This window comes from Megachile rotundata, chromosome 2 (assembly GCF_050947335.1).
Source record: "Megachile rotundata isolate GNS110a chromosome 2, iyMegRotu1, whole genome shotgun sequence".
In the NCBI taxonomy this organism is placed as follows: Eukaryota; Metazoa; Arthropoda; class Insecta; order Hymenoptera; family Megachilidae; genus Megachile; species Megachile rotundata.
In genome coordinates this window covers 4,588,143-4,660,231 of record NC_134984.1, presented here as the reverse complement: position 1 = coordinate 4,660,231, position 72,089 = coordinate 4,588,143, and the positions used below count along the sequence as shown (strand labels likewise).

At 39.2% G+C, this 72,089-nt stretch overlaps 2 protein-coding genes, 1 long non-coding RNA gene and 1 pseudogene across 4 annotated transcripts; 2 read left to right on the top strand and 2 right to left on the bottom strand.

Moving 5' to 3' along the window:
* Window positions 1-27,629: 27,629 nt before the first annotated feature.
* On the bottom strand, window positions 27,630-28,490 carry LOC143265903 (uncharacterized). Its single transcript, XR_013040697.1, has 2 exons — window positions 28,260-28,490; window positions 27,630-28,047 (listed from the first exon to the last, which is right to left on the bottom strand). It is a non-coding gene; the product is annotated as an uncharacterized LOC143265903 (long non-coding RNA).
* A 15,653-nt stretch (window positions 28,491-44,143) lies between these two features.
* LOC105663717 (uncharacterized) lies at window positions 44,144-45,873 on the top strand (annotated as a pseudogene).
* A 6,803-nt stretch (window positions 45,874-52,676) lies between these two features.
* LOC143264000 (uncharacterized) lies at window positions 52,677-53,854 on the bottom strand. The gene is made up of 3 exons (XM_076529082.1): window positions 53,360-53,854; window positions 53,109-53,273; window positions 52,677-52,811 (listed from the first exon to the last, which is right to left on the bottom strand). The coding sequence occupies exons 1-3, from the start codon at window positions 53,396-53,398 to the stop codon at window positions 52,689-52,691; spliced, it is 327 nt and encodes a 108-aa protein (XP_076385197.1). The 5' UTR covers window positions 53,399-53,854; the 3' UTR covers window positions 52,677-52,688.
* Window positions 53,855-62,518: 8,664 nt separating this feature from the next.
* On the top strand, window positions 62,519-67,160 carry LOC143265993 (uncharacterized). 2 transcript variants are annotated; one of them, XM_076541042.1, is made up of 3 exons: window positions 62,519-62,605; window positions 62,678-63,031; window positions 67,091-67,160. In XM_076541042.1, the coding sequence occupies exons 2-3, from the start codon at window positions 62,761-62,763 to the stop codon at window positions 67,135-67,137; spliced, it is 318 nt and encodes a 105-aa protein (XP_076397157.1). In that variant the 5' UTR covers window positions 62,519-62,605; window positions 62,678-62,760; the 3' UTR covers window positions 67,138-67,160. The 2 variants fall into 2 exon arrangements, with proteins under 2 accessions (XP_076397157.1, XP_076397156.1); XM_076541041.1 differs by lacking the exon at window positions 67,091-67,160 and having other exon boundaries at window positions 62,678-64,999.
* The last annotated feature ends 4,929 nt before the right edge of the window (window positions 67,161-72,089 follow it).

The window sequence follows — 72,089 nt, the reverse complement described above, 5'->3', positions numbered from 1 at the left end:
ACGCACGTAAATACTTAACAAAACGCGACGCAATTATTTTAACGGAACGCAACGCGACGAAACGCGACGAAACGCGATTATACTAAATATATAATTTTTCTATTGACCAGACTATGGCTAAACACTCCAGTTCGGTGGTGGAATATTTTCTTTCGGTAAGCGACAATGAGCGGCTCGCATATGCTATTACGCGCTCTTCCTCGTCTATTTGTTGAGTAAGAATCGCGCCGACCCCTACAGTGCTTGCATCCGTTGCTAGCACGAATGGTTTTGTGAAATCGGGACAAGACAGTATCGGAGCGGTAATTAAATATGTACGGACGGAATCAAATGCTTTCTGCTGTGGCTCCCCCCACTTCCACGTTGCATCCTTACGTAATAGTCGCGTTAAGGGCTCCGTTACTGTTGCGAGATGCGGAATAAATCTACGATACCATGAGCACATTCCCAGAAATCTTCTTAATTGTATTCCTTCGAATACATAACGTTACTCTATTCCGTACACGACATTGTCGCCTTTCATACATTATTTCCACGATGACTACACCCACAAGTGCGTCACCTCCAGATGACACCCATAGTATCATCCGGCAGCCACGGTATTCACAAACAGGCAAATACCGCGCAAACAAACGATACCATCCACAAGATGCGTATCCCACAGTCAACTTTTGCTAGCAGACACAACGTGTCCCCATAGCCCCATTCTTCGCTAATGGTCCCAACTCGTCCCAATAGCCATTCATACAATGTTCATCCCATCCATGATGCTCCATACAAGTGTAACAAAAACATAAATCAACATCAACCGAGATTGTAGAAAAATAAAAGTAGTAAAACAAGAATAGGCTAACTATCCAAAAAAAAAAACAAAAAACAAAGGAATTAATAAAATATGTAATCAATGTTTCCATAGACATTTTTTGCATACAATGAATGCTGTCATCAGATTTTAAAAAATTTCATTTTTAAGTTATATTGTTCAAACCATTTTGTTATAAACAATATACAATATGTTCTTAACACGCTTGATTCACCTTACACACCTAATAATGAATGTCAGAAATTGTATTATATTTAGAAAATCGCATGTCACAGATACAGTCTATTTAAGTAGGTTTTCGAGTTTTCGTCCACCATAATGGATCCGTTATATTGAATTTTGATTTCTGATTTCCATTCAGTAACGTAAAAAACCGATATATTAAAAAGGTCGAACAGTTAAGAGATACAGTTTTGCAAGGTGTTTCATGCGTAGTGCCGAACGAGCGCGGTAATTTAGGAGTTATTTACGTCCCAAATATTTATGTAAAAAAAAAAAAAAAAATACGTGTACCCTAATTAACTTTCCTCTTGAAGTTTTAATAGATTTTATTTCGATCAGATCAAAACCGATTTTTTTACAGCAAGAAATTGGTCGCTTTGGGGTATTTCACCCCCTAATTTTCACTCCCCTTCCAACATACATAGGCCAATTTTTGTCTTCTATCGAAAGATACTTTCATACCAAAAATCATCAAAATTGCTTCACTGATCTCGAAAATATCGCAATTTTTCCATTTTACCCTCACACTTTGGGGGGTTGTTTCATACCCTAAATATGTTTTACTGCAGCTAAAAAAAAAATACGTGTCCCCTAATTTTCCATGTACTATAACATATCCAAATTTCATGAAAATCGGAGAGTGACACTTGGGTAGGTTTAGTTGTAAGCTCGCTATTGCTTTCCGACCATTCACCTTTTCAAAGGCGCAGTCGGTCTTTGGGTACTGTTTGGGGTTTCCCGCTTTCGCCTACAACCAAATAACGGTCATTCATTAAAATCTCCGAAATTGTGTAGGGCCCCATAAACTTTATGTCCGTTTTTGCCCTTCTAACATCCGCGGGTCTAACAAATACTAAGTCACCTACTTTAAATATAACGTTTGTTCTACGCTTCCTATTGAAGCGTTCATTCTGCCTTTCTAAATTTTTATTCAACCTTTCTAAGGCTACTGCCTTATCCTCATTTAAATTAATTTGTTCATTTGTGTCCGGCAATGACATCTCAGCAGAGGCTGCCTTCTCTCTCCGGCGGCACTCCTCTCTATACCAAATAATAATCTGCACGGTGAGAAACCCGTGGATTTCTGAACTGTCGTATTAAGCGCTAACATTATTTTTGACAACTTGCTCGGCCAATCCTTATTTTTCCTTAATTCCACCGTTAATAAATTAGTGACCGTGGCAACATAACTTTCGGCCTGACCGTTTGCCCTAGGAGCTCACGTAGCAATATAGTGTAATTCCACACCCTGACTCTTAATAAACTGCTCTAATGATTTAAAAGTAAAATTTGTACCCCGATCTAAAATGACCATGCCTGGTTCACCAAACAATACTAACCGTTCTTTATGTACGATGGCACAGCACCGTACAACTTAGGGTCGCTATACCTGCCTCATCATTAACCTCGACTCTTAAAAAGGCAATAGGAAAATACATTTTAGCATCCACCATAAAGCAATCCTGAAGTCATCCGTCCTAATCCCAATCCGCGTACCGCTACAGACCCATCATAAAATTTCCGGAAAAACCCAAAAAGTACCGTTTCCCTTCCCATCCCTACTGCCGCCTTTTTTCCTCCACTCCTTCCTTCCACCCTTGTTAATTTCCAGAACTCCTAACCCAATCAAAACTCCAAAATTCCCTCTTTTTTACATAGTACCTTCCTCCTTTTCCCATCATCCCACCACAGACATCTCTCAATAAGTTTTCCTTCTTAGAAACACACCGAAACATAGACAGATTGAATTAAACATCAGAACAAGCAAAACATCGAATCAAGTCAAATCACCGACATACACATTTGTAGCAATTAGAATTAAGAGTTAGTTTAAATAAACTAAGTGTTAAGTTTAAACACCAGTAATCTTTTAACACCATACAAACTCGTCCTCACGACATTAAGTTGCCGTCGAGCACAGCGATCGAGTAGGAGCTCAAACTATATTTTCATTTACCACCAACCGAGTTCGCGATCGTACATTTTTGGTCCTTCGAGCCGGATAAGAGACGAAACTTCTTAATCCGATATCACACCATTGAAGAATTGTGCCAATCAAGCGTACCATCTTCAACTATTACATCAACGAGGGCAGAGACTCGATCAAGAGTCTCAGCATCATTGGAGTATCAACTACATCGAGGACTAAGCTGCCAAGCAGAAGCAGCCATCACCAAGGAAGGACGCTGCGGATCGAGACCACAGCTGTACCTCATCGAACCATTGGCTCTACGGAAGGATTCTGTGAGCAACCATCAGCCTCAGCCAGCGAGCAGAGCAGAGCATCATCAGTGCGTCGCCAATCATCAGGGTTCTGTAAGTCGAACTCAGAATTTAGTCAAAGCTCACCATCTATCCTGTCTATCTATTCTTCCTATTTTTTCCATCACTTTTAATCATCTATTAGAATGGCTCCATCTGTTGAGGACCGTATAAATGCTCTTAAAGTTAGACGTTCTGCATTCGTTATGGAATTGCAAGATCTTAAATCTGTCTTACATCAATCAGATAGTCGGGCGAAAGTTAAAGAAATTCAGCTTCGTTTGGAAGAGTTAAAAGCGGAGTATAGCACATTTGCGAAAACACAGTTAGAATTAGATGGCGTTGATGACGGTCAATTGTTACGCGAAAGAATTAATATTAAATCATTTTACATGCAAGTTAAAGCACGCGCGTTAGATTTAATCGCAGAAGAAACACCTGCAACTACTGCGACAGTTGCTCAACCAACGCGGTCAGATCAGCAACCTACACCTCTCTCGCAACTCGAAGATTCAGAAATACAATTACCCAAAATCAATTTACCCATTTTTTCTGGAAATTATGAAGATTGGCTGGGTTTCTCTGACCAATTCAAATCTTCGGTACATGAAAATTCAAGACTAAGTGATTGTAAGAAATTAATGTATTTGCGATCGTGTTTGAGGGGAGAAGCGTATCAGAGTATAGAATCGCTTAGCAATTCAGCCGCCAATTATATTGTAGCATGGGGTTTACTAGAAAAACGTTATAATCAGCCCGCAGTAATTGTCGCCAATCATCTTCAAGCATTGTTTGAACTATCCAATGTTTCTCGTCCTGAGCATAAAGAATTACGAAATTTTTTAAACAAGGTAGAAGCACATTATAGAGCACTTCAACCATTGAATCAACCAACTACTGACACATTCATGATACACTTACTCTTAACCAAAGTAGACAAAGCCACGTCATTAAAATGGCGTGAATACACTCGCGAAACACAATTCCCACAGTTAGAAACATTTTTCTCATTTTTACATGAACGGTGTCACATATTGGAACCTTATAGTTCTCAATCTCAGCATAACATTAATAATTCTGGTCAACGCAATCAAACAGTACAACAAAGAAACCCTAGGTATAACTTTCGAGATAACCGTCCTTTACCATCTCAGACATATGTATCCCAAGTAGTTATTACATGTAGTTTTTGTAAAGGCACACATTACTCCCAACAATGCGAGAAGTTTTCGAAATTAACAGTAGAAGAACGATTTCAGTTAGTTAAATCAGAAAATTTGTGCGCTAATTGCCTAAAAAACAATCATCAAACTGCTGATTGCCGATCGACAACTTGTAAGAAATGTTGCAAGAAACACCATACCATGTTACACCGTGATACAAATCCAGGAAATACTAGTTCCGGAGTTCAATCAAATATTAGTTGTTTAAATTCCCACTTTTCGTCAGAGATATTTTTAGCTACAGCAATTATCGAAGTAATTGATAATTCCGGTCAGTCACATCTTTGCCGCGTGTTGTTAGATTCTTGTTCACATGCTCATTTCTTAAGTCGTAGATTTGTTAACCGATTAGATTTAGTACAACAACGAACGAACATCCCGTTATCAGGTGCTAATAATATGTCATCTACAATAGTTAACCAAACTACGGCTAATATCAAATCGCGATTCAATAATTTCTCTAAAACGCTAACATTCCTCATAGTAGACAAGGTGTCACAAAAGATTCCCACCGCTAATATAGAAAAAAGAGATATCAATATACCAAATAACTTGCCTTTAGCTGAATCACGCTTCCATGAGTCAGCCGAAGTTGATGGTTTGTTAGGCGCGCAAATTTTCTGGGATCTATTGTCAGTCGGGTGCATCCAATTACCTCATAGCGACACCAAACTCCACAAAACCAAATTAGGCTGGGTAATAGTAGGTCAATTAATTAATGAACATCAGTGTAAATTTTCGATTACATGTAACTTAGTCACCAACTCTTTAGAACGAGACATTCGTAATTTTTGGGAAATTGAAGAAAGATCCCTCGTTAAACACCAATCTGTTGAAGAATCTGCGTGTGAAGCTCACTATCTTCAACACACAGTAAGAGACGCAGATACACAAAATCCCAAGTATCAAAGGATAAACAAAAACCCAAGTATCAAAGCACAATACTCTGAGTTTATGAAAGAATATCGCGAGTTAGGACACATGTCCCCATGTGATCTTGATCAATTTAATGGTTATTTTTTGCCCCATCATGCGGTAGTTAAGTCAGGTAGTCTCACCACTAAAGTCAGGGTAGTTTTTGACGCTTCGGCCAAGACACCATCTGGGCTTTCATTAAATGAAACATTAATGATAGGAGCAACTGTCCAAGACGAATTATTTAATTTAGTTCTTCGGTTTCGCACCCACAAATATGCCCTCACTGCTGATATCGCTAAGATGTATCGGCAAATATTACTAGCATCTGAAGATCGAAAATTTCACAAAATTTTATGGAGGGAACATTCGAATGAACCTGTTCGTGTTTTTCAGTTAAACACTGTAACTTACGGCACTGCATGTGCACCCTTTTTAGCCACGCGAACGCTTATACAGCTTGCTATTGATGAACGCCATAAATACCCTCTTGCATCGCAGGTAGTCCAAAACGACTTTTATGTAGACGACCTTTTAACCGGCGCAGCTACTTTTCAAGAAGCTGAAACTCTTCGAGATCAACTTATTACATTAACATCAAGCGGAGGATTTCAATTAAGGCAATGGGCCTCCAATAATTCCAATTTATTAACACCTTTTCGCAATTCCACAGATGAACATATGATTTTACACTTATCTAATAACAAGAAAACTTTAGGACTATTTTGACAACCCCATACTGACACAATAGGATATACTGTAAAGCAAAAAACATCAGGCACTAAGCTAACAAAACGCGAAATGCTCTCTCGTATAGCGAGTCTATTTGACCCTTTAGGTTTATTAGGGCCCATCGTTGTAAGGGCAAAAATTTTAATGCAGGAATTGTGGAAGTTAAATTTGCATTGGGATGAATCTGTTCCAATGGATATCCATTCAATGTGGATTGAATTCGAAGAAGAGTTACAATTCATAGAGTCATTCAAGGTTCCACGCTACATTAGTAATGATCACACCATTCCTTTAGAGATACATGGGTTCTGTGATGCAAGTGAACGGGCTTATGGCGCTTGTCTTTATTTACATTCTGTTAATGACAAGGGTCACCATAAAACTCACCTCATATGCTCTAAATCTAGAGTCGCTCCGCTCAAGGTTCAATCTTTACCAAGATTAGAACTTTGTGCAGCTCTTTTGTTAACCACCTTATACAAATCCACCATATCAGCCCTTAAAATCAAAATCAAAACCGTTTATTTTTGGACAGATTCCATGATCACTTTGCATTGGATCAAAACTCCTCCACATACTCTCAAACAATTCATCGCAAACCGAGTTAGTGAAATTCAGCAACACACCAACATTGATCAATGGCGTCATGTACCCTCAAACGAAAATCCTGCCGACATTCTATCCAGAGGTTCAACACCTACAACTTTTTTAAAATCTTCCATTTGGACCAATGGGCCAACTTGGTTAAACCAAGATAAGGCATTGTGGCCTATAACAATATTAACACCTATTATTATTCCTGAGCAGCGACCAATTACCACTATAGTAACAACATCTAAACTGAAATTCAAAGCGGAAATATTATATAAATTCTCCAACTTTAACAAATTAATTCGAGTCATTGCGTATTGTTACAGGTTTTATAATCGTATTAACAAAAAGGCCAAAACGGTCGGACCACTCACCATACCTGAATTAGATTTTGCGCATGACATAATTATCAGGTTAACTCAGAAAGAATCTTTTCAAGCCGAAATTAACAGTTTAAAACAGGAAACAGGTAGCTTGCAAAAATGTCATTTATCAGCGTTGCAACCCTTCATTGACTCTTCCGGTATTCTTAGAGTCGGTGGTAGACTAATAAATTCGGAATTAGCTTATGACCATAAACATCCAATTTTACTCCCTAACAAACACAAAGTCACTGATCTAATATGCACACATTTTCACGTCATTCATGGTCACGCTGGTACACAGAACACGTTAAACGCAATAAGAAAGAAATATTGGATAATTCATGGTAAAATTGCTGTAAAGCGTATTATTCATAAATGCATATTGTGTTTTAAGGCTAAACCATCCATTCCCATATACCAAATGGGTACATTGCCCAAAGACCGTGTCACTTTTACGCGACCATTCTTAAAGATAGGCGTAGACTACTGCGGTCCTTTTTTCATAAAGGAAAAGAAATTCAGAAACACCAAGAAAATCAAATCATACGTTAGTGTTTTTGTATGTTTGACAACCAAAGCTATTCACTTGGAATTGGTAGGCGATCTTACTACTGATTCATTCATCGCAGCCTTACGGCGACTTTTTGCGCGTAGAGGTAAGGCTACTGACATTTACTCTGACAATGCGACAAATTTTGTCGGAGCCAATCGCACGCTAAAAGAATTACATAACGCGATTTTCGCTGATTCAAAAGTCGACATTATTAAACAATTTCTTGCCAACCAGCGCATCAATTGGCACTTCATTCCACCGCGAGCGCCACATTTTGGCGGAATTTGGGAGTCAGCGGTGAAGTCCGTCAAACACCACACCACTCGACTTATGCAGAACATACTATTTGATTATGAAACATTTATTACGTGTCTGGCAGAAATTGAAGCCATCCTAAACTCCCGCCCAATCACTCCTTTATCTTCCGATCCCGCTGATTTAACCGCTCTCACACCTGGTCATTTTATAATTGGTGATGCTTTGACTACGATTCCTGAGCGAGATGTTACAGAAACAAAGACAGGCAGACTCTCCAACTGGCAGCAGACACAGCAAATCCGTCAGCATTTTTGGAAGCGCTGGCATAAGGAGTACCTGAACGAACTTACAGTTCGACAAAAGTGGCATCGGGCAGGAACATCCAACATCCAACCAGGACAACTAGTTATCCTTAAGGAGGATAATTTGCCACCACTGTGTTGGCCTCTTGCGCGAATTACGGACATACACCCTGGAGAAGATGGAATAGTGCGGGTAGTCACGGTTAAAACCGCACAAGGGACATATAAGCGTGCTATTAAAAAATTAGCTCCACTGCCTATTGATGATACAGCAAATATTAGTAGTACACCTAACGAAACATGACATTGTATTTATATTATTATTCATGTATTTATCGATATGTTAATCAATATTCATCTTTTTACTATATGTAATATGTTAGCGTTTAGAATATAAGCACACTTTTTTCATACATACACACATTTACACTATACACTATATTATGTAACTTTCAACATCTACACTTTCGATTATTTACATTGAACATGATTGTTCAAGAGGGGGCGGCATGTACGATGGCACAGCACCGTACAACTTAGGGTCGCTATACCTTTTTTTTTTTTTTTTTTGTTTAAGGTAGACAGAAATCCAGTAACGGACATCTGGGAAGATAGCCCAGATAGTGTGAGACTCCCGCTTCCGGCGCCCCTAGAAGAGGGGCGGTTTCCACGTCCTACTCACTAAAACTGTCTCCCGCCCCCGCCCCGGGGGACGGAGGGTGGCGGCTACCCGCCAAGGCTTCCGTACCGGAAACGACATAGTCCCCTTGGTCTAGGCCATCGCTCGCAGTTGTGAAAGAAAGACTACCCCCTCCCCCTCGCCCCCCACCCCTCGCGTATGTGTTCCATGTGTGGGGAATGGATGCTCTCAACCAAAGGGTTTTGGTCCTAGGGGCTGCGTCAAGATCTAGGGGAGGCTCCCGGGCAAAATGCGCTGACCTCCAGCTGACCTTGTAACGCCCCCTCGGCACCGCCTCCCGGTGGGCTCGAACATACGGCAAAAAACCGCGACCTCTCCCCACCATTTCCCACCTAAGTGTAATTTCTAGTTTAAATTCCCCCGCGTTTGCCTATTTCACCCCAGTCTTCTTCCACAACGCTACATGAGCCCATTGCTCTCGGTAAAAATTTCTCCTTCCTGTCTCCCGTCGATTCCACTCGGTCCCCGTTGTCGCCCCCTAATGGTGCCATGACCAGGCTGACGACTGGGTTCCTTGCTGAATCAACCGTTGATCGAAGGGGTGCTCAATTCGATTTGACCTCTCTCCCTCCTCTCCCCCGCTCCGTCGGTCCCCGTTTCGTGCCCCCTAATGGTGCTATGACCAGGCTGACACCGGTTTCCTCCTTTGCAAGTTTGAGTCGTTCAATCGATCGTGTCTTGTTTTCTCCTTCTTCTCTCCCGCCGATCCCACTCGGTCCCCGTTGTCGCCCCCTAATGGCGCCATGACCAGGCTGATGACTGGGTTCCTTGCTGAATCAGCAGTTAATCGGAAGGATGTTTTATTCAATTTGACCTCTCTCCCTCCTCTCCCCCGCTCAGTCGGTCCCCGTTTTGTGCCCCCTAATGGTGCTATGACCAGGCTGACACCGGTTTCCTCCCTTGCGGGTTTGAGTCGTTTGATCGGTCGTGTCTATTTTTGTTTCGCCGCTTCTTCTGCTCCTGCTTTTCCTCTTCTCCCTCTCGCTGTCCTCTTGCTTCTTTCCCTCCTCTTGCCGTTTGAAAAGCGCGCCGTGCCTCCGCCGTCTTGCTTGTTGCTGCATCCTTTTGCTTCACCCTTTAGGGCCGCTCTCCAAGTGTTTGCAGCGTTCCTTCCCTCGCCATGCTGGATATTCTGGATATTCTCAATGCGGCCCCTTTTCTCCACCATCGTTGTGTCTTCGGAGTTTCCAGAGTGCTGGAGCGTTTTCCGCAGCTCTTCCAGCACTTTTCCGCCATTTTCCCGCTTTGCACTGTTCCTCTGCACTCGTGCACGTGGTCACGTATATTCCCCTGTACCCGCAACACTCCTAGCACTTCACTGCACTCTCATAACACTTTCCTAACACTACACCGAGTTAGTTGCCTATCTGTTAATTATTTATTATTTATTATTTATTTATTTATGTATTAACCTACTAATCACTTCACTATTTATAATAATTTATTCGTTAATTATGAACTAATTAATATTATTATTATTATTATTATTATTATTTATTTCTTCCTTCCTTCACTTCGTTCCGTGTAGTCTCGCCTCTTCCTCTTCTCCTCCTCCCTGTCTTCTTGCTTCAACCAATCCGCTTACTATTTGAAAAACGCGCCATGTCTCCGCCATCTTGCTTGTTGCCGCGTGCCTCCGCTTCGCCCATAGGCTTCGTCCCTGAAGGCAGCTCTCCATGCGCTTGCGGCGATCCTTCCTCCGCCATCTTACTTGTTGCCGCGTGCCTTCGCTTCGCCTTTAGGCTTCGTCCTTAAGGGCCGCTCTCCATGCGCCTGCAGCGACCCTTCCCCGGCCATGCTGGATGTTTGCGAACCGGCCTTTACGCTCTACGCTTTCCCTCGCGCGGAGATGCCCACGTGTTCGTACGATATATCGAAGCATGCTTGACCGACGCCATTATTTATTTACTATCAAGAAAATACAAAAATAGCCAAAACTAATCACCGCGTGCATTCAGTATGCCTCATTCGCCCTTTCCCGCACTCTAAATCCCTGATGACATTTGCATTATAATTAATTAATCTAATTTCTACGACTTTCTCTCGCAACTTCTACATGTCGCACGACCACGTGTTCACGCAAGTCCTTCTTCGAGGGCAGCTTTCACCCTTAAATTGCACTATTTTCACTCGCGATATATAAAAAATAATCGTATTTAAGTCGCGCACATATTTATTTTATTCCGCGGTCGGTCCGAACACTCGTTTCCTCGCTTTCGATTACTCATGGGTTTGCACCCCATGCTTTTCCTTGCGTCGCGTGGGGGTCGCCATTACCGAAATTTCGTTTTTTATTTATATCTTCACTATTCCACTTCCGATTTTCACAAAATTTCACCGCCCACTTCCCCCACGGTCTCCCCTCACTTCACAACATCATTTATCACACTTAAACCACTTTTTCCCACCAAAATTGTAATTTATCGCGGAGCGACCCCCGAACACGTGCGCTCGCCACGACAGCCAACGCGCCTCTCTAGGGTCGCTATACCTGCCTCATCATTAACCTCGACTCTTAAAAAGGCAATAGGAAAATACATTTTAGCATCCACCATAAAGCAATCCTGAAGTCATCCGTCCTAATCCCAATCCGCGTACCGCTATAGACCCATCATAAAATTTCCGGAAAAACCCAAAAACTACCGTTTCCCTTGCCATCCCTACTGCCACCCTTTTTCCTCCACTCCTTCCTTCCACCCTTGTTAATTTCCAGAACTCCTAACCCAATCAAAACTCCAAAATTCCCTCTTTTTTACATAGTACCTTCCTCCTTTTCCCATCATCCCACCACAGACATCTCTCAATAAGTTTTCCTTCTTAGAAACACACCGAAACACAGACAGATTGAATTAAACATCAGAACAAGCAAAACATCGAATCAAGTCAAATCACCGACATACACATTTGTAGCAATTAGAATTAAGAGTTAGTTTAAATAAACTAAGTGTTAAGTTTAAACACCAGTAATCTTTTAACACCATACAAACTCGTCCTCACGATATTAAGTTGCCGTCGAGCACAGCGATCGAGTAGGAGCTCAAACTATATTTTCATTTACCACCAACCGAGTTCGCGATCGTACACTTTAAACACTTGCAACGTTTCTGACGCGGATAAGGATTTGAGTGGAACAAGCTGTACATACTTCGTAAAAGCGTCAATTAAAATTAAGATGTGCTCGTACCCATCTTTCGTTTTCGCAAAAGGACTGACACAATCGCCATGTATCGTATCAAAAGGGATGGGTCTCTTCGGTATCGAATATAATTCCCCTTGCTTCGGACCGGACTGCCGTTTGCACATAACACAAACGATACAGTGTTCTATATACTTGCGAACAAACCTACGCATCTTCGGAAACCAATACCTCAGCGCAACCCGTTCGAATGTTTTTTCAAAACCGACGTGACAATTCTCGTCGTGGTATAGTCGCAACAACCCCAATCGGCTTCCTTTCGGAACAAAACTTCTATAAACTATACGACCCGTGTCCCTAAGTATTTTACGGCACAATATACCGTCCCTCAACTCAAAATCAGAAGAAATTGTTTCCTTAGCCTCTATTCTCTTGATTATGTCCTTTGTCTCACCGTCATTTCTTTGCGCGACTGCTAACCAGGGACCCTCGCAAATAACGTTAACTCGATAATCTTTAGCCGGATTCCTACTTAAATAGTCTACATGCTCTACCAATTTCCCTTTCCTGTACTCTAATTCAAACGTGTAATCTTGAAGAAATACCCACCAACGAGCTATCCGCGGCAATAAATCTTTTTTATTCTGGCTTTAACAGCGTTGCAATCTGTGACGATTTTGAAATTGATACCTAATAAATATACACGGAAAAACTTTAATGCATTAACAATTGCAAGTGTCTCTAATTCATACGAATGGTATTTCGACTCTTCATTCGTTGTTCTGCGGCTAAAATATGAAACGACACGTAATTGATTATCTACTTTTTGAAATAAAATTCCTCCATAACCGATTGAGCTAGCGTCCGTATGTAATTCAGTTTCCCTGCTGGGATAAAAAATTATCAACAATGGCTGAGACGTAAGATGATCTAATATATATTGCCGGGCTTCGTTTTGCTCTCGACTTTCTTCGTCAAATTTGTTATACAGGCCGTACATACTGCGAACTCAGGTATAAATTTCCGAAAATAACTTGCGAGACCCATAAACTGCCTAACTGTCTTTACATCGGTTGGAATAGGTGATTCTAACAATGCTTTTACTTTACGTTTTCCCGGACGGATACCTTCTGCGGATACTTCACGGCCTAAATACTCGATAACTGTTTGGAAAAATTTACATTTCTTTACATTCAAAGAAAATCCAGCGGTGTCTAACGCATGCAACATGGTTTGTAAATTTTTTAAATCCTCCTCTACCGTTTCTGACGGTATTATAATATCATCTAAATATACAATTGCTATAGTAAATCTAAGATTCCCTAAGGCTGCATTAATTGCACGCTGAAATACCGCGGGAGCATTTGCGAGCCCGAATGGCATCCGCAAATATTCATACTGCCCATCCGGAGTGACAAAAGCAGTCTTCTGTATGGAATCTTCCGCTATCGGTATTTGATGAAACCCGGAGGCCATGTCTAATGTTGTAAAATACCGTCCTCGCCCTAACCGATCTAACTGGTCGTCTATCAAAGGCAATGGATACCTATCTTTAACGGTGATCTTATTCAATCCGCGATAATCTACACACATTCTCGTACCACCGTTGGCCTTTGATACTAAAATAATAGGACTCGCGAATGGGGAAACGCTTTCGCAAATTATATCGTCTCTGAGCAATTCATCAACAATCCGTCGTACCTCTGCCCGTTGAGAAAAAGACAGACGATACGGCTGATATCTAACCGTTTTATTTTCTTCTAAATTAATTGTTAACTCCCCTGTACTCACGCGTCGCAGCTTATACCCCTCTGCTACCATGGGCTCGTACCGCTGCAGCAAGGTCCCCAATGGCTGGCCGATTTCAGGTGGTAAATCCTTAATTAGATTGCATCTCCGTTACGGCTCCTTTGATGCAGTTGCCCGTTCCGTCGGATAGTGCATCAGCTTCTTCTCCCCGTTGACCTTTTTGATGCAAAGGCTCTCATGGTCCAGAATATCCTCCCCAATGATAGCGTTGTAGGCCATCGCAGAATCAGGCACTACCAGGAAGCTGATTTCGACCGCTGCATCTTCGGTCTGGATTGTAACATCGGTTCGACCGATAACAGAGACGCGACCTCCTCCAAGACCACGCACACTTGTAAAGTGCGGCAACACTTTATAATTTGCTCGCTTCGCAATCTTTTCGCGTATCATCGAACAATCAGCACCTGAATCCAATAGAGTTTGTACCAATAAATCTTGGAATAATATAGGTGTTAACCCAAGTTCCCTTATTTGTGCAGCATTTGCTTCGCGTTTCTTGGGGTCAGCGTTTCCTTTCGTTCGGACCAGGTCATCCCGCATTGTACTGTCCAGAGTACGAGAGAAAAGTAGCGGGACGGGAACGGGGCCAGAGGGACGAAAAGAACATCGCAGTGGTCGGATTGTAACGTTGCCGCCTATTGTCACACGCATTTTCGGCAACAACACGCTATTTGTCGAGGCGCACACATACATTAATCGGTCGTGTGACGCGGAGAGTGGGTCAGATATATGTAGAACAAGCGAGACAGAACGAGCGATATGTTGAGCGGCATTCCATTGTCGTAGTGTCCAAAAGTTTTACGCATCGCGTAAGAGGAAAAAGATAGAGTTTTTTAACATATAGTAGCAATATCTGTTTCTATACCTATGTAAAACCACACCATTACGGATGAACGGTGGAAGCTACGCGTGAGTCGAAAAGTGGGGATTAGGTGATCCTAGTGGCCTACCCTCTCTGCCCCGTTCCCGTCCCGCTACTTTTCTCTCGTACTCTGGACAGTACGCTGCTTTGCCCAACAGTTATTCTCCTCGTGCCCCCGCTTTAAACAGAAGCCACAAACTGGTCCAGCCAGTGCCCTGCTCACCTATCCCCGCGACGGCTCGCCGATGGTCCTGCGTGTCTTCGGGCATTCCCTCTCAAAATGCCCCATTTCGTTGCACTCAAAACATCGCTTCCGTGGAATATTATGTGGTCGCACTGTTACAAGGTCACTTGAGCGTCTCTTATAATCACGCACTTCTCCGCGCTCCTGTACTCGGTTACGACCGAGCTCGCGTTCAGCGTCCTTTTTCGCCACTTTTACAAAATTCCCGATACCACTAAGCGAGTCTGCCGTAGTGGTATACCGAGAGTTTATCAGGGATTGTCGCACACTTGCGTCCATCACGTTCCCGATCACTAAACTTATTAACTCGCACGGTTTAAATGCTATCTGTGTTTGTCCATAATACTTTAGTTTGTTACGCGCATACTCGGTGTACGAAGTAGCCGAATCACTCGTATAAGTAACTGCGCGGGTTAACCGTTCGCACAAGCGGTCTTCCGTCACAAAAACAGCACAAAGGTCTTCACGAAATTTTTGCCACGTTCGCGGATTACCTTCCCACTCACGATACCACTTTTTCGCTTGCCCAGCCAGAGCATGGGTGGCAAGACTCAATCGCTGAGCGGCTGAAAGTTTTTCCGTAATCGTTTCCACCAGATTACACCACTTCGTAGCGTCCTCGCCAATGTCCGAACCGCTAAATTCCGGCACTGCTTCTACTAAAGACTCCGGTCTCACAGACGAAGCAGACGATGTACTCGTGACGGTTTCTATAAATTGGCGAAATAAATCTTCGATGGAAGACGTGGAAGTTTTATTTGACTCGTCAACCATCATGAACGTGGACTTAGCAAAAAATCTGCTATCCGAATCCCACTTCTGATGTTAGAAAACTTTGTCAAAAAGAGATGCGTTTCCAATCAAGGTGCTGGGGTAAGTGCCGAGAGGTCAAACTCAGTCCTCTTACCAAAGGCATCCCTGCCTCCCCACTACGTGGCCAGATCCTCCAGGAACAATGTCCCTATTCGACTTAGCATTGCAATAACAAACTATCTGTCCTTTTCTACAATCTCAGAAGTTAACAAAGCAAGCAATCCTACGACATCTGATGACCATACTACTCCAAGTCAATAGCCATCATCTATCGCCACACTTGGACTCTCATAAACGACCTTTCGCTTAGACCTCACGCAGGCTATCCCTATCATAAATCGTTCGAAGGCAAAATAGCACAGGCTAATTACCCTCAACGACCCTCCAAAATATGTTGGCGCTAACATGTAATTCTCGAAAAAATGTTCGACACGTATTTTTTTTTAGCTGCCATCATTCATGTTAAGGGGGATTGTCGATTACCTGGCGTGCCAATTACGGGCAGGTTCCGTATTAGAGATTAATCAGGATAAGTTATTCGGGTAATTCCAGGGACCCCCGACCGAGACGGTCGAGGATCCCGACGCGAATTAGAAAGATCGCTTCTCGATCTTTCCAAAAGCCGCACTCGGCAGGTTACTGAACCTGACCTGGGGATTGGTACCGCGTAAGCCACAATTTATTTTTCTAGTCTCGCGAAAGCCGTTGGCAATATTGTGCCCTCTCACGTCTTGATTTCGTGATCTCATTGTTACGGAAACAGATCGTAAAGGGCATATTCTATCGTACCGGCAAATTCGTAGTTTGTCCCGCTATGCCTTCTGTCTCTAGACGGTCGCTGATACAGGATCGATTCGCGTGTATTAATAAGTCGCGTCGCGTGAAGTGAAGTGCGTTTGATTTCGTCGCGTCTAGTATAATTGCGTTACGGTTCGCCGTCGTGCGTTTCGACGCGTCTCGGCGCATCTAGCCGCGTCTCGTCGCGTCGCGTTCACCTAGAATAATGGCGTCGCTTTTTGTTTAGTAATTGCGTTGCATTTTGCTTAATTTTGTTGCGTCGCGTTTTGTTTAGTAATTGCGTTGCGTTTTGCTTAATTTTGTTGCGTCGCATTTTGTTTAACCGTTTGCGTACCACGAGCCACTTTCGCGCTCTTCAGATCTTGTGTCGAGAAAAGCCAGGACATTTGCCGAAACAGACAATTAACGGCCCACCCGATATTTGTAGAAACGCGCTCAGTTTTTTAGGCGCATATATACGTCGCGCGTCGCATCGCTGTCAGTAATCCAATTAGTATTTTGTTGTTATCTATTCTAAATTAATAGTATGAAAAAAAATGAAAAAAAAAAAAATAAATAGTATATATAGTATATTTTTCGTAAAATGTTATAAATTAAAAATATGAAAAAATTGAAAAACAAATAATATTTTATTGGAAGTATAACATTGTAAAACATTGATGTTTATGATAACAGGTTGGATGAACTCCCTTTTCACATTGTACTATTTTCGTCTATAAAATCACGTTGAAATAAAATCTAACCGGATCATTACTCTATTATTCGCATTTTTTTAATAAATAATATAAGCATTCAAAACCATGCGATTCATGATATTGAAAGCAACCTTTTTCCAATATTTTACAGTTCCACGTTCATCAAGATATGTGTATAACATTTTATCAGATTCGTCTACACCTCCCATGAAGGTATTGTACGAGTGAATGATAGCAGGTTTTGTTGAATGCCTTTCTCTACCGTGTTTTTTCTTTGTTATCGTCACATTTTTTTCTTCGCATTTAATTGAAATTAGTATTTCTGTTTTTTTTTTACGCTTTTCTTTTTACGATACGCACAAAGGAGCACATTATTATCTTTGAAATATTTCGGTTCATTTACATTAACTGTTTTTAAATGATCGGGAATACATTTTTTATTTCGTCTGATAGTTCCGGTTAAATAAGTATTGTTGGAATATAAATATCTTGCTAATTCAATACTACTAAAAAAGTTGTCAACAAAGACGTGATATCCTTGATGTAGACAATTACTTTCATTTAATAAATTAATCACGACATTATATCCTAGTGCAAACGTATTTTTGTCACTATTATTTCTTGATTTTGCGCCCTTGTAACAATAAAATGTTAAACAATATTTCGAAAGGGCATCGCATAATTTTATGCGATAAAACGTCCAAAATTTTATGCCCCAGCGATGATGTTTTTTGTTTGGCAAGTATTGAGTTATACTCGAATGACATAACGTCCCAACTAAAGATTCGTCGATTGATAATTCCTTGTGAGGCGAATAATATAATTTAAAAACTCTGTTAGCGTGTTTAACAAGGGGTTCAAATCTCACACAGGGATCGTAATTAGGATGACTAGGTGGAAAACACAAAGAACTATCAACCCAATGAAAACACTTTAAAATTTCTTGAAACTTATTTCTTGAAAACATTTTATTGAATCATGGTATCTGCCGTGAATTTTTGCTCCAATATGAAGTTATACTGGGTCTTCTTGTAATGCCCATTTCTAGAATCATTGCTATGAATGCTTTCAACTTCAATTCAGTAACTGGTCTCCATTTCTGTAGTTTAGACAAATCTGATGGTTCAAGAAGACTCCTCGAGTATTCCGCGTAATTATTAGTGTCGGTAACCATTAGTGACAATAGTTCTGAATCAAAAAAGTGGTCGAAATAATGAATCGGTTTACTCCAATTAGGAAAATTGCATTCAGCTTCAGAATTATCGATATTATCTTCGGGTTTTTTGAGCAAGTCCTCTGGACATGAATTATCGTGTGTTGAATAAAATAATTTTCGGAAAAAAAATACACCGACTTCGAAATGCACTAAAAAGTATAAAATAATTTCTATTTCCTAATGAAGTAATTTCTATTTCTCTGAATCATACAATTACGTCACAGATATGAATTAAACCTATTTACTCGTTAGGTAGTATATTAAATACATTTCAACCTTTTCGGAGGCGGCGCAAAATTAAAAGATTTTTTTGAACATGTCAACCTTTGGACAGCCGAACATAGGCAAAGCTTGTATAGCTATTTTTTTTTCTATACATATAATTCGACAGCACGCCGCGAAGTAGATGTTAGTGCGTATAGAATGTAACTATGGTCTATCTAGCCCTTTGCGGACGGGACGGTTCGAAGTGAACCGTGGGGCCGAGCTCCTACCGCGATAGTCATTAAAAATTGCCGGCGTATATTTCTGCCTAAACGCGGTTTTCGTTCATAGCATTCCAAGTCATATTCTGGACATATTATATATACATGCACAGATTTACGTGCATGAACACATGTACGCGTTTCTCGGCTCAATCAACTGTTTTCGCCAAACGCAAGTATGAGTTCTTCGGCCAATTTGATGATTTACGCAGAACGCATATATGCGGCGGTAGTCCGCAAAGGGCTATATTCATAGAGTATGCGACGGAAAGACTAGACCGCCGCATATACTATAAAGCTAGAGCCCATCTGTCGCAAATTTGGTAATTCCCGCGTCGTGGGCTCCGTTTATAGGTTCTTAGATCCATGGCTTCTACACGCGAACGAAGTCGATTCAATTTCATTTATATCAGAAACGTTGATCAAATGAAGATGCAGACATTACATTTACGTATATTACCAGGTATATCTATAATGGTTCGTATTCTTTCTCGGGATTTATTAATTTCCAATACGCCATACCACAATCAACTGGTTATTGGCAGCAACGTTTACTGAGGTATTTTTAATTTTGCGCCGCCTCCGAAAAAGTTGAAATGTATTTAATATACTACCTAACGAGTAAATAGGTTTAATTCATATCTGTGACGTAATTGTATGATTCAGAGAAATAGAAATTACTTCATTAGGAAATAGAAATTATTTTATACTTTTTAGTGCATTTCGAAGTCGGTGTATTTTTTTTCCGAAAATTATTTTATTTAACGCTTTTTAGTGGAATGGGGAGAATTTTATAGGATACTGGGAGACAGTTCTTCCAGGCTTTTTTTGACTGCGTAAATGCCATGAGCATAATTAAGTAAAAGACAACATGGATATTCGTTTTTCAACTTTTTTTGCAACAATAATCCTTTGCAACTAAAAAATGAAAAAATTTTTGATAATGGTATCAATGGGGAGTTAAACTCCACAAGATGCGAAAAGCTTTGTTCCGATCGGACCACCCACCTAGGAAAAACCACCGAACATGCATAGAAAAAATAATCCTTTGCAACTAAAAAATAAAAAAAATGTTTGTTAGAACGGTAGGGAGACTGTACCAAGCAATGGGAATAATACACCAACGTCAACGTGAACTCATCTTGCTGCATAAGTTGCGTGTCAAAGCGGCAAAGCTTAGTTAGTGTTTTGGTACAGTGCATTGTAATTGCCCTTTCTTGTCTTTCCCGTGCATAGCACGGGGCGTTCCACTAATAATAATAACAATAGTTATTCGCTAATATCACGAAAGCTAGAGTTTACCGCCAATTATGCATAAGGAAAAACTCGTTTAGAATCATGCTACTAATAACGTATTAGAAGGACATAAAAATCGTTCGAAGTTGATTTCAAAAGTTAATAACAATTTTTTTCGCTAATATCTCGAAAACTAAACATTTCCGCGAAATTTGTATATGAATAAAATTGCACAGAATCATGTCCGCAATAAGATATTGAAAGCGCACTAAAATCGAGAAAAGTTTATTTTAAAAGTTGCCGGTTTTTCTGCAATAACAACACTTTGCAATTAAAAAATGAAAAATTTTTTGATAATGTTACCAATGGGGAGTCAGCACCTTCCATATGCAAAAGGTGTCATTCCAATCGGTCCACCCAGTTAGGCGTAATCGGCGAACATACATAGATAAAAAAAAAAAAAAAAAAAAAAAAAATATATATACTGATCGAATTGAGTAACCTCCTCCTTTTTCGAAGTCGGTTAAAAATCGCTATCACTCTCCGAGCTACTGAAAATACGTTTCTTGCTCTTCTTAACAGGAATGATGTCAGAGTCATCGGTGTCACTCGGGCAACTTGGATTTTCGTTTACGCTAGTAATTTTAGTTTTTCGGCTCATTATAGCTCCTTAGGGTTAAAATAAATTAATTTTAAAAATTACTCAATGAACCTCAGCTAACACCACACTTACCTCCTGCTTTATTTCGTCTAATAATTTCTACAAAGACACGGTTATTAGCAATGATGATCGCACTTTTATAACACTCCGTTCTTTTTGCCACTTGCATAAAGAATGATGGTATAGAAAAAACAAACACGAGAACCGCGGCCAGATTGTTTACCGCATTAAATATGACAAGCGCTATCGCGCTCTTCGGCTTTTTTCGACACATAATCGAAGGAGCGCGATCGCGCTCCTTGGCGTTTTTCGATCGTGTTTTTTCAAAACCCTCTGGTACGCAAACGTTTAAGTAATTGCGTCGCATACCGATCCGAGAATCGATACCGAATTGAAGACCGTGTAATACCTAGGAATTGGCAATCTACCGTTGTCGGGGAAAAATCTCGCAAAATATGGTAACTGGGCCTTCCGCCGAATAGAATACGTATCCACCGATCACCGGTACACTCGGTCACGCTGTACGTCCCTTAAATTAATTAGATTTAAATAAACCATGTTGTCTTTAACCAATACTGCTAAATTGAGGTTTCGCCCGAATTATTCCGGATTAATCACTTTCACCGCCTCCGCGTCTGGCTCCTTTACCCTTGAAGAATCCCGCCACTCTACCATTTCGGTCGGTGATATTATCGGTTTGCCATCTTACTACCGTAGAATATCGTTCCGCGGTAAAGTTCGGTATCTCGACGCTGAGAAGCGTCTGGCGCCCAAAAACAAAGTAAATTAAAAGTGATATTGAACGGGTTCGAATCGGGCGCCGAAGTGCTACTCGTCTGCGAATCCGCGGAGACGCCGCGACGGTCGTAATCGCGTGCGGGCTCGGAAAGGGCCATTGCAGTATTCGCGGGCGAGGCGGGGTCGCGGCAACGCCGAACTATCCGCGCCGCGAAATATCGCGTAGCAGTACAAATGATATATTAGTTAAAGAAATAAAATTCATTTATAAATTAATTTTACGTCGTAGTCGGTTATATGCCGGAACGCAAGACATTGCTTCAACTAAAGAATTGGTTAACAAAGAGAGTGCAAGGTCTTGGGGTCACGGATTTAGTTTCAATTTTGAAAGATGGTAGATTTAATTTCCCTGTTGATGAAGATATATGGCTATAGGTGCCACTACTGAATAATTTTTTAGATATTTGTAATTGAAGATGCAATTCACTCGCTAAATTCAGTTCTGTAGCAAACGATTATACGTAATGGGTTTAGCGTAGCAGCAACGGATCGGTGTTCCTCGTCGTTAGGAGCCGGGTTCGAGCCCGTGTAGGGTGAATAATAACTTTTTTTTTATTTCATGTCTATTTTTACATATAAAGATACATGATGGAGTTTAAATAAATTGGACATAAAATGTGTTTAATGACTAGAAACTGTATAAGAGTTTTATTTGTCATTATCATTCGTATAAGTACAGAATAATATTTATTACAAAACAATAAAAGCATATCGCAAGAAGAACAGGGGAAAAGCCCTTTAACTGCCAGTTAATCGTGTCTGGTAACAATAAATTGTGAAAGGAAACCATAAATAAAACATTTATCAGATTAACAGCATTAGTATAAAAATATGACTAGCTACTTCTTACCTCTCATTGTCCGCTCAATGGTGAAACTTGTCATAAAAGCATATGAAACATAATTTCGAAAAGCATTTCGCGCATTGAATTAGTGCAGTATTGTTGCATAGACATCTGCTGCTTTGTACTTCTTGCGGAAAGCAGACTTCGTTGACGTTTTCAAATACCTCTCTCTTTACGTCGATAAGCCTGATGCAAACCAGGCGTACTTTAACATGGGCACTCAAATTGGTGCACACAGCTGGTTGTGGATGAGCGAATGTAATTTTATAGCATCTTCTTTGGTTGATACTTCTCGCTCAAGCTCCATTACTAACAGGTGACAGCAGTTCTAAATTTTTTTTAGGAAATTTTTCACTTGATAAAAGTACACGCCGCAGGACTGACCAGCAGCGTGCATTTAGGTGGAACGACTTTCACGGTGCAGGTACAGTCGGTACTAAACAAATCGTCATACATCTGCATATTTGTCTGCCCTCCCCAAGAATCAATAATTAACTGATTTTAAAAATGACTTATGTAATTCATTAGTTTGTTTGCCCGATTTTTATAGCCTTCTTCCAATTTCTCCACTTATTTTGAACAGTCGGACCAAATTTTCCCGTGGGTTTCTACATGCACAGAAATACATGGGGTAATAGTTTTCCTTATCATTGTATGTACATCAACATAACATAGTGGGTAGTATACGAATGCGTCGTCTTGTTAATGCTTTTTCTGTTGACAAAAGTGATTTTTTTCTCCTCTTAGTGCCAAAGTCCTGGTGAAGATAGATAGGTACTGACACCTTGTTTGATCCGTATTGAATACATATCGGCCGTTTAATTAGGGTGTGATGAATTTTATAATTTTCTGAAAGTTATCAGCGGCCTTTATTGTTTCATCCAAGCTTGAATTTTCTTTAAATGAAACGTATTTCGTTATTTTTCTTTGCCGGATTTGATGTTTCCTTTTAAAGTATGCCACCCAACGAGCAGAAGCGTTAGATACACAATTGTCCGATTGTAATTACCTTGCTGCTGCCAGAACTCACTGTTGCAGTAAGCGAGTAGTAACTTCTTGAAAGTTCTGTCGAAATTCGTTAACACGATCATACGTTCATTTATCTATCGCATCGTATTTATTAAATGTTGTGGCACCCTCTTTTATTTGTTTTTCCCAACGAACAATGTCATCTCTTTTTTTTTAAATGTTTACTTCCTTTTCTTCATAATATTTCTAAACTCCAAAAGAGATGCCAGACTACTGTAATTTTACATTCTAATGGAACACAGCATTCTGGAGTGTTCCTTCTTCATATAAGTTCTTATGATCCGATTTATCATTATCAATTAAACATTCCTCCGTTACTGCTTCATATTCATTTACATGTCCATTATGTTTTCAGTAATTTTTTCGCCAACTGTTATTGCCAAATCAGAAACTACAATGGATGCTTCATCAGTAATTAAATTTTCACTACGAAGGCACCGTTCAGAATGAACTAAAGCATTGAACAGTTGCTTTTCACATGATTGCTTGTTAAACTCTATGACGGATCGGTGAGGGAACTGGGAAGAGGTTCCTTTGCTGCTCGTTCGGGAGCGGAAATCAGAGGGGAACAAAAAATTAATAGATAACCTGCGAGTATCCAATCGAAGAAAAATTTTATTTTAGGCCGATATGGACCTCTCAGAAGCAACGAAATAGAGCCCCTCGCGGTACAACGTACGGCCAGAAAAAGGGTCGTGTTTCCGACTGGTGAAAAAAGGTTTCGCGACGCGGGGGCTCACGGTACACGCTAGAAATATAATAAAAAAAAATCGGTAACGCAAACGGGAGTACGCCCTCTTGGGGGTCGTGGACAATAGGGGGACGCTGGTCCTAAATACAAAATATAATGGAAGAAAGGTACCGGTAATCAGTACCAGGATTCGCGGTCCGGAAACGCGGGAAACGCTCTAAAACAAACTTATCAGCGAAATATGGTCCTCGACGCCAGGGCTGGTAGTCCTATCGTCAAAGGCCATCCACACGCACACACGCTCACGATGAAAGAACTTATCAAGAGGCAAGGCGCTACCTTTTCTAGTCGGGCTGTCGTTCCTATATAGAAAAACTTTCTATTGTATACATTTTATTTTTTCAACATTATAAACAGATTTCAAAACTGTCTTCAATCATTTGATTCTTAAATTTTGAGTTATAATATTTTATAATTGTATCGTTGCTGGCTAAAAATAGTAACGAATAATAACAAAATATGAATAATAATAAGTGTGAAATAATAATACTAAAAAAAAATTAAACATTGTAAATATAAAAAGTGGATGTATATTAAGCCCCAACATTGATGCTGATTGCGCGTAGCCACGGCACTGACTTGGCGAGGAGAGCGAGCTATGGCCGCCTGGCGGCAAAACACCGCGGACGTGCTCCCGACAGATATTTTTTCAATTTTCTGGAATTGCATACAGCTACAACATTTAGCCCACATAGTTTTTTCATCAGAAATATGTATAGAATTCGATACTGTATAGCGAATTCGCACTACATAAATAACTTTTTCTAAAAATGCAAAAATAATACATAGGAAATGCGTACAACGGCCGTTTTTTAAACTTTCATTAATATTTACACCTATTTAGAATTATGCAATATAACACCTATATATACCAATTTATTCGGAACACTCTCCTCTATCTTTTGAAATTAATTTGAATGTTCTAGCTTTTTTAGTTTCCTCGCAATATCGAATTTTCTACCCAAGATACGTGTTTTTACAAAAGCTCGTGTTTTTCAAAAACTGAGGGTGATAGAGCAATTCGGTTTTCGGATTCTTGTTCAGGACGAGAAACTCTACAAGGATCGCGCAATGGGTATTGCAAAACATAAAAAAAGTTTAAATTTTTTGGACAGTGTTCTTGGGGAGGGCAGACAAATATACAAATGTGTTGGAGGTCGAGGGGTATTTATTAAATAAATATTTCACGAGACAAAAGATCAATACGTATTTTGTATGTTTTCTACTGTTTTTTCGAAACGTTATGGTATTTTTAAAATACTGTGCTCTAATGCACAAGGAACATAAAACAAAGCGTGGTCTTTTACTTTGCGGTAAACTAAACCGTTGGACATTTCGAAAAATTTGTCCTCCGATATTTTCCAATTTTTTCCGAATACTAACTATTTCGAGGTCGTTATCCTGGCACAGTGCAAGATTCCGATCAAACGAATTATCGTGTAGGGTAAGAATTTGCCGAGTCAGTGCATCCACATGACGCATCCTAGAGCTTGATCTATGTTCTACAATATAGTCGTAGCTTTGTAACTCCAACACCCACCGTGCAATCCGCGGATTTGATTCTTTTTTGCTTAATGTGAGGTTGAGGGCCTGGCAATCCGTAATAATTTTAAATTTGATTCCTAAAAGATACGTTCTGAAACGTCGTAATGCGTAAATGATCGCTAATGTCTCTAATTCGAAACTGTGATACTTTGACTCTATATCTGTCGTTCTTTTCGAAAAATAAAACACGGGGTAGAGTTTTTGGTCCTGTTTCTTCTGCATTAGGATTGCACCAAAACCTACTGAGCTTGCGTCACAATGTAATTCGGTAATATCTCGCGGGCAATAAATACTTAAAATAGGACTATTAATTAAACAATTTTTTAATGCTTCGAAGGCCCTCGCTTCCTCTAAACCAAACTTAAAATTAACTGATTTTTTTGTCAAATCATATAATGGTTTCGCGATCAACGAGAAATTCTCAATAAACTTTCGGAAATAAGAACAAAATCCCAAAAAACTTTGCACGTCGCGAGTATTCTGAGGAATCGGGAATCTTTTGACGTCGTTTACACCGCGCTCCGTGGGTCGAATACCCTCGCTCGTTATCATATAACCCAAATATTCTAATTCAGTTTGTAGGAACTTACACTTATCTAGTCGTAATTCGAGTTTATTCGTGACGCATAGTTGGAAAACATTTTTCAACACCCATAAATGATGCTCTATTGTATCTGTCGCCACTAAAAAATCATCCAAATACACCGAAACATCTCCTGACTCGATCAGTTTTCTGAATATCTGTACTATGTATCGCTGGAATTTCAAGGGCCCTCCTTTCAGACCGAATGGCATTTTAAGACACTCGTATTGGCCCCATGGCGTAACAAAAGAAGTAAATTTAATGAAATCTTCATGCATCCGGATATGGAAAAATCCGTCCTTCAAGTCTAGAAGTGTGAAATATTTTTTCCCATTTAACAAATCTAACTGATCTTCTATTAGGGGTAATGGAAAGTTGTCACGAATTGAAATTTTGTTTAAAAATCTAAAATCTATGCACATGCGCATTTCTCCGTTTTTTTTTCTTAACCAAAATTATCGGCGAAGCGTACTCGGAAGTGCTTTCCCGTATCGCGCTTTTTGTTAGCAAATCATTTATTATTTCTTTTAATTTTGTCTTTTCATGGTAAGACAATCAACGCGGAGCATAATGGAACGGTTTCTCATCTGTTACAGTGATTCTCATTACGTTTTCTGTTTGCGGTTGCTGTGGTCTAATGGGCTTTACATAGTGATCGATAAACAATTGGCGAACTTGATCTTGAATATTTCGTGTAACCTCCTTATTGATATTTAATGTCGGCATTTGACTATCGTTGTCTGAAGCTATTTCAATATTCATTATTTCACTAATTTCCTGACTGAATTTAAATGAAACTCCTGTCGTTTTCAAAAAATCTCTCCCCAATACTAAAACGTTTTTCATGGTATTTTCCGTGACTACGTGCAGCACAACACTGTAGAGAATTCCTCCGTAAGTAACTTGGGCCTCGACGCATCCGACTATATTTCACTATTATTTATTCCCGTGAATTTAATAGATTTACCTGTATCGCGGATAACATCGTTCGGTATGTTACGTGCGGGAAGCGCGCGTATAAAGCCTCGAAGATTTGTTTGCCCTAACAATATTAATTGTTAACAGGACTTAATGTTTTGTGGATCCGGAGATACGCTAGTCCCATACGGGCCCTTTCACAAGATCGCAATGATTATAGGATATGACGGAGGCAATAAAAGAAATGTAATTCAAAATAATTAAAAGATACAAAAGATTATATTTTATAAAATATGAAGAGATTAGAATGGTAGCGTATATAATATAATGTGAATCACAATGAACTGAACAAAAATATTGTAAATATCCGAGACGCGCAATTCGTAGATTCGAAGGAGAAACAATTACTCAAATACAAAATAATTTTATAATCCAGTGAGGGAAATCCCAAAGTTAAATAATTAACTACTGGATCTACTTGCCGAAAAATTCATAAAATAGCTGGAAGAATAAAGGAAACAACTCACCGAAATATGTGTACTTGAATGAATTTAGAATTAACAACCTCTTGCAAAACGTGAAATGCCAATTACGCCTGGTTCCTGGGAAGAACACACACACATGAAAGCGCTCCACCAATGATAATTTTGAACTGACCAATTGTGAAATTCAATTAAACTATAAAATAAAATTATAATTTAAAAATTAAAAAGAATAGAATTGAATATAATTAAATAGAAAAATAGAATAATTAATTGAATTGAAAATTTAATGTGATTATATAACGCGAAAGTTTTACGTGAAGATAGAGTCTTTGTCTGAATTTTGCACTTTAACAAATTCAAGAACAAACTCGTCTCTAAACCACTTCACGGACCCTCGACACGCACCTCGCGATTATACACCGAAGAGTGTCGCAACTTGCACCTCTCGGAGAAGACCAGAGTGGGCCTAGTCCGAAATTGTTTATGTTGCATTGATATGCGCCTAACGAATTAGGCTGCGAGGCCAATGCGTAAGAGACCGTGATTCGTTAATTAGGTGGTGATGGTGGGTGCATGTGTTCCTCCCTTGTCCAGCTCTTATCTTTCTCTCTTTCTATATAGTTCTTTCCTTTACCCTTGAGCTATGGATCGTTAATTAGCTATTGAATAATTTTACATGCATAACCAATACAATATAAAATGTTAATCTGTATACATTATAAAATTCAGAATGAAACATTATCTATTTCGTTTTACAATTATTAAAGTTAAATCGCGCTCGGTACTGTAACTATTGTGGAACTGATTGACGTGTGCGTATTGATAATAACGGTATAAAGAAATACTATGGGTAATTTATATAATTTTGTAGTGTTGCAAAGACAATTTCTATTACAATTTTATATTGCGTCGTGGGCCCTTGAGGAACATTCTAGAACGCTTGACGTTATCGGACCACACTAGTGCGACTTCCGTTTATATTCGGCGGTTCGGAGAAATGAAATGATCTAAGATTTTGGCCGTGGGACCACGTTGATTTCAAGGAAGGAATGTGTTATATTAACAATCATAGTTTAGTCGCCAAAAGATAATCTATCTAATAAACATTGAAAGACCGTTACTGCGTTCGATCAGGGTGTTCCCAGAATGCAATACGCATTATCGATACACATCCGGTCGGTCAAAACTACAAAGGAAATTTTGAAAAAGATTCCTGTTCGGAACGTAACAGGTATAACCATAAAATAGTTTTTATAAAACTAATGGGACTACCCGAATTTAATAACGCGCTTATCTCTAATTGTCTAAAATTATTATCAGCAGTTCTTAAATCTAATAATACCGTCGGGTAAAAATCGTTGTGTTCGGCTTCGTGAGGAACTAAATAAGCGACGTCTCTCAAAGCTAGACATTGCTCGACACGGTGCCCCATATTACCGCATTTGAAGCAGGTTCCTCGCCCTCGTTTAGGCCTCTTGCAATCACCCGCATAGTGCCCCATCTCGTTGCAGTTGTAGCATCGGACATCCTTCAGGTCCTTCGGGCACTGCTCCCGGGTGACCCTTGTTGCTGGTGGGTTGATTTCCCGTTGCGGTGTTGTTCTGGACCTTCTCGCCTCCGCTGGCTGCGTTGACCTCGCAAATGCCTGCACCAACTCTTCGACTGTACGACAGCCTCGCCCTGCAACCACTGTTCTTAGATTTTCGTCTGGGATTCCCTCGACAATGTAGTCGACCACTTCGTCGTCAGAAATTGGCACTCGATTTCCCAGCACGACTTTATCATGGACATAATCGGTGAATGTCTCGTCGCTTCTCCAGATTATTTTCTCGAACTCATAGCGTACTCAGTCGACACCCATACATTTTATTTGTCCCGACCAGTAACTCCTCATGTGACATATCCACGCAATTCGGTTTCGATTGATACCATCTCAAAGCTTTGCCCTTTATTTTACTGCAAATCATCGCCTTTGCCGCCCAATCGTCTAATCCATGTGTTGCAATCAGTCTCCTCATCTGCTGCACCCACGTTTCCGCATCAGCACTGTCGCCGTCGAAGTCGCTTATCAATTCTTTAAGATGCTTCCAACCGACATCACGTGGACGTGACGACATGCTCGAAGGCGAAAGTCGGACAAGTTCTAATTCTTTTCGTAATAGTTGAACTTCACGTTTCGCTAAATCTCTTTGTCGCCTCAACAACTCAGCCTCAGACAGGGGCCTCTCCTGCTGTTCGCTGGTTCTTATCTGAATTTCTTCCTAAGCCTCAGTTCCCACCACAGAACACTGTGCAATCGATTGCGTCGTTAAACGCAACGATGTTTCCGGAATACCACTTTCAAGTAACCGGGTCATCAGCTCGGCTTTTGTCCCCGATGTTGCCAGATCATTTCCCCGACACAATTCCTTCAATTCTACTAACGTAAGCGACGACATAATGTCTATTCTAATGGTCAATGTCTTAACTAAAACTTAATAACGCACTTGGTCCTTTCACGGTAACGCACAATTCACAAAGTTAATTAGTGAACTTATTTCAAAACTGACTTCACGAACTTATTTCGCACTTTGTATCTGAACTGCACTCGCGTACCGTGATATCCCAATTCCAAATTGTAGGAGGTCGAGGGGTATTTATTAAATAAATATTTCACGAGACAAAAGATCTTTATTGTTTCATGGTACGCGAGTGCAGTTCAGACTGTTCGTCGCACGAAAAAATGTCATGCTCCAAAACAAAACGCATCGCGATGCATCGACGCCTAGGCGTTCCCCTCGCCGCACCCGTACGCGCTACGGTCTATGGCCAACTATACGGAATAACCGCTTACACATGTATGACGATTTGTTTAGTACCGACTGTATCTGCACCGTGAAAGTCGTTCCACCTAAATGCACGCTGCTGGTCAGTCCTGCGGCGTGTACTTTTATCAAGTGAAAAATTTCCTAAAAAAAATTTAGAACTGCTGTCACCTGTTAGTAATGGAGCTTGAGCGAGAAGTATCAACCAAAGAAGATGCTATAAAATTACATTCGCTCATCCACAACCAGCTGTGTGCACCAATTTGAGTGCCCATGTTAAAGTACGCCTGGTTTGCATCAGGCTTATCGACGTAAAGAGAGAGGTATTTGAAAACGTCAACGAAGTCTGCTTTCCGCAAGAAGTACAAAGCAGCAGATGTCTATGCAACAATACTGCACTAATTCAATGCGCGAAATGCTTTTCGAAATTATGTTTCATATGCTTTTATGACAAGTTTCACCATTGAGCGGACAATGAGAGGTAAGAAGTAGCTAGTCATATTTTTATACTAATGCTGTTAATCTGATAAATGTTTTATTTATGGTTTCCTTTCACAATTTATTGTTACCAGACACGATTAACTGGCAGTTAAAGGGCTTTTCCCCTGTTCTTCTTGCGATATGCTTTTATTGTTTTGTAATAAATATTATTCTGTACTTATACGAATGATAATGACAAATAAAACTCTTATACAGTTTCTAGTCATTAAACACATTTTATGTCCAATTTATTTAAACTCCATCATGTATCTTTATATGTAAAAATAGACATGAAATAAAAAAAAAGTTATTATTCACCCTACACGGGCTCGAACCCGGCTCCTAACGACGAGGAACACCGATCCGTTGCTGCTACGCTAAACCCATTACGTATAATCGTTTGCTACAGAACTGAATTTAGCGAGTGAATTGCATCTTCAATTACAAATATCTAAAAAATTATTCAGTAGTGGCACCTATAGCCATATATCTTCATCAACAGGGAAATTAAATCTACCATCTTTCAAAATTGAAACTAAATCCGTGACCCCAAGACCTTGCACTCTCTTTGTTAACCAATTCTTTAGTTGAAGCAATGTCTTGCGTTCCGGCATATAACCGACTACGACGTAAAATTAATTTATAAATGAATTTTATTTCTTTAACTAATATATCATTTGTACTGCTACGCGATATTTCGCGGCGCGGATAGTTCGGCGTTGCCGCGACCCCGCCTCGCCCGCGAATACTGCAATGGCCCTTTCCGAGCCCGCACGCGATTACGACCGTCGCGGCGTCTCCGCGGATTCGCAGACGAGTAGCACTTCGGCGCCCGATTCGAACCCGTTCAATATCACTTTTAATTTACTTTGTTTTTGGGCGCCAGACGCTTCTCAGCGTCGAGATACCGAACTTTACCGCGGAACGATATTCTACGGTAGTAAGATGGCAAACCGATAATATCACCGACCGAAATGGTAGAGTGGCGGGATTCTTCAAGGGTAAAGGAGCCAGACGCGGAGGCGGTGAAAGTGATTAATCCGGAATAATTCGGGCGAAACCTCAATTTAGCAGTATTGGTTAAAGACAACATGGTTTATTTAAATCTAATTAATTTAAGGGACGTACAGCGTGACCGAGTGTACCGGTGATCGGTGGATACGTATTCTATTCGGCGGAAGGCCCAGTTACCATATTTTGCGAGATTTTTCCCCGACAACGGTAGATTGCCAATTCCTAGGTATTACACGGTCTTCAATTCGGTATCGATTCTCGGATCGGTATGCGACGCAATTACTTAAACGTTTGCGTACCAGAGGGTTTTGAAAAAACACGATCGAAAAACGCCAAGGAGCGCGATCGCGCTCCTTCGATTATGTGTCGAAAAAAGCCGAAGAGCGCGATAGCGCTTGTCATATTTAATGCGGTAAACAATCTGGCCGCGGTTCTCGTGTTTGTTTTTTCTATACCATCATTCTTTATGCAAGTGGCAAAAAGAACGGAGTGTTATAAAAGTGCGATCATCATTGCTAATAACCGTGTCTTTGTAGAAATTATTAGACGAAATAAAGCAGGAGGTAAGTGCGGTGTTAGCTGAGGTTCATTGAGTAATTTTTAAAATTAATTTATTTTAACCCTAAGGAGCTATAATGAGCCGAAAAACTAAAATTACTAGCGTAAACGAAAATCCAAGTTGCCCGAGTGACACCGATGACTCTGACATCATTCCTGTTAAGAAGAGCAAGAAACGTATTTTCAGTAGCTCGGAGAGTGATAGCGATTTTTAACCGACTTCGAAAAAGGAGGAGGTTACTCAATTCGATCAGTATATATTTTTTTTTTTTTTTTTTTTTTATGTATGTTCGCCGATTACGCCTAACTGGGTGGACCGATCGGAATGACACCTTTTGCATATGGAAGGTGCTGACTCCCCATTGGTAACATTATCAAAAAATTTTTCATTTTTTAATTGCAAAGTGTTGTTATTGCAAAAAAACCGGCAACTTTTTTCTTTTCTCTATGTATGTTCGCGCATTGCGCCTAGCTGGATGGACCGATCGGAATGAAACCTTTTGCATATGGTAGGTGCTGACTCCCCATTGGTACCATTATCAAAAAATTTTTCATTTTTTAATTGCAAAGTGTTGTTATTGCAAAACAACCGGCAAATTTTTTCTTTTTCTATGTATGTTCACCGATTACGCCTAACTGGGTTGACCGGTCGGAACGAAGCCTTTTGCATCTGTTGGGTTCAGACTCCCCATTGGTACCATAATCAAAAAATTTTTCATTTTTGAATTGCAAAGTGTTGTTATTGCAGAAAAACCGGCAACTTTTAAAATAAACTTTTCTCGATTTTAGTGCGCTTTCAATATCTTATTGCGGACATGATTCTGTGCAATTTTATTCATATACAAATTTCGCGGAAATGTTTAGTTTTCGAGATATTAGTGAAAAAAATTGTTATTAACTTTTGAAATCAACTTCGAACGATTTTTATGTCCTTCTAATACGTTATTAGTAGCATGATTCTAAACGAGTTTTTCCTTATGCATAATTGGCGGTAAACTCTAGTTTTCGTGATATTAGCGAATAACTATTGTTATTATTATTAGTGGAACGCCCCGTGCTATGCACGGGAAAGACAAGAAAGGGCAATTACAATGCACTGTACCAAAACACTAATTAAGCTTTGCCGCTTTGACACGCAACTTATGCAGCAAGATGAGTTCACGTTGACGTTGGTGTATTATTCCCATTGCTTGGTACAGTCTCCCTACCGTTCTAACAAACATTTTTTTTATTTTTTAGTTGCAAAGGATTATTTTTTCTATGCATGTTCGGCGGTTTTTCCTAGGTGGGTGGTCCGATCGGAACAAAGCTTTTCGCATCTTGTGGAGTTTAATCCCCATTGATATATCCCCATATTATAGTATGTCCCCATTGATACCATTATCAAAAATTTTTTCATTTTTTAGTTGCAAAGGATTATTGTTGCAAAAAAAGTTGAAAAACGAATATCCATGTTGTCTTTTACTTAATTATGCTCATGGCATTTACGCAGTCAAAAAAAGCCTGGAAGAACTGTCTCACAGTATCCTATAAAATTCTCCCCATTCCACTAAAAAGCGTTAAATAAAATAATTTTCGGAAAAAAAATACACCGACTTCGAAATGCACTAAAAAGTATAAAATAATTTCTATTTCCTAATGAAGTAATTTCTATTTCTCTGAATCATACAATTACGTCACAGATATGAATTAAACCTATTTACTCGTTAGGTAGTATATTAAATACATTTCAACTTTTTCGGAGGCGTTTAAAATTAAACGTTTACTGAAGTATTTTTAATTATGCGCCACCTCCGAAAAGGTTGAAATGTATTTAATATACTACCTAACGAGTAAATAGGTTTCATTCATATCTGTTACGTAATTGTATGATTGAATGAAATACAAATTACTTCATTAGGAAATAGAAATTATTTTATACTTTTTAGTGCATTTCGAAGTCGGCGTATTTTTTTTCTTAAAATTATTTTATTCTTTTTAATTTCCCTTTTTGTGTCGGTACTTGTAGCTGATGATCGAGACCTTTTCGCGTTGACTGGTAGTATTTTCGTTGGAACGGGATTACGGGATAGTGCATCCGTATTGGCGTTCAGATTTCCAGCTTCACATTTGATTTCGTAGTCATATTCGCTTAACTTGATTCGCCATCGTAGCAACCTTGATGTTGGATCGGCGACACTGTTCAACCAGACTAAGGGTTTGTGGTCGGTTAGGAGGAAGAATTTTCTTCCGTAGACATACGGGCGGAAGTGATGTGCTGCATAAACGATTGCAAGTAATTGTCGCTCCCTGGTCGAGTAGGGTAAGGTTGCTCAAGTCGTACCCCCTAAGAAAAAACCTGCATAACAATGAGTATTTAGCAAATATGTAAAAACCATATTTGCTATTCGAGTCTAGTGTAAATATTGTTTTTATTTATTAGAACAACTCTGAACAATCTTTGTGTTGTCATATAAATTATGTAGGAATTATGATGATAAAATGGTTTTGCACCGTTTTGATTTGGTTTTGTGCAAAAGAAAACTCTTTTTATTATGTAACAAGGGAAAACAAAATTTTAACACAAATATTAACGAACAAAACTTAACTGTAACTTTATTTAGCAAAACACAAAGAACTTTTAAAATAAAACGACTTCACAATCTTTTAATAACTTTCACGACTTTTTCCCGACTTTTTTACGCCTATTTTCCTCATACGTCTACTCTCACGACCCGGTCTCTAATCAACAACGCTCCTTTCTTTTTTAAAAAAACACACATCAAGCTCGCTCGCTTACAACGTCTTGAACTGTCGATAACTTATAATAATTTACAATATTATTACCGACGATTAACATTTATTATCGATGATCAATTACCGACATACGGTCAGTCGGTCACTGACAGCGTCATTCTCTCAGTCATTCTCTCATCATTCTCTCATTCCCACACTCGGCCATCCTGCACTAGAACCCACCCTCGGATGCTGCACCTTCCGAATCCTCGTCTTCGTCGCTCATCTCCGAATCCATGTCCACCCATGGTTTCATATGGTCCGCAACAGTGGTTGTCTGTCGCGGCCCTTCATGATCTCCTTCTTTTTCTACAACGTAGCGATGGTTGCGCAATGTTCTGCTAACGCGGTACGGACCAAGGTATTTCGTTGCTAGTTTCAATCCGGGCCCCAATTGAGTTCGCTTGATTGCTACCAATTCACCATCACCGTAGACTCTAGCCTCCTTCCTGTTTTTATCATAAGTTTTTCGATTTTCGGCCTGGATCTTTGCAATGTTGTTTTTAGCGACTGTCCTCTCTTTATCCCGTTCTTCTTGAAACATTGTCGCCCATTCCTGTTCAAGAATCTCCCGAACCGGTGCGTCATCTTTCGCTCGCATTCGTGTCCCGAAAAATAATTGAAAAGGCGTGGTGTTTATACTTCAATGATGTGTTGAATTTATATACCTCTGGATTGACTCTAGATATTTGAACCACTCATTCGGATTCGGCGTTGCCAATTTTGTTAAGAGTGGAATGAGTGTTCGGTTCAGCCTTTCGACTTGTCCGTTGCCTCGTGGTACACCTGTTGCAATGAGCGAATGTTCAATTTTTTCTCGCACGCAATATTCTTCAAATTCGCTGGAAGTGAATGCCGTTCCTCGATCAGAGATAATCCGACGCGGATTCCCGAATATAACCGCCTGTTTCTCTAAGTGCCGAACTACCTCGCGACTATTAGTGGTTTTAGTCGTATACAACCAAACAAATTTAGTAAATGCATCGACTACGGCAAAAATATATTTATAACTTTTTTTTATCGACAAAAGCGGGCCGAGGTGATCAATATGATAAGTGTCAAGAGGCAACTCTCCCTTGTCAATCGGATGGAGAAACCCATCCTGTCTACCTGCTTTTCTTTCGGCTAAAATACATTGCACACAATTTTTAACCACTTTCTCAACTTTCGGCCCAATACCCTGAAACCAGTAGTCCCCACGCAACATCGCCTCTGTTTTAGCCACCGCAAAATGCCCCCTTTCATGTACACTGCGTATAAGCTGCGACTGTAACGCCTTCGGTACCACAAGACGAATATCATCCTCAACTAATTTAAATAAAACACCTCCTCGTGTTAAATAACCCTCAATTTTCCCCTGCTCAACTAACTCCAATACTTTCCGAACTCCTTTATCCTCCCGTTGCGCCTTGTAAATTTTCGCTGATAAACCATCCAATTCTCTATTTACTAATAGGCATCTTGGAAGAGTATTTCGACTCAGCGCGTCAACATGCGCCATACGCTCACTTGCACGATGCTCAATTTCGTAATCGAACTCCTCCAACAGTAGGGCCCATCTAGCAACCCGAACACATAAATCACGCTTATTCATAGTTACGGCAAAAGCCTTACAATCTGTTACAATCTTGAATCGTATCCCTATTAAATATACACGAAATTTTTTAAGTGCCCGCACTATAGCTAAAACTTCAAGTTCGTAACTCGCGTATCTTGATTCCGCAGATGTCGTTTTCCCGCTCGCGAAGTGTACAGGGTGCATTTTGCCATCGCTATCATCATACTGCATCAAAATCGCCCCAAACCCATACATTGAAGCATCAGTATGCAGTTCAGTTGCCGCACCTATTTGATACAATCTTAATTTCGGTTTTTCACACAATCGAGCTTTCAAAGTTTCAAATGCTTTTACTTCCTCATTTTCAAATTTATCAAGGCGTATTCGCGTACAAATTTACGGAAATAACCGGTCAATCCTAGGAAGCTTTGTACATTTTTCGCGTTCTTCGGTATCGGAAATTTTACTACGGCTTCCGTTTTTTCTTCAGAAGGCTGAACATTCCCATTCTCTATTACATGTCCAAGAAATTGAACCCTTTTCTGTAAAATTCGGCATTTTTTCCAATTAATATTTAACCCCCCGTCCCTTGCCACTAAAAGCACTCTCTCGAGCCTCTGCACCCCCTCTTCAATGTTATTCGACGGTATTATTAAATCATCCATATATACCATTACAATTCCCTCATTTATCAATCCCCTGAACTCAGCGTGAATAAATTTAGCGAAGACAGCTGGCGAGTTGCAAAGACCGAAAGGTACGCGTAAAAATTCGTACTGGCCATCAGGTACGATAAAAGCAGTAAATTTTCGACTATCCTCACCTACTGGCACATGGAAAAATCCGTTTTTAAGATCGAGAGTGCTAAAAATTCTCGCCCCTTGCAACGCATCCAACTGATCTTCGACAAGGGGTAAAGGATAGCGATCTTTTACAATTTTCTTATTTATCTGTCGATAATCTACACATAAACGTGTGGAGCCGTCTTTTTTTTTACTAAGATGACAGGACTAGCATATTCAGAAAGCGATGGCCGGATGATACCATCTCTCAACCACTTTTCTATTTGTGTATTCACAATTTGCCTTTCTATCGGAGCTAATCGCCTCGCTCGCTGGTAAACTGGCCTGTCGTCTTTCAATATTATATGCATTCGCACTTCAGTTTCTCGCGTTTTATCAGGGATATAACTTTCAACCAATGTCTGTACTTTTTCCTTAATCATACTCTCTCCAAGATGAGATAAGTCTACCTTTGATTTTTTCTCATCACATTTAATTAGAAAAATATCCGGAACCTCATTATCAGAGTCAGATTTTTGGCAAGTTGGAAGGATTGTGACCGATCCGCAATTTATTGTTACTTTTACTGAGCCCAAAAAAATCCGTACCTAACAAAACGTCGTGCTTTAATACCGTATCTAACACCACATGAACCATAACCTCATACAAATGACCGTCCACCGCGAGTTTCGCTATAAACTTTCCTAACGTCTTAAAAGTAGTTCCCCCTACGCCTCGGAACACTAACTCGCTTGTTGATAATCGCGGCTCGCCAATTTTAACATAGCATGCTACCGTCATGAGAGTCAAGTCACTACCTGTATCAATGAGCGCTAGAATGTCATGATCATTCATTCTCACCGTTTTATAAGTTTTTTCCGCTGCCGGTTGCTCCACGTAATTCGTACTCCGGGTTGCTTGCTTCTCATCATGTTTTTTACATTCTAGAGCGATGTGTCCATATTCGCTGCAATGATAGCATTTTAATCCGCGCTCCTTAGTGGGACAGTTCCTGCTAATGTGCCCCGCTCCTCCACAGTTATAACACCTATCCGATCCTCTTCTTGGCGCCCATTCGTCAACTCTTCTAACTCCTGAAGTACCTGCTATCGCTGCAGCCACAGGTTTTGGATGATTTACTCGAACACCACCAGTCTGCTGATTTCCTGACGGCAGCGAAAGCTTCTCGAATGCACGCAATAATGCATCCGGAGTGACGAAACATTGCATTCTTGCTTGATTCCGAAGCATAGGATCCGGAATTCCCTCGACCAGATACTCAACGAGCTCTATTGGATCTTCCACCGGCACCATGTTTGCTTTTATAATTTTATCATAAAAATATTCATCAAACGGCTCACCCCTCTTCCAAGTCCGCTCCTGGAACTGCTGGCGCACCGCAACTACGCTTGGTCTATGGTGAAACATTTCTTTGAACCGGTCAAGCAGCTGTTTAACATTCATCTCAATGAATTCTGGACGAGACTGCATCCATTCCCTAGCTTTTCCTTGCAGCCTCATTCCTATTAGAACTTTCACTTCTTCATCCTCAAGCCGATACGTTGCCTGCAACATCTGAATTTGCTTGGCCCAGCTTGGAAAATCTTCCGACTTCCCGTCGAAGAATTTTAGCAACTCTGCAACAGTCGCCACCCCTATCCGACTGCTACGCACTGCCGGCTGTTCTTCGGCAATACTCGGACGCTCCATTCTTACCATCTGAAGTTCACGCTGCGTGACTGCAAGCTCACGCTCCATCAAAGCTTTTTCCCGTCGCAGGAGATCAATTTCTAAACGACTTCTTTCAAGTTCATCTTTTCCCATTGTCAAAGGAGCACTTACCCCACCAACTGCTCCTTCTTCCTCTTCCGTGATGGACACACTTTCATTACGCAGATCGTTCTCCTCATTCGAAGCATTCATCCACCTGCCCGACGGATCATGTTCGTGCAGTCGCGCTATTAGTTCGGTCTTACTTCCTGATGTATTTAGTCCGAAAGTTCGCAGCATGTCCTTTAATTCTGATACAGTGTGCCTCGGCATATTTTGTTCTTAAACATTTGATTCTTTGCACGCACCAACAATGCAAATAACCACTCAATCTTTTCGGATCCTTTTCTTTTTAATCCCGGACGAGCCCCCAAAATTGTAGGAATTATGATGATAAAATGGTTTTGCACCGTTTTGATTTGGTTTTGTGCAAAAGAAAACTCTTTTTATTATGTAACAAGGGAAAACAAAATTTTAACACAAATATTAACGAACAAAACTTAACTGTAACTTTATTTAGCAAAACACAAATAACTTTTAAAATAAAACGACTTTACAATCTTTTAATAACTTTCACGACTTTTTCCCGACTTTTTTACGCCTATTTTCCTCATACGTCTACTCTCACGACCCGGTCTCTAATCAACAACGCTCCTTTCTTTTTTAAAAAAACACACATCAAGCTCGCTCGCTTACAACGTCTTGAACTGTCGATAACTTATAATAATTTACAATATTATTACCGACGATTAACATTTATTATCGATGATCAATTACCGACATACGGTCAGTCGGTCACTGACAGCGTCATTCTCTCAGTCATTCTCTCATCATTCTCTCATTCCCACAATTAATCTAAATTAAAAAAAAGTTGCAAAGGTACGACTTACGAAACCAGTGCCTTAAGTCATACCACCTATGGCTTAAGTCGTACCTGCCTAAAAATACAATTAGGTATTTATTTAGAATAAATTAATTAAGAATGGTCATTTTATTAAGAATTAAGATTCAATAACAAAAAAAAAGAATTCAATAACAAGTTAATTTTTATTAAACACAGGCAACACACACATATTTCTTTATTTTACTGTTAACTCCTGCGCATAGGTCGTGCACCCATGTTTTACATTTCAAGCACTGAATCATATTTTCTTTTCGATCTTCTGCATAAAGACAACAAAACCAATCGCCTATATCTATAATTGCATTTCCTTTCTTCCTTTTAATCTTTACTGCTGATTCTTTTTTAATGATTGCGTCTTTTTTTCTCTTCAATGCATTTTTTAAATTTTCTTTATTTATACTCGATGTTATTTCGACTGCCGGCGTTACATTTGTACGGCTTCCGTTTATTATGTCTGGAATCGGCCACAACGTATTTAATTGTTGTTTTATTTGTTTCGAAATTGAAGGAATTGTGATAAGATCCATAGTTTCTTCTTCTTCTTGGGTTTTTTGTGTCGTTTCGTGTGCTGGAGGAGCTTCATTATTCACAACTTCATCTGCATTTGTGTGCAAAGACTCTTCAGTCACTGAATCTTCCATTGGAGTGCAGAAATCTTCATCCTTAAATTCATGTCTATTGCATGGCCAAATACCGGTAGATTTAAAGCCATTCAAAGCAATATCCATACGAACAGATTTTGAGTATGCAATCCCCAATAATTCTGACACAGTACTTTGTTTAATTGTGTTACCGGGATTTGTTCTCAACCAAGTAGATGACGCTTCATTATAATTGGCTTTGAGGGATTTGAAAAAAGATTTATCCAAAGGTTGGAGACGATGCGTTGTGTGTGCAGGAAAAGATAGCATAATAATGCCATACTCACACGCTAGATCGATAGCTTCGATATTTTTTGTATGCGTGGAGTGCCCATCCAAAAGAAGTAGTAATTTATTTTCATTACTTTTTTCTAACTTGATATATTTGATGAAATGCTATAACCATTCAACAAAAAGCTCTGATGTTATCCATCCGTTCTTAGAACATCCGAACACTGTTCCCGGTGGTGCTCCTTTTTTTAAGCAATCGTTCATCCGTGTACGTTTAAATATTACCATAGACGTCACGAATTCGCCTGCCGCATTCATAGAACATATACATGTAGTGGTCAAACCCCTTTCACCACTTGTAATTGCCCCAACTTGATGTTTGCCTTTTTGAGCAATTATTTTAAATGGTTTGTGTACGGTAGATAATCCTGTCTCATCAACATTATAAATCTGGTTTGCAGTGAAATTATATTCGTTTAATATAGATTGATATTTATCAAAGAATTTGTAAACTAATTCTTTATTGAAAGCTTTAGCCCTGGCCATTGATGTTGCTTCTGGAGTACGTAAGGATAAGCAAGGATTATTGTTTCGGACGCTGGTGAAGGAGGATACTCGCGCAGAATAATATCACGGATTGCACAAAGTTTAAAGTTCACCGAACGTTTATTCACACAGAGACAAAAAAGAAACAAAACCCAAGATGAACACAAAAGAATAATGAAATACACACAAAATTGTTTAATAATACTGTGAAATATAATTGCCCGCTGAGTAGGATTAACTAATCAATTTTACGTCTGTTGGGTTTGGCGGTTAGAACCTCTCGGAGCTCGCTGGTATTCGAAGTGTAACGAATTCGCGGTATAACGAAAGAACGGTGTACGTTGTATTCGAAACAGAGGTGTAGAGGACGAACAATATGCTCGGGAGACACAGTCGTTTAAATTTGTCATCAAGTAATCAAACAGGGATGAAAACAGAAAGTTTTTTCAAACGCGTGGACGACCTGAAATAACGGTCAACCGGTGTCCCGAACAATTATCTTTCATAAATTTATAGTACCACTTCTTCCCTGCAATTTTTTTTTCTCTGTTAAAACGGTGTGGTAAATTATATTTTTCAGCGAGTTGATAGGCAAGTTTTCTTAGACCAGTTGCAGTAAGCCCAAAAGAGCTTGCTTCTAACTTGAGTGCGTATGCAACCAACTCCCGTTCTATAGTATTGCTCAAATCCTTGGGCCTTCCAAATTTGACGTTCCTATTTAATCCTAGAAAATGACGTCGTAACGTTGGTTTTGGGATCCCATATTTTCTATGAGCTTCATTAAATCCAATAACACCTTGCGATAATTTGGTTAAGGGGGGATCCTGCTTTAGGAGGCTCAAAAAATCGATTTTTTTTTATCGCTTAAATCTATTCCTAATGTATCTAAGAATATGTATTCAAAGTTATAGAGGTTAATTCGCAATAGTTTTAAAGATACAGCACTAAACGGAGTAGGGTGTCGAACAGGTATACGAGCGCCCGAGCAGCTAAAGCGTGCGCTCCTTCTCTCGGTCAAATTATAACCCGCCGGAGGTCGGTCCGGCGTATCTTTATTTCAAAGTCTTTGCCGGCTCAGCCGGTATGCCGGGTTCGGTTCCGGGGGTACACTACCACGACTTACAAACTAACGCGACCTACAAACTAGACGTGGAGCGCGGAACGCAGATGCTCTTACTAACTAAATGTTTACACAGTATCGCTAGGGAAGGAGGAGAGTCCGGGAAAGGAGTTTGGCCTTTTGCCGCTGGTACAGGTCCGACGCTGCTTATAGCCCTGCGCCGTCCCCCAGGCACAAGACCGTTGGTCCGAGAGCACGTTGCTGGTGTCCCTCGGCGGTCGGGATACCTCCGTCTCGCGGCGTAGCCAGGCGTCGTAAGGTGAGGAGTACGGAGTCTGGTTTACGACCTGAGGACAATCGTATACGCCCTGCCCCAGGTCACCTTCCGTTGGAGGAGAGTAAAAGGAAGTACATCAAAAATCGTGGAGAGAGCCGCACGGTGACGATTCGGTGAGCGGTCGGTTGCTCGTACAACGGTTCGTCTGGTGCTCTCTCTCTAATCGGCCCGCGGCTCGGTCTTATATATGCCGCGGGTGCCGATTCTACCGCGAGAACCGCGGTCACGGCTAGACGCCATCTATCGTTGGTTTTTGGTAGCGTTCGCGCCTGGTAGTAGGCAACTGCCTACTACCGCGTTACAAAATAACTCCGAACTATGTACCTGCAAAGGTTCAACAGTCGTTCGAAACAATAGTAGAAGGACTGTGTACTATAAGTTATTGTAGATCATAATTATAGATTTAAGAAAGTTTTGGAATATTGAAGTAATAAAAGGCCAAGGAACCATTACTTATGCATTTTTACCCGGCTGTAGTAAAATACATAGTTGTATTTTTCGGTTCCGGATGTAGTATGAAAAAGTCGAGGTGATCCTTGGGTTTATTACTGTTACGGTAATTTGTACGAGGTCGAGTGTCGGATGGGTCACCGTACGACGGTTTGTGCCAGATGACCCCTGGCAGGGAGAAGTGGGAATTCCCAATTTGAGGAAAGTCACCCCCTTTCCCACTCTTTCGTTTTTCCCTTCCCTGTATACCTGGAAGATGTATATATTTGTATGCAAATCAAGACGCGGAGTATGTCTTAGTATACTCGCCGAAGGAAATAAACTCACGTTCGTTATTTTGTTATTCTTGTGAAATAGTAATTCCTTTTTGTGTTATATCATGGCAAGTTATCCCAAAGGCGATAAATCGAGCAGTGATAGTTCTGCAAAGCCACGAAAACGCAGATTTCACGGGAATCGATTCACAAGTGAATCAGACAGTGCGGAGGATAGTACAAACAGTAGTGCGAAGAAATTAGCCACCGCAAGCACCGAAAATATAAGTGTAGATTCAGGTCACTGTTACCGAATAATTGAATTTGTGACAGTGTTTCTTGCAATTTCTGAGATGGTGTTATGTAAAACTTGTAAACAAAACATAACATTTGCAGAGAGTGGACATCGAGGCTTGGGTTTTAAAATTGTGATGTCATGTATGTGTGGTCAACGAGAAATTAATTCAGGACCGTTAATACACACCGGCTACGAAATAAATAGACGAATAATGTTTGTGACGAGGCTTCTTGGTGTTGGACGAGAAGGCATCAATGTGTTTTGTGGATTAATGGACATATGTCAAGGTTTAGCGAAATCAACATACGATAAAATAGTGCAGCATTTTTACTCAGCGTCAAAATCAATATTTAAAAGTGTATGTGAAAAAGCTGTCAAAGAAGAACAAGAAAAAATGTAGAAAATGGACGAACCGCAAATTGTTTGAAGGTTTCTGGCGATGGATTGTGGAAAAAACGTGGCTTCACTTCATTGTTCGGTGTAACAACTCTAATTGGACATTATTCTGGCAAAGTAGTTGACCTTCTCGTTAAAAGTGGATATTGTCACTCATGCGCCCTAAATAAAAATAAATTAGACGATAACCAATTTGCGGAATGGTATGAAGATCACAAAGAATCATGCTCCTCTAATCACGACGGTTCAGTCGGGAAGATGGAAGTGGACTCCATCGTTGAAATGTTCATAAGATCCGTTGAAAAATTCGGAGTAAAATATACGAATTACATCCGCGACGGCGATTCGAAAACTTTTGCTGGTATACTTAAAATGAATCCATACGGTGACGATTGCCCTGTTACTAAAAATGAGTGCGTGGGGCATGTACAAAAGTGTATGGGTACTCGACTCCGAAACAAAAGGAAGGATGAAAGCTCGGAGGGAAAAAGCGGTTGACGGAGAGCCTAATTAAAAAATTAACAATCTACTATGGTTTGGCTATAAGAAGAAACATTAATTCTGTCGATGCTATGAAGAAAGCAAGAATGGCAACACTGGATCATTATTGTTCGAGTGATGAATCTCCTCGCCACGAGAATTGTCCGGCAGGCGCCGAAAGCTGGTGTGAATGGCGCAAAGCTGAAGCCACGAATTCTCTTGCGTCTTTCAAGCATCCTGATCGATTAATTGACGAAAATGTGGAGAAACATATTCGTCCAATCTACGAAGATTTATCAAGTGACGAACTTTTGACGCGATGCTTAGGCGGGCACACGCAAAATTCGAATGAATCTTTCAATTCCACTATCTGGTGCATGAGCCCGAAACACCTGAATTCTGGCCTAAAAATCGTTGAAATTGCTGTCTACATGGCTGCAGGAATGTTCAACGAAGGATATTCTGCAATTTTAAATACTATGCAGCTGCTCGATTTGAAAATCGGCCAGCTATGTAAGACGCATACGGATACTTTCGACACAACGGATCGAGAGGGAAAATCGGCGTACATCCTTTTCCAGCAAGGAAGCTTGCACAGCCCGTAGACTTGAGCAAATGCATCAAAATGAATTGTTTGAGGAAGTTGAAGGTCTAATTTATGGCGCAGGAATAGCTAATTAGCGTATTGTTACTGTAAGTAATTGAAAATTAACATTTTTTCTGACCGCAAACTTTAAACGCGTTTTCCCGGGTTTTTGTTTTTACGATTTTTCTAAACTGGCGGGCGTGATTGTAAAAAAACTAGACGACCAATCTGAACAAACCAAGGCTTGTTAGCTTCAGTTTTATATACTCTTCTATTTGAACTAAAAAAATTCACGAAAAATATTTTTAAACAACTTTTTTAGCAAGTTGAAACAATTTTTTTTTTTCAAAAAAAGGAAAATTTTCTTCAAACCTGAGAAAATTTTACAATTTCACAATTTTTTTGGTTTTTCTTAGTTCAAATAGAAGGAAAGACTATGAAAATTAAAATTCTCTTTGGTTTTTTAATTTCTTCAGCTTTTTTTGGTTTTTTAATTAGTTTTAAAAGCGTTGCACAGATGTGCATAAAAATCGGCTGCGTTTCAATATTTTTCTGTACAAAAATTGTTTTTTTCTTGTTCAAACATGTAGTAAAATAATCTAAAAAGTTCACTAGGGTCACCTTTTTTTTCTGTCCTAAAAAAATTCCCTAAAGAACGCTCTTTTTAGGGCTCCTAAAGCAGGATCCCCCCCTAACGCCTGTTCCATGTCTTCATTTTTCCAACGATTATAAACTCGTTTTAACATAATGGCCTACCAAATTACAAAAATCAAAAATCAAAAATAGAAAAGAAAGAAGAAGGTAAAAAATCGGTCGAAATAAGAATTTCTAAAGCCTAAGTCACCTAAGTCGTACCAAGTACGATTTAAGCGTCTCGCACAAGTACGACTAACTAAGGACACTACGTAAATTGTTATTAAAATTAATATAACCTCATGCTGATTGATCGTAAAAACTTACAGCACTATCTACAAAGCTCCAAAAACAATAAATACTTGCAAGATTAACTATCATAGATATGTAGAATATTATACGAAAACAGCGACAAACTTCTTAATAACAATATCTCTTACAAAGGACATCACCAAGGTGTTACACGCGGATTTTAACGAAATTTACATATGTGGTAGCTTTTCAGAAATCACTTGACACGTATTTTTTTATATCTACGGACATGCATGTTGAGGGGGTGAAAATAGCCCTCAAAGTTCGATGTTGAATGCATTATCTTCGACTATCGTTATCTGGGAAAGCCGAAACCGTTATCACGGCATTTACCATATCAGAAAAGAACTACGCAGCCGCTTGGAAACGCCTTAACGAAATATACAATAATAGACGCGTTCTCGTTCTTCGTCACGAAACCCTCCTTCGCACCGCGAACCGCCCGCTTATACGAATCTTTTGTTCTTTGCTTTTCTTTCTTTTTGTATTTTTTATAATAATTACCTTCTTCTTTCTTTCCCGTTCTTTTGTGTCGTGAGTGCGTGTGTCCACATTGTGGTGTGTACCTGTCCGACGGAGGAGACGACATCCATCCGCCAAGGAAAAGAAAAGGTAGGATCTTTGCCTTCTGTAAGATCCCTAAGCGTGTGTGCGAGCGTGTGTGCGTGTGGGTGGTTCCTGGCGATAGGGCTACCAGCCCCGGCGACGAGGACCCTAGGGACCGTATTCGCGGAATATCTTTACCTCGATTTACGCTTTCCGTTTCCGCGATCCTGGGCCGCTGACCCCAGTTCGGGTTATCTTTTTTTTTTCTTTCGTTGTATTTTGCATTTAGGTCCAGCGTTTCCTTTGCTGTCCACGACCCCCAATTAGCGAGCGTGACCCAGTTCCCTTACCGAACTTTGTACCATGAGGGGCTCGTTCGCGTTCTTCTCGAAGGGCTAGCTTCGGCCCTTAATAAAGCTAAAGTTATCTTAGATAGTCGCGGATTCTCTACTTATTTTCTGTCCCCCCTTGAGTACCGCTCCCGAAAGAGCTGCCGGAAGGGCGATTCCCCCGGACGCGTGCGTTGCACTCGCGCCCCTTTAAAGAAATCGTCCGTGGGTGTGCGTATCGGGACGTGGAGGACCGCTTTCCCTGGTTGCCCTTCACCTCAGGGACTTTTCCTTTCGTCCCTCCCACCGATCCGTCACAACTTTTCGGACAATAATGGCCCAAATATTTTTCTTTGGATTTTGGTCTGGAGAACATGCTGGCCATTTAATTATATTAATTTTGGTTTTTTTTTCCAACCATGTTACAGTTTTCCGGCTGGTGTGTACAGTCGCGTTGTCTTGTTGGAAGGTCCAATTTATATCATTTTCATTTATGAAAGGTAGCAAGTTGTTGCGCAAAATTGTGATGTACTCATCCATTTTTTTTAATGGAAAAGCCAGTTGCAACATGCTATCAATGCAAAAGGCACCCGAAACCATAATACTTCCTCCGCCAAAATTTCTTTTCGAAAAGTATTGCGGTTCTTTTGGGATATCTCGCCAATACGAATTGTAGCCGTCTAGACCGTCAAGATTAAATTTTTTTTCATCCGAAAATATAACCTGATTATCAATGATAGAAGTTGAAGTAAATTGGTGTAAAAAGATTTTGACATCTAAAGTTAACACCGGCCTTATTCACTTGTTTCTGATCACTGAATAGCCAAAAAAAATATTAAAACATTATATACTTTCGTAACGTAGAACATTTTATTTGCATATTCGTCATATACATTTTAACGGTAATTAAAAATAGAAACAAAATCGAAATTTTTAATTTATAATTATAGAAAAAAATACAGTTTCTTATTTCATGGTGGATTATTACATATACATATATAACGTAAACAGAAAACAAAAGTTTTAATATTTAAGGCAAGTGTGGTATTTCTCGAAACATTGTCCAAGATGTAAAGGTACTAAGCATTCAGCACACATAAAGCTACTCTCGCTTCTTTTTTTACCAGCAGAGCAAACTTTTCACGGACGTCGTACGTATCGGTTTTTTTCCCTGATCCAAGAATTCTGGAAACTTTATGTTTTTTCATATCACCCGAAAGTCTCTGGGGGTTATCAAATTTCGGTGTGCGAGGTGTAGGAACAAGTACAGAAGTACTTGAAGTATAAGAATCAGAATTACTAGAAGTATCATTCAATACATCTTGTGTATTTGCGAATTCTTCGATCCAAGAACGTCCAACAATATGTAAAAATTGTTTATATTTTATAATGTTGCCATTCAATTCAATATGTAATCTAAATGCATTAAACATTGCGCAATTTAAAAGAAACAAGACTGTTTTCTTTGTCCACTTTACCGTTTTTCTCATGATGGAATAATATGATAAATACTACACCCATCATATATTTATTATACTCTATGACGGAATAGGGTTTTATAATTTTTTGTTTAGTTTTCCAGTGTATTTTATTTGTTTTCATTAATTCTCCCGAATGTATCGTAGAAACCATGTATACGACCTTCTGTTTCGGCTTCCACGCCTGTCCTAAAACTTCACCCTTTCTTTTACATCTATATTCTCCAGTTTTCAATTTGAGATGCCGTAAAGACTCGGGAACACCCCTATTTGCTCTAATTGTACCACAAACTCGTGTACCATTTGTCATAAGCAATTCTGCAGTTTTAATGCTGTTATAATAGTTGTCCATATAAAGTGGTGTCCCAAACATATATTTTTATCAAGTAATGATATAATTGTCTGGTCCAATTTTTTGCCTTCCGCACAGTATATTTCAATGTTGGAAACATATCCGGTTCTAGCTTCACATAGCATACGGCAAAGTAAGCCGTACTTTATTATTTTTGCTGGATTGTATGTTTTTATAGATAATTTTCCACGCCATGGAATAATGGATTCATCAAGCGAAAGTTCTTTCCTAGGCGTATATACAGATTTAAATTTATCTAATAAATAGCTCAGAATGGGCTGAATCTTCTCGAGCTTATTAGAATCCGTTATTGTTTCATTGTTTGAAAAATGCCACGTCCTCTAAATCTGGCGAAATCTATTACGTGGCATTATAGCGGAGAACGATGGTGTTCTCGTGTAAAATTCGGAGCACCAGTAATCATCTTTTACATCTTTCTTTACCTGGCCCATCATTATAATTATACCAAGAAATTTTTTCATCTCGGCTAGAGTAATATCATGCCATTTTGACATTTTCTTCTTCTCACTCATCTTGTCCTTATTTTGGTGGTAATAGATGTTGGATTCATTGATCATTAATTGAAACAAATCATTGCCAATAAACAATTCAACAACTTCTTTTACGCTTTTCTCATCAGTAGGAAAAATCTTTGGGCCGGGCTCACCAGTAAAATCTGGTATATTAGGAATTTTATCGACATCTGACCATATTTCACTGTGCGATTCTGTGGACATTTTACAATCACTGGAATCATCGGAATCGCTTGAATCCTGTAGTGGAATGGCTCTTGATCTTCTTCTTGGACCCACATCACTATCGCTGTCCTCGACTTCTATATCAGAATCTTCTGAATGTACCGAAAAATCCGATAGAGAGTCAGCAATATACTCATTAATAAGTTCACTCATATTAAATGGGTAAAAAGTTACAGAATAATAAAACTTGTTATACTGTTCAACCAAAAGCGTAAGCGTACGAAACAGATAATGACTATGAAATGCACTGTTCGAGAATAATTCTGGCTTTGATTGTTTCTGACCCATTCGCATACGTTTTATTTTTGAAGTATAAAAAATGAAGATCGACATAATTATGCAAGTACAGTAAATATTCGATATGTGCACAAATGATCTGTACGATATGTGCACCAAAGTTATCCCCACCACTGGGGGGAAGACCCCTTCAGACGCCGTGAAGCTCGATCGTCGAGAAATGTAACATGATCCGGGGTCGGGTATATCCGTGAAGCAATACATATGCAAATATAAAACTTTTTTATTTTTGATTTTTTCGAGAACCAACTTTTACCAATAAATTCTTTACATTTTTCTGATTAAAATGAGACCAAACACGACATAATTTGGGCTATATTTACTGGTTTAATTGACGATGAAAGTTTTTCACGTCGAAGAGGATAGCGAGTCAAAAAGAAAGAGACGCTACGATCGTGGCAGTCGGCAAAGATCAAAAGTCTGTTCGATTGTTTGCAATACTTGAGCATTGCTAATTTTTTTATTTTTCATCCATTTTTTTATATAACTTTTTCCATCATATTCGTGATGTTTTCCTGATTAAAATGAGACCAAACACGACGTAATTTGAGTTATATTTACTTGCAATATCTTATTAGAGTAAAATCATCGATGTACGCGTAACACTTGAAATTACAAGTAAATATGTCCCGAAGTATGTCGTGTTTGGTCTCATTTTAATGAGAAAAATGTTACAAATATGATGGAAAAAATTTCAAAAGAAAAAAATCGGAAATAAAAAAGTTTTATTCTTGCATTAGGAGTGTCTTTAGATTTTGGTGAGGTAAAAATAAAGTTTTGTTAACTATTTAATAAGAACAATAATAATTTATTAATAAAGGTATCTCTTCGTTGCGCGTGTGTTCGGCCGAGAGGCGCGATTCATAATGCCACGAGGCTTGTTGCCACGCGTACCCCTATAAAACAACAGCGAATCGCCCCGCGTAACGGTTTTTGGCAAATTTCCTATCCCCCAAAAGTACCTCGCATGACCGTTGCTAATAACGGTCATGGAAAAAAACCCAAGCCGATACAATAGTACCTTTACGATATACACAAAACCTCAGACCCGAAAGATTTGCGTATATAGAATATTCACTGCACCTTTACGATATACGCAAAACCTCAGACCCGAAAGATTTGCGTATATAGAATATTCACTGTATGTCGTATATGTTCGAAAATGTACAAGAATTTCGGGCAACCAAATGAAAATAAAAAATCAAATAAAACGATAACTTATGACAGATTTTTCTAGCGTTGCGTCCTTGATTCGTTACAATGCATACAGCCGAATAAGGTAATCAAATGTGCTATTGAGCCAAATCAAACGCCCAATACATCAGTCGGTAGCATATGTAAAAGGAAAAAATCGAACTTCTAGTTTTTGGCCTATTTTACTGAAACGTTGAGTTTCACATAGCGCATATCATACAATTCTTTCATATTTTTCGAGCGCAAAGTGTAATTGTAAAAAAACAATAATATATCACTAGAATAATCGTAATGTAACAGTCAAGCCTTTTTATGTTCCATTATTTTCATATGAAACTTTTACTATTACAGTTTTGACATTTTTCTAATTAAAATAAGACTAAACACAACATAATTCGAAATATATTTATTTGTCGTTTCAAACGTTACGCTTACATCGAATGATTAGTTGAATTAATAAAACTCTTTTTGCTTTTATATTGCGTAGTTGCCTCGTCACACATGTTTCCTAGAACCTAATTACTTTTACGATTTTTTTATTTTCAAATCTATGACCAAGCAAATAGTTCACACTTACATCACTTTAGGAAGGATACTTTAGAAGGATCTCTTTAAAATATTTTAATTAAACCTAATTTATGAATATCTTAATAACGCAGTATATTTTTGTACGTGTAAAAAATTTTAAACCGGAAAAACAATAACGAAGAAAAGTACAGATTTTATTTTTTTGTAACGCACGAGAGTCTGATCGAAATTGAGCGGTATCTCAAAAGTAATTGATCGACGCAGGAATTCGATTACCGACTTTTCAGTACAGATATTTATTTTTGCTAATTTAATTAAATTGAAAATTCAACGAAACTTGTCTACGTCTACGTAATTAAAAATAAAAAAGTTAGGAAGGCATTAACATTCTTAAAAATTGGCACAAAATGAATATCGCGATCGAAAGGGGATGAGGTCCGCAAAAGAAACAGTACATCATTTAATATCTATTCTACTTTTTATTTAATTGCTTATTCCTCCGTATATGTTACATCGAGAAATGTGGATGTCACCTCTTCCGCGGTATTCTCTTCGGCCTCTTCCCGATTCTGAGTACCGCATCAACCTTTTCAGTATTTTTCGTATCTGCAACAAAAAAATGAAAATGTAAAATATTTTATATGTATATATTTTTTATATATATAGTATATAAAATAGGGGACAAGGTTTTAAAGACTGTCGAAGAATTAATTTCATTGATAAAATCTGCGTTTGCTCAAAGTTTTGATGTAAATAATAATGAATTAAAAGCAGAATATCGTCGCGAACATGAAACGATTGAGGAGTTCGGATTCCGGGCTAGTTATAATAATTTTTTTGCGAATACATAATTTATCGTAGGGAAATAAATCGGAATAAATAAATGTGAAACACATTACTTACTTTTTTTCCAGATATTTGTGAATTTATGCTGCTATTATTCCTGTTTTGTCCGTTTTGCGGCCGTTCTCCCTTTCTTTCTTCTTCTTCTTCTTCTTGCGTGTTCTCCTCCTCTACTTTTTTCTCTTCTTCATGTTTATTTTGTTCCTCAGTGGAGGCTATATCCATCTAGAAATAAATAATTTACATATTGTAAATTTGTAATTAACACTGGCAAGACACCGTACGCGTGACATTATACGCAAACTACTTACTTTTTCAACTGCTTTCTCTAAACTTCTTACTTTCTCCATGGTCACTTTGCGATTGCTGGATCGTCGATCGATGCTGGGATTCGAAGCTATGCACCCCACCACTACCCCTCACTCCCACCACTACCACTCATTTCCACCACTGACTCTCAATATGGGTACGCATATTACTTCACATTACGTTCTGCAATATCCGAATGCAACGTATCGGAATTTTTTGCATTACGTCTACGTATAGAGTGATTTAGCTTTTAAATTATTTAGTTATTTACTTTTTTTTTAGTATTAATTTTATTTAGTTTATTAGTATTTTTTTTAGTATTTTTATTATTTTTCTTTTCGAAAGTGAAGCGAGTGAAATGAAAGTGAGTGCATCGAAAGTGCGTGCACCGAAAGTGCGTGCACCGAAAGTGAGTGCACCGAAAGTGAGTGCACCGGAAGTGAGTGCAACGGAAGTGAGTGCACCAGAAGTGAGTGCAACGGAAGTGAGTGCACCGGAAGTGAGTGCAACGGAAGTGAATGCACCAAAAGTGAGTGCAACGGAAGTGAGTGCACCGGAAGTGAGTGCAACGGAAGTGAATGCACCAAAAGTAAGAAAAAAATTATACGCCTCAACGAAGAGGTACTCCAAGAAAAAAAGACTTCATAAAAGGCGATGTAGTTTAGATGCTTCGACAAGGAATACAACACTTGCTGAGGAAAGCGAAAATCAGCCGTCAACATCCGACGGAAGGACCTCCATGTTTTCAATATGCGAGGCAGTACCAATAGCACAAAATGAAGAAACTTCAGAAGATACGATATCAGCACACACCTCAGATGGTGAAAACGGTACCTGGACCGTAGAAGAAGTACCTTCAACCCGGCCAGAAGAAACGCCGTTTTTTTCAAAGGGATTAAACATCGTAAACATACAGCACATGTTTGAAGAGATGAAGTAAATGAGCCATCATGCCGACAATAGAGAAAACTGCGGGATAAAATACTTGCAGACTGGCATGCAACAGTCGGGCTTGAAGACTACCCTCAAGGTAGTGTGCACTATGTGCCACTATGAAGGGGAAATTCACAGTCAACCCGACGAAATTGAAGAAATGGACGTAAACCGTAGTGCCGTGGCTGGAACAATGTTTACTGGGGGTAGCTATGCGCAAATGGAAGAATTGTTGGCAGCAATGAATATAAAATGCATGTCGAAAAGATAATTTGTAAAACACCATGACGAAATAGCAAATTCGTTGATTGCCGCTGCGGAAGAAGAAATGAGAGCAGCGGCCGAAGAAGAAAGGCGATTAGCTGTTGAAAGGGGCGATATTGTTCCACAATCTGGAATTCCATACATTCCCGATGGGAGCTGGATAAAGAGATCGTTTCGCACCGGCGCGGCGCCTATAACTCTGCGTCAGGAGTCGGTGTGATAGTTGGATATCACACCCGAAAATTTTTATTCATTGGTGTGCGGAATAAAAGATGCAAAATTTGCGAATGTGCTGCAAAAAGACAGAAAGAACCACGAAAACAAGTGTGTTTTAAAAATTGGAACAAGAGCCGAACATCCACCGCTATGAAAAGCGATGCCATTGTAGAAGGATTTCAAACCAGCGCACAGTGGCGAAAAACGGCGAAAACGTGGACAAAAGTCAAAAAATGAAAATCGCAATTCTTGAAATCCGTTTAATGGAATTAGTTTATAAGGAATCTGTGCATACTGTTTTCACAGTTTTAATGACATTATTACTACCATTTCGAAGATATGAGCCTCCAAAGTTGAACATTTTTGAAAGTCAATTTTTCCGGGTAAAGTTTAACATAATGCTGTTCATTATTTTTTAAATATTATGTTCATTCACTATTATCGGCTGTTTATATGATACTTTAACATTATAATTATGTAAGTTGCATAACAAAATGTTTATTTTTAACACTGATATGGAAAAACATATAAACCATAGTTATATTTAATGTTTGTGTAAGGTAAAAGTTGTGATTTTCACCTCGGTTCACCTACCAAATAGGCTTAAATGAAAGCTGGAAGCTTCCCGAACAAGGATCTATAACAATATCTTGCGGTAATTTGCGATCTTATGAGTTATTCCCATTTTTGTCCATACGCGCACCCTATTAACGCGCGCGACAACAGCAGTCCCGGACGTTGAACAGTTAACAAAGTTTAACATAATACTGCTTAATTATTATTTAACTGTTATATTCATCCACTTTTATTGGTATTTTTATGGTACTTTAGTATAATAATTATGTAGGTTGCACATCAAAAGGTTTATCTTTAACACTGATACAAACTGAAAAAGGAGATATAAACCATAAACGTACTTAATGTTTATGCAAGGGAAAAGTTGTGAATTCCACCTCGGTTCATCTACAAATTGGCTTAAATGAAAGCTGGAAGCTTTCCGAACAAGAATCTGTAACGATATCTTGCGGTAATTTGCGGTTTTCTGAGTTATTCACATTTATGTTCACGCGCGCGCCCTATTATCATACGCGACAACAGCGGTTTCGAACGTTTTTCAAATATGTCGTCGCTGACCTTTGCAAAAAGTCTTGTTTTGTAGGTGAGATTTCAATATCCACACCCATATGTATATATATATTACATATTAGATATTTAAACATTATTAAAAAATTTGAAAAATAAAAATTTATTTGCAATTTCTGATAATAAAAAATGAATTTGCTAATGAAAAAAATATTATTATGATAGTTCAAACATTCAAGTGTAAAATGCAAAAAGATTTAATTAATTTCGATAAATAGTTTCCGAGATAAAAATTCATACGTACTAGTTAACTAACCGTATTAGTTAACTAACAAATCAAAATTCGATTTTTAACACAAAAAATTAATTTGTAACACTAATATAATCATTTTATCCAAAAACATTTAAATAATTTATCTCAGAATCGAAAATATTAGTTTTGTCCACGTTTTCGCCGTTTTTCGCCACTGTGCAGCGTCGAAAAGCGTGGATTAACACGTTCCGTGCCGGACCGTTTTTTCAAGACTTTCCGTTCAGGCCGCGTGGGGCGCATACGCCCCACGCTTTAGACTTGTGTTTTTTTGATTTGACATATACTATACTATGATTAAAATAGTGCAAAAATCATAATCATCAAGAGAAGGATATACATTTTAAGATGCATAATACACCAAAGCAATAAATTTATTTTTCTAGGAATTAGTTTAACAAATACCTGGCTAAACATTACTCTATTAAGCGGCTTGTCCAGCCTGAACGGAAAGTTCAGCGTGGGGCGCATACGCCCCACCCGGCACGGAACGTGTTAATATATTCCACGCTAATCGCTGACGGAGATAGCAGCGTGTACAAAAAGATTGTAGACGCAGATCCGTATAAGACAGAGATTCGTGTAAAGAAAATTGAATGCACGAATCACTTATTACGGAATTTTTGTAGAAAAATGAAGGAAATCGTGAAAAAAACGATTGCAGGTACACTGAGGACAGCTGTGGAAAGCAGCATTCGGCGGATGCGAACAGCAATTGTAAAAGCCGCACAATATAGAAGTAATGAAACTGTATCAACCAGCACCAAAATTAAAAATTTATACTACGATATTTACAATGTTCCAAGTCACGTGTTTGGCGAACACGCCGATTGTAATAAAATAAATTACTTCTGCAATGGACAAAACAAAGAAAATGAAAAAAACATCGTTCCACAGTTGAAGAATATGGGAGTGTATCAACTAATAAAAGAAATACTTCAGCCATTAGCAGCTCACGCAGAAAGTTTATTATATAACTGCAATAACAATCCTGTGGAGAGCTTCAATATCATAATTGCCAAATACGTCAGTGGAAAAAGGTTAAATTTCAGCCAAAGAGGTTCGTACACGGCAAGATGTGCTGCTGCCGTGTTACAATATAATACGAAGGAACCATTGTCAACATTAAATAGAGCGATGAAGAAGAAACCGTCACGAATTTTATCACACATGGAAAGAAGCAGAAGTACGAAAAATGAAGAAAATGTTCGAAAACTAAAGGAAACAGGAACCGCGACACGTGTTCGCAAACAATTTCCCTCCGAAAAAGATAATGATTATGGAGCAAACGCTACAAGGCCAGACATGGATGAAAATATTTATAAGTTGGAGGAAGAAAAACATATGGCAGTGCTCCGTAATTGGCAAAGAAAAAAAGATGCTGTCCAAATGGAAACAATTGGATAATTAAAAAATTCACAGTGGTACATTTACAAAGCAAAACTTCTGACAGCATCCAATTTCGGAAGTGTGTGCCGTCGAAAAAGTAGCACATTATGTGGTAACTTAGTTAAACGATTAATATATCCGAAAATCGTTAACGTTCCTGCAATTAAATACGGACAAGAGTGCGAAGAAATTGCCCGCGAAGAATTGAAGAAATAGACAGGGAGAGATATAAAAGAATGCGGAATCTTCATCGATAGTTCTCATCCGTTCATAGGAGCATCGCCGGATGGTGTCATCGATGAAGAGGGCATCGGAGAAATAAAATGCCCCAAAACAGCCGAAAATTTGTTTCCGGAGGAAGCTATTCAAACGGTTCCGTCTATCCAACGCATATACGAAGATGAAGAAGGTACTGCGCTAAGCACAACCCACCAGTACTTTTACCAAGTGCAAGGACAATTGCACGTAACGGGTAGATCGTACTGCATATTTTGCATTTGGACGCGGAAAGGGATAAAATGCACAACCGTTGAAAAAGAGGACAAGTTTTGGGAAACTGAAATGGAACCAAAATTAATTAAATTTTATATGGAGTGCATGCTATCGGAATATACAGGGTGTCCCGTAACTAGTGTTACTCCCTGAAAGGGGTGGTAGAGGACGTCATTCTGAACAAGATTTTCCTTTGCGAAAATGGGGTTTGAAGCTTCGTTTTTGAATTATTAAGGAAAAACACGGACCAATCAGAGCGCGAGGATTTCGCGCGTCGAGAAGCGGGAGCGACAGCTTGAAGTCCAGCGGCTGAACGCGAACGCGATCAAGAGTCTTTGCCTCGGAACAGTCTAAACATCCAACGCGAAGTCTTTACATCGAAACTCAGTTAAATAACGAACAGAATAATTAAAAGTATTGTTTATTTATTCATTCATCATGAGGGAGGAACGAAATTAATTATGCGTAATTAATGCAAGTTATGCAAATGAAATTTATTGAATATTGCCATTCGTTATCGATGAAGAATGTGAAATTAAATATTGAAAATTTTTTATTTTACTTCTAACAATAATATTAGTCAATGAATTTACTCATTTTAATGAAAAATAATTATTCAGTTCGCAAAAAAAGAGATTCAATTTAATATCTAATAAATGTATTAACCGGTCTACCTTACATTCACAGGAAATTTATTAAAATAGCACTCACCCATTGTTTGAAAATAATCCTGTTTGAAAATAATCCTTCAATGAAAGCGTTGGGGGTCCTGAGTCGTCCCGCTGATCATGACCTGCCGTAACATCGGCACCGTATACCACAGCTGACAGCACTCAGAGGTCACTGCACTGACTTCAGTTCACAATACGATTATTTTCACTGTCATTTTTCAGCAAATCTTTTCAGCTGCTTTCTTCACGCCGCGGTTCGCGTTTGTAAAGCGAAAATTCACTCACGGTTCCCGAGTCAGTCTATCGAAACAACCCATTTTTTAATAAACGAGAAACATTATCCGCGTTATATCGCGTTTGGTCTCATTTTAATCGGGAAAACGTCACCAATATGTTTAAAAGATTTTAACACGCTTCTGCCCAAACGGTAAAGCGGCACTACTTTTCGCGACCATTCTCGTGCGGAACGCGAAACACAACTGCCGAACAGAATATGGAGGCGTTTTTCTAAAACAGTTGAACGTTCTTGACGCGGCGACGAGCCGTGCTATTGCGAACGTTTCTGGAAAAATACTACACAACTGAATATCTACGACACGATATTACCGATGTATTGTTATGGGTGTAGTATTTTTCCAGAAACGATCGCAATAGCACGGCTCATCGCCGCGTCAAGAACGTTCAACTGTTTTAGAAAAACGCCTGCATATTCTGTTCGGCAGTTGTGTTTCGCGTTCCGCACGAGAATGGTCGCGAAAAGTAGTGCCGCTTTACCGTTTGGGCAGAAGCGTGTTAAAATCTTTTAAACATATTGGTGACGTTTTCCCGATTAAAATGAGGCCAAACGCGATATAACGCGGATAATGTTTCTCGTTTATTAAAAAATGGGTTGTTTCGATAGACTGACTCGGGAACCGTGAGTGAATTTTCGCTTTACAAACGCGAACCGCGGCGTGAAGAAAGTAGCTGAAAAGATTTGCTGAAAAATGACAGTGAAAATGATCGTATTGTGAACTGAAGTCAGTGCAGTGACCTCTGAGTGCTGTCAGCTGTGGTATACGGTGCCGATGTTACGGCAGGTCATGATCAGCGGGACGACTCAGGACCCCCAACGCTTTCATTGAAGGATTATTTTCAAACAGGATTATTTTCAAACAATGGGTGAGTGCTATTTTAATAAATTTCCTGTGAATGTAAGGTAGACCGGTTAATACATTTATTAGATATTAAATTGAATCTCTTTTTTTGCGAACTGAATAATTATTTTTCATTAAAATGAGTAAATTCATTGACTAATATTATTGTTAGAAGTAAAATAAAAAATTTTCAATATTTAATTTCACATTCTTCATCGATAACGAATGGCAATATTCAATAAATTTCATTTGCATAACTTGCATTAATTACGCATAATTAATTTCGTTCCTCCCTCATGATGAATGAATAAATAAACAATACTTTTAATTATTCTGTTCGTTATTTAACTGAGTTTCGATGTAAAGACTTCGCGTTGGATGTTTAGACTGTTCCGAGGCAAAGACTCTTGATCGCGTTCGCGTTCAGCCGCTGGACTTCAAGCTGTCGCTCCCGCTTCTCGACGCGCGAAATCCTCGCGCTCTGATTGGTCCGTGTTTTTCCTTAATAATTCAAAAACGAAGCTTCAAACCCCATTTTCGCAAAGGAAAATCTTGTTCAGAATGACGTCCTCTACCACCCCTTTCAGGGAGTAACACTAGTTACGGGACACCCTGTATAGATAGCCGGTACAACAGGGGTATGCCTATTAGGGAACCCGAATATATTACAGAAGAAAGGAAGCGCTTGGAAAAACGGAAAAGATCGGTGACCGAAGGTCAGGCAAACATTCGAAAAACCCGCTGTCGGACTGCGCTGTAAAGTGCAGTTGGTGGGTGGAAATTATAAAAATAAAAAATGTTGCAACGAACCGCCGTCGGACTGCGCTGTAAAGAGAGATTGCGGACGGCGTCCCGCATGCCCTTGCTTGGCGTGTGCCTACTGACTTGTTGGTGGGTTGAAATTATAATTATCCAAATTATCTTATCCAATATCATCCATCCTGTCCCATTTTATCCCATCCTGATGGAAGAAGCCCACCACCTTCTCGTGGTTTCCATCGTGCGATAATACTTCTTTTCAAACAACATTAACATTAACAAATATTTTTTTTTAAGTAATAATAAAGTGAAAAAAGTTGTTGAAATTTAAATATCATAAAAGAAGTATTATTGGCTAAGAGTGTAGGATTTAATGTTTCGCCGTTCTCGGTAAATCTTTGTAGCCGATTCCGAGGTCAAGTTCTTGGAATCGGCATAGGGGTGACACGTGCCGATTTTGGTGGCACGTGGCAATCGGTGGCACATGGCAATCGGTAGCACATGGCAATCGGTGGCGAGTAGCAGGATTTGCGTACGGAAAACCCCCAATCAAGACAAAAGAGCGTTAGGGTAATATACAGGGTTTGTCCAATAAGTATCCGGACTGATTTTTTTCTGCTAGTTTGGTAGGTCAGGGAGCAATCTCTATTAGCTAGATCGATGCGGAAAGTTGTTATGTATAATAAAAATCTAGGTTCATTTGTTTTCCACCATTTGTTTCGTTTATATCGTGCTTGAAGTGGAAGCGTATTTAACGTTCGCGTCGAGAATCAAAATGCAACGAAACATCGACCAGCGTTGTGCGATTAAATTTTGCGTTAAGCTAAATAAATCTGCTACGGAGACATTTAATATGATTCGTCAGGCCTACAAGGATGATTCCAGGTCCAGAACGAGTGTTTTTGAGTGGCACAAAAATTTCAAAGATGGCCGTGAAGACGTTGAAGACGAGCAACGCGTTGGACGACCGTCGTCGTCCCGATCCGATACGAATGTCGACAAAGTGCGGGAAATTTTGAATTCCGATCGCCGTTTAAGCATTCGTTTAATTGCACAGGAATTAAATTTAACGAAATCCACTATTCATTCTATCGTAACCAAGGATTTGCAAATGCGAAAAGTGTGCGCTAAATTGGTTCCGAAGGTTTTAACAGAGGAACAGAAAGAACGCCGTGTGACGATTTCTCATGAACTTTTAAAATGTTTGGAGAGGGATTCAAATCTTTTAGACAGAGTGATTACCGGTGACGAAACATGGATTTTTGAATACGATCCGGAGTCAAAAATGCAAAGTGCTGAGTGGCACACAAGCGGCTCTCCTCGACCGAAAAAGGCTCGTATGAGCAAGTCAAGGATAAAATCGATGCTTATTGTCTTCTTTGACGCAAAAGGTGTTATCTACAAGGAGTTTGTGCCTGCTGGACAAACAGTGAATGGCCAATTTTACGCAGAAGTGCTCGAACGTTTGAGACTTAAAGTACGCCGCGTACGAAGGGAGATCGCGAATTCCTGGATGCTCCATCACGACAACGCGCCAAGTCACACGTCGTTAATTGTGAGACAGATACTGACGAAGCATAACATCACAACACTACCCCAACCACCCTACAGTCCAGATATGGCACCCTCTGATTTTTTTCTGTTCCCTCGCATTAAAAGAAGCCTTAAAGGACATCGTTTCGGGACGATTGAGGCGGTTCAAGCGGCTTCGACGGAGTGCCTGAACAGTCTTACGCTTGCCGACTTCCAGGAAGCGTATAAACAATGGAAAACCCGCTGGCAACGGTGTATTGATGCAGGAGGGGCATACTTTGAAGATTATTAACTCAATGTACGTATGTAAGTTTGACGTTACCCCAAACTTAGTGTGCCCGCCAATGCCACGTGACAGGTGGAGTGGTGCGACTACGCAGTGCCCAAGAAAACAACAAAACCGAGTCAGTGTAACGAAAGACTAAGAACGAATGTAAACACCGACAATTTGTACGGTTTTAGGTGCGGTAAACGTATTATGTAGATAGAGTATTATTGTTCATTATTATTGTTTAATTATTAATTATATTATAGTTTTTAACTGCAACCACGGATTGTTGTGTTTATTTATCCTGGCATAAAGTCCACCCAAGAAAGGCTTACAAAACCGTACAAATATGGGGGACATAAAAGCAAGATTCCACTTTGTCTCCGAGGCAGTGGACAGCAAAACTACGGAGGTTAAGGTCAAGACAATTCAATTGGTGGGACAACCGGAAATTTTCAAATTCCCTGAAGGGGCACAGACAAAGGCTGAACACCCAAATCTTTTTGAAAATCAAGTAACGAAGGGAGTCGTCAAAAGCTTGAAACTGCGCAACAAATTTCGGAACGTCGTCATCACCTTGGCGGAAGGCAAATTGAAAGACAGTTATGTGGATCATGAAGGTAATGTTGTTTTTGATGGGTATTATTTGGAAGCGATTCAGACTGATTCCCCTATCCCATCAAACCATCCTGCTCCTGAAAACCCACCCCAGGAAAAACCAATCCATTCTATTTCGAAAAATATAATATTGGAGAAGTTTAATGGAAAAAACTTTAACGCGGAGTCGTGGATGAAGATTTTCGTGGCAGAATGCAAACGACTCGAAATAAAAGAAAATAAATATCCAGAGGTCTTAAGATTATTTTTAGAAGGTCCCGCTTCAAATTGGTTTTCAATATTTTTAAAGACAAACTCGCTAACGTGTGAATGGGAACATTGGAATAAGTCATTTATGGATACATTCAATCAAAAATCGTGGTCTGAAATTGCGTATGCCTACACATTTAGATATCTAAATGGACCCTTTTTGGACTTTGCCTTGAAGAAGAGAAATATGTTGATAGACATAGACCCAGATCTAACGATAAATTCACAAATAAACTTAATTGTAATTGCTCTTCCGCACTTTGTTAAATCGCGATTAGAGAGGAAAAATTTAACAAACATAGACAACTTAATGTCATTACTGAGTCAAATGGAACCTATAAATAATAGAAATTTCAATGAGAAAAAAGATGACAAACAAAAATATAATGAAGATAGACAAACAAACCAACGCTCGCGGAAGCCTTGTGCATATTGTGAAAGTGTAGGTTTTAAAAATAGATTCCATCCAGAGGAGGTATGTCGTACAAAAACAGCAAACCGAAAAACAGACAAAAATGATAAAATCAAAATAGCTAATAACATAGAGATCGAAGATGCAGTATCTTTTACCGAGGAGGCAAGAAACGTATAGTGACCCCACTTATAAAATTAAAAATTCTTGTGAATGACAAACCAATTGTTGGTCTCTATGATTCAGGAGCCAACATTTCACTAATAAATTACGATTTTTGGGCAAAACAAAATCTAGATAAAAAGATAAGTGGGGATAAAAATATAAAAACTATTTCGGGAATTTCAAAATCCGAAGGTATGATTACTTTACCGGTAAAGGTTTTTAACATGAAAAAAAAATTTCCATTTTTTATAGTAAAAAGCAATTCATTTAAAGATGATGCACTACTGGGTTTAGATTTTATAAAAGAATTTAAATTATGTCAAGACGAGAATTTAAAAATAAGACAAATCAATAATACAGAAATAAACCAGGTAGAAAAAGAACAGGAAATGTCCGATAAGATATACACTGCTGATCGCAAGATACAAAACATATTAAAAAATTACAGGAAAGTGTTTGCAAAAGGAAAATTTGATGTGGGTAGAGTTAAAAATTATGAAGCGACAATAAAGCTAACGGAAAACAAATACATATCGAAAAAACCATATAAATGTTCGATACAAGATAAAATAGAAATAGAGAATCAAATTAAAGAATTAGTAAAAGCAGGATTAATTGAAGAGTCATGCAGTCCTTATGCGGCCCCGATTACATTAGTATACAAAAAAGAAGAAGCAAAAAAATCTCGCTTATGTATTGATTATAGAGAGCTGAATAGAATAGTAGTCCCGGAGAGTCAACCTTTTCCGCGAATCGAAGATATAACGTTACGTGCAAGAAATTGTAAATATTTCACAAAGTTAGACGTGAATTCGGCGTTTTGGTCGATTCCGGTGCGTAACAAAGACAAATATAAAACGGCATTCGTAACGCATCAAGGGCACTGGCAATGGTGTTGTTTACCATTCGGTTTAAAATCCTCGCCGGCAATATTTCAAAGAATTTTGTCCAGCGTCATAAGGAAAAGTAATTTAGCGGCTTTTACGATAAATTACATTGACGATGTTTTAATCTATTCCAAAAATTATGAAGAACATTTGAAAAATATTGAATCAGTTTTAAATGCGTTGCAAAAATATGGCTTCAAATTGAATCTATCAAAGTGCAAATTTGCACAACGAAAAATAACATATTTGGGTCATGAAATAGGTGATAATTATATAAAACCCATAAATGATAATGTAATCGCTATAAAAAATTTTCCAATACCACGAACAAGAAAACATGTGAGACAATTTTTGGGAAAATTGAATTTTTATTTGGAATACATTCCCCAGTCGAAAATAATATTAGAACCGTTCTATAACCTCTTAAGAAAAAATGTAGAGTTTAAATGGTCCAAACTGTGTCATGAAAGTTTTGAAAAAATAAAAAATTACTTGTGCTCAGAGCCGATTTTGGCCATCTTTGATCCTACGAATTCAATTTATATCTATACGGATGCAAGTTTACAGGGGGTGGGGGCAGTATTAAAACAACCCCAAAATGACGGGGTTATAAAACCAGTTTTTTTTTTTCTCGCGAAAATTGTCAGAATCACAGAAGAAGAAAAGGGCAATTTATATAGAATGTCTGGCCATAAAAGAAGCTATTCTATATTGGCAGTATTATTTAATGGGACAAAAATTCACTATATTTACGGACCATAAGCCGCTCGAAAACTTTAATGTAAAAAAATGCAATGATCCAGAATTGAATCAAATACTAAACTATATTTCTCAATTTGATTTTGACATAGTTTATAACCCGGGTAAAAATAATTTAGAAGCTGATTGTTTATCCCGAAGCCCGGTTCTAGAAGAAAACAAAGACGACGAAACATCAGTAATAAAAATAGTACATTTTTTACAAATAGACGAAATAATAAACAATCAAAAACAATTAAAATTAGATAACAATTATGATATTGAAAATGACATAATTTATAAGACATTAAATAATAAAAGGAAAATTTGGTTAACTGAAGAGTTTGGTATCTCTCTAATTAAAGATGTACACAATAAACAAGGACATATAGGAACAAAACAATTAGAATTGACAATCACACAAAAATTTTATTTTAAAAATATGTATAAGCATATTAAAATGATATGTCGTTCATGCGAAACTTGCATCAAAAATAAGACCAGAATAGGAAACTTTAAAGCCCCACTATCACAACTAGGCCCAGCCTCAGAGCCGTTCGAGATCGTTGCACTAGATACGATAGGCGGTTTCGCAGGAAATAAAAGCACAAAGAAGTATTTGCATTTGTTGATCGATCATTTTACAAGGTATGCGTTTATATCAACGTCTAAAACACAAGGCGCGAAAGATTTTATTAAACTAATAAAAACAATAAAAAAGGATAATAACATAAAAACATTATTCACAGACCAATATGCAGGTATAAATTCGAAAGAATTTAAACAATATTTGAGGTCCCAAAAGATAAACTTAATCTTCACAGCAGTGGATTGTGCTTTTTCTAATGGTTTAAATGAGAGAACGAATCAAACACTAATCAACAGGATAAGATGTAAAATATTTGAGAACAAAAATCGCCCATGGCCCATTATAGCACAAGAATGTGTCAAAGAATATAACAATACAATTCATAGTTCAACAGGTTTCACACCCAATTATTTGCTCACTGGAAAAGACAAATCAACTCTACTAAGCGAACTAAACCCTAGTAATGAACGTAACTTGAAAGAAGATAGATTAATAGCATTCCAAAATTCAATGAAAGCTCACAGACAAAATAAAAATTATTATGATAAGAATACAAATTATATAGATTACAAAGTTGGAGACCTAGTATATATAGTAAATGGTAATAAATTGAACAGAAACAAATTAGACCCAATTAGAACAGGTCCATATAAAATAAAAAATAAAGTATCTAATGTGATATATATAGTTAATAGAGGTTTCAGAAAGAATGAATCAAACCTTTTTCACACCAGTAAATTGATCCCTTATCACCCATTTCCTAAGCCGTCCACTCAGCTTGAAGGGGGGGATGTAAGTTTGACGTTACCCCAAACTTAGTGTGCCCGCCAATGCCACGTGACAGGTGGAGTGGGGGCGACTACGCAGTGCCCAAGAAAACAACAAAACCGAGTCAGTGTAACGAAAGACTAAGAACGAATGTAAACACCGACAATTTGTACGGTTTTAGGTGCGGTAAACGTATTATGTAGATAGAGTATTATTGTTCATTATTATTGTTTAATTATTAATTATATTATAGTTTTTAACTGCAACCACGGATTGTTGTGTTTATTTATCCTGGCATAAAGTCCACCCAAGAAAGGCTTACACGTATATCTTCAACGCACTTCATTTTAGGACATCAATCCGGATACTTATTGGACAAACCCTGTATATTTGCGGCGATCGGGCGTTCGCGAGAGAGTTGAAGCTACGACGCGCTAAGACGAACATGTATACGGCGAGCACACTTTATATTTGAATTTACTTTAATAAATTTATTTTTTACTATAACCACGTTCAATGATCCTATAAATTTTGGGGGCCCCTCCGGGATCGAGTGTGAGTTATTAGTGAAAGTGAAGTGTGTGAAGACGATTTTAAGACGATTTCAAGACGATTTCAAGACGATTTCAAGACGACTTCAAGACGATTTAAAGACGATTTAAAGACTATTTAAAGACGATTTAAAGGCGATTTCAAGTTAAAGACTTTTGAGTTAAAGACACGTACGACGACAAAAGTGATACCAAATGGAAGGTGCTAAAGATCCGAAATCGTTCACACTCGCTGAGTTAAAGGAGATTCTAAGGGTAAAAGGACTCGCTACCAAAGGTAGCAAGAACGAATTGATAGGTCGCTTGCATCTCGACGATCCCAGTGGTGCGTGGATGACAATGTGCATAAACAGTGATGGTGCATGTGACGAAAAATCACCGCACGACAGTGACGAAGAACTTGCAAGCAGCGAAAAAGACGAAATGCTGCGACGAAGAGAAATCGAGGTCTGCCGACGGGAGAAAGAAGTGCTTGAGAAAGAACTTGAGTTAGCCCTTCGCGAAATCCAAATGTTGCGCCGAAGTGCCGATCTTCAAAGCGACGGACAATCGACATCAAGTCAATCAGTGCAATCGCTCCCTATACCGCAGAAAGTGAACGTAGAGGCAGTGGCAGATCTTCTGGGTAATTTCTCCGGGAATTCGGAGATGCATGAAACGTGGGAGAAACAGGTGAAGTTCCTGAATATGACCTTTAAGCTCGAGGACGACATGACGAAGATCAGTATCGGCAAGCGGCTGAAAGAAAAGGCGTGGGAATGGTTCCATTCGAAACCAGAGTATATGCATATGACGTCGGACCAATTACTCGCGGGGCTCCGGGGTATGTTTTACCACCGCCCAAATAAGATCGCTCTAAGACGACAATTCGAAGACAGAGTGTGGAAAGAAGACGAAACATTCCACAGCTACGTTCACGAGAAGGTAATAATGGGGAATCGAATTGCTATCGACGACGACCAGATCATAGGCTACATAATCGACGGCATCCCAGACCGGAACCTACGCAACATGGCACGAGTTTAGGTATTCACGACGAAGGAGCAGATCCTGCAGGCGTTCGAGGAGATCTCCCTACAGGACAAGGGTTTCGTAGGGACATCGACCAGCTCGAAGAACGGAGACAGAAGTGTGGCACGGCGAAAGATAGATAAGAACTCTAAGGACGATACAGGTGAAAGAAGCGAAAAGAAAGACTCATATATTAAGAGGAATCCAGGTATGTTAAAACATTGTTTTAATTGCGGCATGAAAGATCACGTAAGCGCAGATTGTCCGACGAAAGGTAAGGGCCTGAAATGTTTTAAATGTAATGAACACGGTCACATCGCGCATAATTGCATAAAAAAGAGCGACGTTTCAAAAAATAGTTGCGCAGTGTCCCAGTCGAGTCTAAGTAAGCATGTTAAAGACGTTTTGATTAATGATGTTCCGATCCAAGCGATTGTAGATACGGGAAGCGATATCACGATCATGAGCGCGAACGCGTACACGAAAATCGGTTCACCGCGACTCGAGAACGATATCACGCCGTTCCGAGGGATAGGCACCGACGAAAACGCAACGATGGGCAAGTTTCACGCGAAGCTAACGGTCGATGATCATTCGTACGCGATATCGATTAGTGTCGTTTCGGATGTATTGACGCGATATTCGTTGTTGATCGGAAAAGACTTCCTTGACGAGATTTAATTAAATGTTAAACGTGGAAAAGCTACGATTAAGCCGTTGAATGAAAAAGATTGCAGTTTTGCGGAAATTTGTCAGATCGACGTAGTTTGCGAACAAGGGACCGATAATGTAGATTTAGCAAACATTCAGGACGATGTACATAAACAGGCGATACGAGACTTAATAGATAATTATAAACCAAGACGCACCCAAGACGCGAATGTTAAAATGAATTTAGGTTTAAAAGACGAGGAACCTGTTTATCAGCGCGCGAGACGATTATCGGCGGTCGAAAAAGACATAGTTAACACGTTCCGTGCCAAGCCATTTTTGCCTGACTTGTCGTTCAGGCCATTTGATATTTTGACTAAAGATCGATATATTATCACACAATATTTCATTATATCATCAATACATAAGTAGTTCTCTTGTTTAGAGCAGTTATCACATCGTGTACCACCGGTGGTACACATGGCGCTGCGATCAGTTCGAGTGCAAAAGTCAGTCAATTCGAAACTTTTCGGTTAGTAAAAAATCTGCTGCACTCGAATTTGTTGAAAAAACAACGAGAGAAATAAAATAAATTATTTAATAAAAGAAGGAGTAGGTAAATATACGGAGGTAACATTTTTTGTTTTTCATTTGTTTCTGTTGGAAAACAAGTTTCTATTATTTACTTCATTATTACTATTATTTTTCTTTTATTATTTTATTTTCATTTCTTGCTATAAAAAAAATGTAAAAAAATTCGGTACTGAAGTAGCAAGACAAAAAACTATAAGAGTAATAACGTTTTGCAGCGATTGCCCGAAAAAGCCGTCTTTAGGCCTCCCTTGCTTCAACAAAATGCACCATTAAATGTAATTATTAATTATTGTATATATAACAATTAAATAAACTTATGTGTTTTGTTCTATACTGCATCTTGTATAATGCTTCATTTTTTAGGTAGAAATATAGTTTACAGAATTATATTTGCAATAAAATATATGTTTCAGCACATTGAATAAATATGACTGCGTGTACCACCGGTGGTACACGTGGCCTGACGATCAAGTTTACCGTGTACATACCACCGGTGGTACACGTGGCACGGAACGTGTTAATAAGCAAATTGAAGAATGGCTCAATGACGGCATTGCACAACCATCCGTTTCCGAGTACGCAAGCCCAGTTGTTTTAGTAAAGAAGAAAGACGGATCGAACAGACTCTGCGTAGATTTTCGGTTATTAAATAAAAAGACAGTCAAAGATCGGTATCCGCGCCCTTTAACCCTTTCGCTTCGAGCGCCGCTTATAGGCGGCACGCACAATATGACTTGTGGGTACGAGTGTCGCTTAACAAAATTAAGCGTGCTTATACTATTAATCATTTCACATTAATATATTAACTTGTTTGCGCATCATAATTAGTTCATAATTACAATATTGTAAATATAGTAAATATTGTAAAATACTGTAGCTTTGTAAGTTATAAATGTTTATAAGTTATGCAAGTTATAATTGTACGTTATAAATGTTTTCATATCCAAGATCTAAATTATACTCATTATTCTGTAGCAGAGATTGCTTTATTCAGCAAAATAGTCATTTAAGACTCAGGAAAACGTATATACAGCAACAACGCGTACTGCACGTATTCACGGCGCGCGCTTCCGTTCAGTTACAGTACTTCGGCGGACTGGACAGCCGAAGCGAAAGGAGTAAAATGTGAAGAATACATGCTATATTAGAGCAACAATTGTTTTATTAAGCATAGTAATTATTTAAGACTTAAAAAATGTATATACAAAAACCATGCGCACTGTGCACATTTCTGGCGCGTGCTTCCGTACGGTGACGACACTTCGGCGTACCGGATTGCCGAAGCGAAAGGGTTAATAGAAGATCAGCTAGATGCACTGCAAAGTGCAAGGGTGTTCAGCACGTTAGACCTAAAGAACTGATTTTTTCGCGTACAAATAGAAGAGTCAAGTCGAAAATATACCGCATTTATAGTTCCCGATGGGCATTAGGAGTTTCTCAGAGTGCCGTTTGGACTCTGTAACTCACCCGCGATTTTTCAAAAGTTTATAAACGCTGTTTTCCAGGATCTTATTCGCGAGCATGTGCTATTAGTTTATATAGACGATTTGATAATACCCTCAGTAGATTTTGAAACGGGATTGAAATATCTTGCGCGAGTGTTAGAAGTCGCGAGTCGAAATTATTAATCATTAACTGGAAGAAGTGTAGTTTATTGCAAACGAAGGTAGAGTACTTAGGGCACGTGATCGAGAACGGATGCGTTAGGCCATCAGAGCGAAAGACGGAAGCTGTAAAAAAATTTCTGATACCCACGAGCGTGCGACAGATTCAATCTTTTCTCGGATTGACAGGGTATTTTAGGAAATTCATGCCGGGATACTCGATAATTGCGCAGCCATTGTCAAACTTGCTGAGGGCCGATGCAAAGTTTAGATTCGGTACGAAGGAGAAAGACGCGTTCGACCGACTGAAGCTTATGTTAGTCAACAAGCCGGTATTAAATCTCTATAGGGCCGTGGCCGAGACAGAATTGCATACGGATGCATCGATACATGGCTATGGCGCGATTTTGTTGCAACGGAGTAGCGACGATAGTAAGTGGCATCCGATCGATTATGCGAGTGGAAAGACAACTTCCGCCGAAGAAAATTATACAAGCTATGAGCTTGAGGTTCTCGCGATAGTTAGGGCATTGCGAAGGTTTAGAGTTTATTTTCTCGGTATCGCGTTTAAGATCGTTACCAATTGTCGCGCGTTTGCCTTGACCATGGCGAAGAGAGATTTATGCGTACGCGTGGCGCGATGGGCGCTCCTGCTCGAGGAGTTTAATTACGAAATCGAGCACCGCTCCGGAAAGAACATGCCCCACGTCGACGCCTTAAGCCGAAATCCGCTACCGACATGTCTGCTTATCGATGAAAGTGATGAAAGCCTGACGATTCGACTCAAGAAGGCACAACACGACGAGACCAGAAAAATGACTGAACGAATGAAAGAAAAGAA

What these genes read in the sequence shown, in the direction of transcription:
- LOC143264000 (XM_076529082.1), bottom strand. Translation starts at nt 53,398, where the DNA reads ATGGAGAAAGTAAGAAGTTTAGAGAAAGCAGTTGAAAAA. An exon ending in TAGAGAAAGCAGTTGAAAAA is followed by an intron (nt 53,274 to 53,359) that starts GTAAGTAGTTTG and finishes ATTTATTTCTAG; the next exon opens with ATGGATATAGCCTCCACTGA. An exon ending in CACAAATATCTGGAAAAAAA is followed by an intron (nt 52,812 to 53,108) that starts GTAAGTAATGTG and finishes TTTTTGTTGCAG; the next exon opens with ATACGAAAAATACTGAAAAG.
- LOC143265993 (XM_076541041.1), top strand. Translation starts at nt 62,761, where the DNA reads ATGGGGGACATAAAAGCAAGATTCCACTTTGTCTCCGAGGCAGTGGAC.